The sequence below is a fragment of the Hyla sarda genome, chromosome 4 (assembly GCF_029499605.1).
Source record: "Hyla sarda isolate aHylSar1 chromosome 4, aHylSar1.hap1, whole genome shotgun sequence".
Classification (NCBI taxonomy): Eukaryota; Metazoa; Chordata; class Amphibia; order Anura; family Hylidae; genus Hyla; species Hyla sarda.
Genome location: NC_079192.1, coordinates 237,849,569 through 237,910,516, shown reverse-complemented (window position 1 = coordinate 237,910,516; position 60,948 = coordinate 237,849,569). Strand labels below are relative to the sequence as shown.

General features: G+C 44.1%; 1 protein-coding gene across 1 annotated transcript; it reads left to right on the top strand.

Moving 5' to 3' along the window:
* The first annotated feature begins 17,891 nt into the window (after positions 1-17,891).
* Positions 17,892-45,195, top strand: HYAL4 (hyaluronidase 4). Its single transcript, XM_056569865.1, has 5 exons — positions 17,892-17,908; positions 19,554-19,602; positions 40,004-40,957; positions 44,584-44,673; positions 44,764-45,195. The coding sequence occupies exons 1-5, from the start codon at positions 17,892-17,894 to the stop codon at positions 45,193-45,195; spliced, it is 1,542 nt and encodes a 513-aa protein (XP_056425840.1).
* Positions 45,196-60,948: the final 15,753 nt, after the last annotated feature.

Below are 60,948 nucleotides of genomic sequence, written 5' to 3'. Positions count from 1 at the left end.
CCCCCTTCATCATCCCCTTGTCATCATCCCACACATCCCCTTATCCCACACATCCCCCCTTCATCATCCCCTTGTCATCATCCCACACATCCCCCCTTCATCATCCCCTTGTCATCATCCCACACATCCCCTTATCCCACACATCCCCCCTTCATCATCCCCTTGTCATCATCCCACACATCCCCTTATCCCACACATCCCCCCTTCATCATCCCCTTGTCATCATCCCACACATCCCCTTATCCCACACATCCCCCCTTCATCATCCCCTTGTCATCATCCCACACATCCCCCCTTCATCATCCCCTTGTCATCATCCCACACATCCCCTTATCATCCCACACATCCCCCCTTCATCATCCCCTTGTCATCATCCCACACATCCCCTTATCATCCCACACATCCCCCCTTCATCATCCCCTTGTAATCATCCCACACCCCCCCCCTTCATCATCCCCACCCCCCTTCATCATCCCCACACCCCCCCCCCCCTTCATCATCCTCTTCTCATCATTCGCCCTCAGTGGTCTTCAACCTGCGGACCTCCAGAGGTTTCAAAACTACAACTCCCAGCAAGCCCGGGCAGCCATCGGCTGTCCGGGCTTGCTGGGAGTTGTAGTTTTGAAACCTCCGGAGGTCCGCAGGTTGAAGACCACTGCGGCCTTCAACATGCGGACCTCCAGAGGTTTCAAAACTACAACTCCCAGCAAGCCCGGGCAGCCATCGGCTGTCCGGGCTTGCTGGGAGTTGTAGTTTTGAAACCTCCGGAGGTCCGCAGGTTGAAGACCACTGCGGCCTTCAACATCATCCAGCCCCCTCTCACCCCCTTTAGTTCTGAGTACTCACCTCCGCTCGGCGCTGGTCCGGTCCTGCAGGGCTGTCCGGTAAGGAGGTGGTCCGGTGAGGAGGTGGTCCGGGCTGCTATCTTCACCGGGGGCGCCTCTTCTCCGCGCTTCCGGCCCGGAATAGAGCCGTTGCCTTGACAACGACGCTGCGTCGTTGTCAAGGCAACGTGACTATTCTGAGGCCGGGCCCGAAGCGCTTAGAAGAGGCCTCCCCGGTGAAGATAGCAGCCCGGACCACCTCCTCACCGGACCACCTCCTTACCGGACAGCCCTGCAGGACCGGACCAGCGCCGAGCGGAGGTGAGTACTCAGAACTAAAGGGGGTGAGAGGGGGCTGGATGATGTTGAAGGCCGCAGTGGTCTTCAACCTGCGGACCTCCGGAGGTTTCAAAACTACAACTCCCAGCAAGCCCGGACAGCCGATGGCTGCCCTGGCTTGCTGGGAGTTGTAGTTTTGAAACCTCTGGAAGTCCGCAGGTTGAAGACCACTGCGGGTGGGGGAGTTCACTCGAGTATAAGCCGAGGGGGGTGTTTTCAGCACGAAAAATCGTGCTGAAAAACTCGGCTTATACTCGAGTATATACGGTATAAGCTTTTTACTCACAGTCCAATCTAACTATAAACAAGCTGTAGCAATTAGATCTTATGTCTATCTGTATGTAGCCATTTTCATTGTTACATACAATGTTACAATGCAAGCAAACTCTACCCTTTTTCATTCAATGATTACTTATTTTAAATGCAAAATGAGTGTTGTTTTCCATCCCCTTTGTTCAACCAGACATGAACATGTCTTTGTACTTGCAAAAAAGGTTTACTTGAACCTTCTCCTAGAATTAAAATACCAAACTGATTTGGTCCCTACAAGTTTCCTTTTTGCCAGTTCTCATCAGGGGCCATTTGGCACTGTTTACTTGCTACCTTAGTAGCGTAAATGTCGGTATTGATGGCCGCTGTACATAAGCAGCATTCTCTTGACTACTTACCCGGGTAAGCTCTGCCTATTATCTCTATTTAAAGAAAAGCTGCCAGGTACTTGGTGCCCCCACACAACCTCTGGACCCGACAGGCGAGAAAAAAAGGAGACAACAGAAAAATACTTTGTATGGCACTTGCAGGTGACTGCTATCCAGTTACAGGGGAATGATCGTGGAGAGTACAGTTATGCTTACCACTCCCTCCTGCCTCCATTCAGGTTTGATTGACAGTCTGAGTACATTAATTCTTCTTTTTCAAATATATTTTCAAGAATTTTTGGTGATTTTTTATTTTTCATTTAGTACCTTTATGTTGAGATAATCCTGAACTCTCTGTATTTTTTATTCTCATCACTAAGCCTAAAACAAAGCTTAGACTTCCTTTTTTTGTCTAAAATGATACACAGAAGTCTACAGAAAAGGGATTTGTACAACATTACAGTGAAAGGTGACATCAGTAGATGAAACTCACAGCTCAGCCACCCCCTCCCTGTGGAATGACCTCTTCAAAGGTCACAGAACACGCCCAGATACCCTTCCCATTCAAGTCAATGTAGCAGCTTCTGTGTATAGTGTCCATGTCCATGGGACTTGCTGTAAAACAAATCTATACATGCTTTTTATTACAGCTTGGCAAGAAATACTCCCCCATAATTGCACAAAAAAAACTGCAATCAGAAAATGAAGACTTTTTGATACATTCCTTTAAACTAAAAGGAAAGGGGTTAATCTGCCTTGACAAACAAGGTGTCCGAACTATCCTGGGAAGAATTCTGTTTGCCAGATGTCATGTGAACTACTGTTGCTGTTCACATGATATTCAGTGCTTCTACAAGTGGCATACAGTGGGGATCAAAAGTTTGGGCTCCCCACGTACAAATTTGTATTAATGTGCATAAAGAAGCCAAGGAAAGGTGGAAAAATCTCCAAAAGGCATCAAATTACAGATTAGACGTTCTTATAATGTGTCAACAAAAGTAAGATTTTATTTCCATCGTTTACACTTAAACGCTTTTTGTAGCCAGCCAAGAGTCTTTCAATTCTTGTTTGAGGTATCTTTGCCCATTCTTCCTTACAAAAGTCTTCCAGTTCTTTGAGAGTCTATCCATAGATTTTCAATTATGTTGAGGTCAGGAGATTGTGAAGGCCATGGCAAAACCTTCAGTTTACGCCTCTTGATGTAATCCCCCATGGATTTCGAGGTGTGCTTAGGATCATTATCCATTTGTAGAAGCCATCCTCTCTTTAACTTCAACTTTTTCACAGATGGCATCAATTTAGCATCCAAAATTTGCTGAAATGTTATTCAATCCATTTTTCCTTCTACTCGTGAGGTGTTCCCTGTGCCACTGGCTGCAGTACAACCCCAAAGCATGATTCATCCACCCCCATGCTTAACAGTTGGACAGAGGTTCTTTTCATTAAATTATGTTCCCCTTCTTCTCCAAACGTACCGTTGCTCATTCCGGCCAAAAAGTTAAATTTTAACCTCATTGGTACACAGAACTTGTCTCCAAAAAGCATCAGGCTTGTCTATATGTTCATTTGCAAAGTTCAAGCGCTGATTTTTGTGGTGAGGACGTAGAAGAGGTTTTCTTCTGATGACTCTTCCATGAAGACCATATTTGTACAAGTATCTCTTTATAGTGGAGTAGTGTACCACAACTCCAGTGTCTGCCAGATCTTTCTGGAGGGATTGTGCAGTCAAACGTGGGTTTTGAATTTCCTTTCTCACAATCCTGGGAGCTGTTCTGTCTGATATTTTTCTTGGTCTTCCAGATCTTGCTTTAACTTCCACTGTTCCTGATGACTGCCATTTCTCAATTACATTCCGAACAGAGGATATTGACATCTGAAAACGTTTTGTTATCTTCTTATAGCCTTTTCCAGCCTTGTGAGCGTCAACTATTTTCAGTTTCAGATTTCTAGACAACTGCTTAGAAGAACCCATGGTGCTGATTGTTGGAGCAAGGTCAGATGAGTCTGGGCATTTAAAACCTTTGAGATTGACATCACCTGGTCTTCCCAGATGATGATTGAGAACAATCCATGACACTGGCAGGTCTCAGCTTTGCAAAGGGGGCAGTGCATGCTATAAATTCTGCAGGGTGCCCAAACTTTTGCAGACACCATTTTTTTTGTTTTCTGTTATTTTGAAAGTGTAAATGATGGAAATAAAATCTAACTTTTGTTGACATATTATAAGAATGTCTAATCTGTAATTTGATGACTTTGGAGATTTTTCCATCTTTCCTTGGCTTCTTTATGCACATTAATACAAATTTTTACCAGGGGTGCCCAAACTTTTGATCCCTACTGTATGTATTAAGGAAGAAAATCAATATAAATTATGTTTCATTTAAATAAAATTACAATTTTTATGTCCAAACACATAAAAAAAAAATCTACAATTACAAACTAAAGATTAGAAAAAAAGAATGTTTATTAGTATCTGGTTTCAATTAGTAAAAAATGTTGGCGATACATTTTGTTTAGGTATTAAATTTTTTTTTTAAATAGTAACTTTACACAATAACGTATTTAGACTTAAATTTGTAGTGCCTCTCTTAAAAGGGTTGTTCAGATTATTATATTTACCTTTAATGGTGCTCGGGGAGGTATTAAAAAAGAAATGAAACATGCTCACCTGCCATTGATCCCCTGCTGGCACCATTCCTACAGTGCTGGTTCCTGCTGCTGGGTGCTTCCTCCTCTAGATCCTTTCTCCATTTTACTCAAAAAAGCGTAAAAAAAATAATTATTAAACATATTTGGTATCGCTGCATGCGTAAATGTCCAATCTATCAAAATATTATGTTAATGACCCTGTATGGTGAACGGCGTAAACGTAAAAAAATTGCTGCTTTTTTGTCACATCACATTCACAAGAAAAGTAATAAAAAGTGATCTAATAGTCATATATATACAAAAGTGGTACTAAAACTACAGATCATGATGCAAAAGATGAGCCCTCACACATCCCCGTATACTGAAAAAGGAAAAAGTTATAGGTGGTCAGAATGGAGCTATTTAAACCCCTTAATGAGCAAGGACGTATATTTACGTCCTTGGCCGGCTCCAGCGATATAACGTGGGGTCACGCAGTGACCCTGCGTCATATCGGGTCGGTCCCGGCATGTATCTGAAGCCGGGACCCGTGGCTAATAGCGCGCGGCAGTGATCACGGTGCCGTGCGCTATTAACCCTTTAGACGCGGCGTTCAAAGTTGAACGCCGCGTCTAAAACGAAAGTGAAAGCTGCCCGGCTGCTCAGTGGGGCTGATCGGGACCACCGCAGTGAAAATGCGGTGTCCCGATCAGCTGGGACACGAGCGGAGGTCCTCTTACCTTCCTCCGGCGTGTCCCTTCGGCGATTGATTGCTCCAAGCCTGAGCTATAGGCTTGAGCAATCGACCACCGATAACACTGATCACTGCAAAGTTTTGGCTTTGCAGTGAACAGGGTATAAGATCAGTGTGTGCAGTGTTATAGGTCCCTATGGGAGCTATAACACTGCAAAAAACAAGTGTAAAAAAAAGTTAATAAATGTAATTTAACCCTTTCCTTAATAAAAGTTTGAATCATCCCCCTTTTTCCATAAAAAAAACCTGTAAATAAATATAAACATATGTGGTATCGCCGCATGCGTAAATGTCCGAACTATAAAAATATATCATTAATTAAACTGCACGGTATATGGCGTACACGCAAAAAAATTCCAAAGTCCAAAATGACGTATTTTTGGTCACTTTTTATATCATGAAAAAAAGTAAATAAAAAGCGATCAAAAAGTCCAATCAATACAAAAATGGTACCGCTAAAAACTGCAGATCACGGTGCAAAAAATGAACCCTCATACCGCCCCATAAGCGGTAAAATAAAAAGTTATAGGGGTCAGAAGATGACAGTTTTAAACGTATAAATTTTCCTGCAAGTAGTTATGATTTTTTTCAGAAGTACAACAAAATCAAACAATAAAGTAGGGTATCATTTTAATCGTATGGACCTACAGAATAAAGAGGGTGTCATTTTTACAGAAAAATGTACTGTGTAGAAACGGAAGCCCCCAAAAGTTACAAAATGGCGTTTTTTCTTCGATTTCATCGCACAATGATTTTTCTTTCCGTTTCGCTGTAGATTTTTGGGTAAAATGACTTATATCACTGCAAAGTAGAATTGGTGGCGCAAATAATGGGTATAGCATTTTATTAATTCCTTAAAGACTTGCAGCTAACATCTGACCACTGCATTTTTTCACCAAAAAACGCAGCACAGCATTTTAAGTTTTTTTTTTTTAGGGAGGGGGTGGGGGAAACTCACAGGTATTTACTTGTCACAGTTTTTTTTTTTTTAATAACCCTTCAATAGAAATGTCCCTTTCAATACAAAAGGATGATTATTTACCAATATTCTGAAAAATTATAATTTTATTGTAGGGAGAATCAAGTATTGATAACATTCATAACCATCCTTAAATTGGCCTTAGCTTTGAGTAAAGGCGAGGTCACTTGATACATTAACAAATGCCCTATTATCAAGGAGCAAAGTCCACTTTCTGCAAAGGAAGTGTGGTAAAGCACTTAAGGATGCTTGAAACCTGATCTTGAGACTTAGTTTTCCCTCTCCAGTTGGATTTCATTAACTAAACACACCCTCTTGACAAAAAGAGGCAAACCACAAGACCAGAGTTACTATAGAGGGGACAGTCTTTGGCAACTCTTTCATCACTGACAGGGAAGGTAAGCTCTATCCACATTTATTTATAAATATTGATATTAAAACTAGAATCTTACATATTCTTAGGCACACACAACCTTTAATATGCTGGCATATGCTTTGCAATACGCAAAAAACGGTAGACTAATGTCTATACTGTAATGAATATCCAAACGCAACCTTTCAAAAACAGTATAGTTTCTTTTTTATGGTAAACAATTTTTGAAAATTTTATAACATATTTTGCATAATATTAATATAATTCACATATTTAAATGTTAACAATGTCATGTCAAATATGTTTGTAAATACATATTCATTTATGTTTTCTTTTTAAACAAATATCTTCTTTTTTTTCTGTTGTGTTTTCTTTTTGAAGTTGTATTTTTAGTGGTTTTCATTGTAAGGATTCCTGTGTATCTCTTTGGTGCAATTGCTAATGATTTCCATATGGCTTTAGACACAATGTCATATAATCCCTTGGAATTTGTGTTACCCCCTGTAACTGTTAAGTTCCATATGTTGAGCAACTTTATTAGGCAATGTTCAGTTTTTCCTTTTAATGTGGACATGTTCAATAGGGCAAAATTGAATCCAGATTCAATTACTATAGCTTGTTATTGCTCTGCAATACACATTTAAACGCCGAAGATATTTTTTAGGGTACAAAACATTCAAGTACCTTGAGAAATTTCCTGAAACTCACTCCCGTAGCTGAGTAGGCATATATTTGTTCATTTTAGTCATTATTGACATAAAAATTGTGAAAAGTGTTTTAATCACATGATTCACATCCATGTCAGAACCTGCAATATGTTTTTAGTCTGTAAGATGTTTCTCATGAGTAAGATGTTTTTTATTAGGATATCTGTTATATATCAGACAGTAGACTGGTGTTATATTCCTAGTGAAGACACTGGCCCCATTTTGCATATTAGATTAAAATTGTCTGATTGGCTGCTGATCTAATAGATTTTGGACAAGCCCAAAAGTGCCTCAATGACAAATGTCAGGAGAAAGAAGCAGATCATTTTGAAGTGAATGTACACAATCCTCTATTCCCCTTAGGAATTAGTCGCTGCCCAGTGAAATGAACATGCACAGTCAACCAAGCCAACCAGGCATGTTTTTCTTGTCATTAAAAACCTCTCCTTTTCAGATTATTAAAAGGGTACTCCGGTGGAAAAAAATGTTTTCAAATCAATTGGTGCCAGAAAGTTAAACAGATTTGTAAATAAATTCTATAAAAAAATTGTAATCCTTCCAATACTTATGAGCTGTGGATACTACAGAGAGATTTGTGTAGCTCTTTCAGTCTGACCACAGTGCTCTCTGCTGACACTATTTTTATTATAAATATATAAAACTTAAAAAAACAGAAAAACAGGCTTAACTAGCAATTACAAAACACAACACAACAAAACCTGCCTAACCGGCCAGACCAACTTAGCTAATCTAACAAAACACATAACATTATACCTACATATAAATTACCTACATATAAATTATGAAAAATACTATCACACACACACACACACACACACACACACATACCCACGCATTCTTTACATAAACATAAAAATAGCTTTTCTTAGCTTTAAACTTAAAAAACAACCAGACTTGGTAAAAACTCAACTGCACATTACATTCACAACTAACACCCCCCCCCCTTTTTTTTCCCCCCACACACATATACACATCTATACATTTATATATATATATATATATATATATATATATACACACATATATATATATATATATATATTTATATATATATATATACATACACACATATACATATATATACATACATTTTTTTTATTATCTACACTACCATAATATAACCAATATTAAGTTAAAGTAATATAAAAATGCTAACTAAATCTGATCCGACTGCCTATCCCCATCCCCTCATAAAATAAAATAACCAATCCATACTTTATAATAATATATACAATACAAATATAAAAATACAAATACATAACCTAAATGCAAATATATACATAAACCATATACACCAAAAACCCTAGACTAACCCATCACCCACACAACCACCCACCTTGACATGGGTCAGAGTCCATAGTCCATGGATATCCAGTCCAGTCCATAACTGACCCATGCCAGCCCCTCCAAACATCCACCAACCCACCAATTCCCCCACCCAACCTAATCTATACCCAAACCAACTATAGAAATACAACTTCACAACACAACATAACATCATATACAAATACAAAACAATACAACCCACCTTAGGCCCAAGTTTGGTCGCCTGTAAGCCCTTTAGGCAATACATATTCTGAAAACAGAGGATGTAATGGAATTCTCAGCTCACCCTCCAGGGCCCCAGGCGCACGGACTGTGCGAGGCAGCACCACTTAGCAAAACAAAAAAACTGGATGTCCAGCGCCAAGGTTCGTGCAAAACAGATTCTTTAATGCTTAAAATGCCATAGCAGGGGTCATAAGGTGATGCGTTCTGAAAACAAAACAAAAAGACTAGGGTGTACATGCATAGCCCACCACCAGGAAGAAGGATGGCAATCCTGATGTTACTTTTTTAAACTCTCTCCACTAACGTTTCCCTTCGACTCACCCTACTGTTATCCCTTCAACAAATGACCCTGCACTCACCCTCTCTCTGTCCCTATATTGCTATCCCTAACCAGAAACAGGGGTACTCTACCCAAGAGGTCTAGTACCTAGGGCACATCAAATGAAAAACCTCTCCACAGGAGAGAAGCCCAAGACTGCCATACTCCAAAGACCTGATCTTCCCGAGGTCACCGGTGATGTTCCTACAGACCTCCACCTCGGAGAGGACTTTCCGCTGTGTAGATACTAGACACCGTGCGTTCCACGTGTAGTACCTAACCACTAAACTGACTACAAATAAAGTGCCCCGGTCTCGGCCACCCAGTGTCCTGAATGCCCCATAAGCCCACTCCGGATAGGTAAGGCCAGCAAGGTGACTCCAGCCAATGGAAGCGCCCACCCGGTTGTAGACCCCTATATTAAAAGGACAATGAAGCAGGAAGTGGTCCATGCTTTCCAGCGTGTCCCCGCACTCTTCTCGGGGACATCCCCGGTCATCAGAGCTCCTACACTTCAAATTGTCCTTTACATATAGCTTCCCCTGAAAGCAGCGCCAGGCCAAGTCCCAAAACTTCTGGGGGATCCTTTTCATGTTTAAAAGGTACAACCCCACCCTCAGATCCCGACCTGGGCAGTCCCTGAGCACCAGAGGCTTCTGGAAGTGGGTCAACAGAACCCGCTTGTCAAGGAACTGCCTTGACTGGGTCCTGATCTCCCACACTCCCAGACCCCACCGACGTATCGCCTTCAGAGTCGGGGTAGCATAAGCTGGAAGATATCTGTGTGGCGTACGGAGGTCCTTCACTCGCCCTCCTCTCTCCCATTCCTGGAAGAAAGGCCGAAACCATTCCCTGCAGGAGAGCACCCACGGAGGAGCCCTCTCTGACCAGAGGTTTGAGATGTTAGCTTTCAAGAAGGTGTTTGTTAAGAACACCACAGGGTTTACCATAGATAAACCCCCTAGTCTCCTCGTGCGGTACGTAACCTCCCTCTTGACTAGGTTCATCCTGTTCCCCCATAACAGTTGGAAAAACAGGCTGTAGATCCTAGTGTAGTAAGCCTCTGGCAAGATACATACACTGCCCAGATAGATAAACAAGGGGAGCAGATACGATTTGATCAGGTGTACCCTTTCCCTCCATTCAACTGGAGCGGTAAAATGGACCGCCACCCCACTATACGGCTCAGCCGCAAGAGACCAGTGGGAGGGACCGCGCCTCCACTCTCTTCTGGGTTTAACCAGAGAGGCTAGATCTGACAACCTGGTATCTTGTAAAAAGAAAATGTCGGCTTCAACACGGCCGAGAAAATCAAAGGCTGCGAATCTAGCCGTATCCGACTTTATGCTGGTGCAGTTAATAGATGCCTGCGTCAGTGGGGTGAGTGCCGCCATCCTGGGTGATTGAGTTAGATGGCCGCACCCCTTAAACCTTCTTCATCTCCTTCCCTCCACCCCCATCTGAATCAGAGGAAGACCCTTTACCCCTTTTTAGGCTCAGAGACATATCCATCCCAGGATCTTTACCTCCGGCATCTGGTGTTACCTCCACCCCTGAGGAAACTGTCCCAGAGGAAGGAGGCTCGGCACCTCCTGGAGGCCGCACTGCCTCCTGCCCCTTAAGAGGAGGAGGGGAGGTAGTATCCCCTAGGGCCTCATACCGATTTGAAAGGACGATCAGAGGGTTGGAGACTGAGTTGTTCCTTCTATGGTCTGAGGCTACAACTGAAGAGGAGGATGGCGCCACCTTACTCTTACCCTTCTTCCTCCTCTTCTTTTTCTGGCCACCATTTACTGATGCCCCTCCTCCTCCTCCGCAACCACAGTTTCGGATTCAGAGGCATGACTGGAGGAAGGAGCATCTTGACCCTCTTCCCTACGCAGTCTCCCCATCTCCTCGTCCAGTTTGGCCTCACCCAAAGCCTCAGAGTTATTCTGACCTCCTTCTGAGCCAGTGTCTTGAGTGGTACCTCGAGCTACCCCTGGCACCTGGGCATTCTCAAGGGCCCTCTCCAACTTGCGCTTCTCCTCTCGCCTCCCCATAGAGGGGGTCTTATGTTTTTCCTTCACTGGCTTTGGTGCCCCCTCTCCTCCACTCGTCCCTTCCCCCGCCGGGGCAACCGTTAGGCTTTCCCCAGCTGGGGCGGTCACAGCGTTAGAGAACGAGCGCGGACACCGGCTGAACGGGTGACCTAAGTCACCACACAAGTTACACCGAATCTGTCCACAGGTGGCCGCCAGGTGACCCACCCCACAGCAGAGGACACATATCTGCTGAATGCAGTTGGCACTAAAGCGGTTTGGGTCACCACACCTGTGACACAGCTTCGGCTGCCCCTGGTAGAAGATCTGAATCCTGTCGCGTCCCAGGAAGGCGGCCGAGAGATGTGGGTGACCGTGTTCCCTGAACGCCTGAGACGAACGGAAAACGTCCAGGCCCCTGACCATATATTGTGCTCATCAAAGTTCTTCCGGGGGACGTCCGTCACCTCCCCGTACCTGCCCAACCAGGTCATAATGTCATAACAAGAAAGTGACTCGTTACAGGTCAAAATGGTCACTTTCTTTACCATACTCTGGCGAGATACCACTTTTACAGCGAAATCTCGCCATCCGGGCTCGTTTTTCATCAGCTCATAATTAGACCAAAAGAGATCTAGTCCCTCCGGCCTAACAAAGCTGACGTCAAACTCGGAGGAGCTGAAGGGGTGAATCAAGGCAAAGATAGGAGCCCTGAAACCCATCTGGAAAAGAAGCTCCACCACCTTGCCCCTTTGGGGGCACGCAACTTCGCCTTTCCAGACCAGACGGGCCACATTCCTGCGACCTACCTCCTGCCCGGGTGTCTGGAGGGACCATACGGTCTCCCCATTCCTCTCTCGGAACGCTCCCAGACCATGTCTCTCCACCCAAAAAGACAGGTCCATCTCCTTTCCCTCTACCTGGAGCGTCCTTTATCCTCTCTTCAGTGCCTCCAGGAGGCACCGTTGCAACTGACCGTCACCAGATGCAGGAGGTAAAGATCCCACCCCCAGCCGCCACACTTGCATAACTCCTGGAGACGGGGGGGGCAGCCGGACCGGACACCGTCCCTATGTCCCTGCCTAGGCCACCTGTACTGCCACAAAAGCCACTACCACTCCTCCCATCTTCACCACTACCACTCATCTCATTCACACCACTACCACTCCTCCCATTCACTCCACTACCACTCCTCCCATTCACTCCACTACCACTCCACCCATCTACACCACTACCACTCCTCCCATCTACACCACTACCACTCCTCCCATCTACACCACTACCACTCCACCCATCTGCACCACTACCACTCCTACCATCTGCACCACTACCACTCCTCCCATCTGCACCACTACCACTCCTCCCATCTGCACCACTACCACTCCTCCCATCTACACCACTACCACTCCTCCCATCTACACCACTACCACTCCTCCCATCTACACCACTACCACTCCCACATACACCCCTCTCATCCACAGTACTAACACTCCCATCATTCACACTCTTTGTATTTACATTGCTTTCATTTACAGTATATATGGGATCAGCAGCTGCTTCACCCACTACCTCTGGGCTGGCCTGGACGTGTTTTAGCTTGGGCTTCTTGCTCCTTCTTAGGTCACCGGCGGCTGCCGACACTGACTCCTCCTCTATACGAGACGTCACCGTAGACGTCAAATCCCGAGGCTGAGGCTGCCCCTCCGGGCGCACCTCCACCCCTCCACCTGCCACTGATGTGCAGGGACTCCCCTCCCTATCAGGGGATATCCCCGCAACATCTGCGCCACACTGCGCCCGACCGCACAGGCTCAGCAGTAGGTCCCGGCGCCTGGACACTCCCCCCCCCTCTCAGGGGAGTGCCCTGCAGAGCTTGTGACATTGCCCACAATACTCGGGGAACCGCCCCCCTTTGCACAGTGCGCATAACTATTGTCCACCATTAGCCCGTCCTGCTCTTCCCTACCAGCAGGACGCGTGACTGTGGCACCCGCGGCCATGTTGGATGCAGCACTGTACCCCCCGTGCTGGTCCCGTTCCACAGCAGAAGCTGGATCTGGCAGGGTGGGGGGCCCAGCAGCCTGAACCAACTTTTCAGGTGGCCCAGACTGCTTGAAAGGGGAGAAGACAAACTTCACTTGCTTCCCAGCATTTTTCTTCTTATTTTTCTTCCTTTTATTCTCCTCAAGGCCCAGGTCCTGGCCAAAACTGACATTTTCCAGATGGGTGGGTGACTCCTGCATCACTATGGCCCGCAGGAGCCCCCCACCGGGCTGCTGTCACCGCCATCACTGCTGTCACTTTCCTCTGAGGTGGTTGGTAAGGCGACTTGAGCAGGGTTAATATATTCTGCACTTGGGGTGACAGAGGTCTTAGGGGTACACGGGGTATCACACACATCCCCCTCACTCTCATCACCCTCACTGCCGCCATCTCCCTCACCACCTTCCTCCATCTTCTCCTCTGTATCAAACAGGCATTCTTCCTCCCCCTGACTATCCTCTTCCTCCTTCACAGGGGTCTGCATAATTTTATAGCGGTCATTATTTTTTTACTTTTCCTTAAACATGCCCGCTCCCTCTACGATCTGCATACGGGCTCTCACCACTTCCTGCTCCTCTGCCTTCAGTTCACACACCCTGGCAGCAAACTTAGCCCTCATAGCCTTGGCAGAGTTATCTGCCTGGTAGCGGGCAAACTTCAGATCTTCCCTTAACACTTTCAGCTTCTTTCCCAGCTGCTCATATTCCACCAGCTTTGCCTGCATGCGGGAACCAAACGTGGCAAGCGACTCCCTGGGTCCCTTCACCCCCCATTGCTGGGGTTCCATAACAACAGTCCCCGAAGACATAACTGTAATTTTCTTACCAGACGCCTTGCGGTTTCCAGCGACGGACGGGGGAGTGAGCTTCACATTACTGTGGAGCCTGCTGGATCTTCTCACCCCGTCCTGAGAATCGGCCATAGCTCTCTCACTCCCACCCCCCGCCGGCCTAGTTCGAAGGGTGGAAGTCTGGGGCTCCATAGCAAGAGGTTCTCCCAAGGAGGCTGCCACCCTCCTGGGAAAAAGGCTGTAGGAAAATCTGCTTCAATCCTCTCTTTCTGGAAAGCCCTGGAAATCAGACACACCCAACAGCTGCTGTATTCCGCAGGAAGTGCTCTCTGTCTGTGTCAGGAACTGTCCAAAGCAGGAGATGTTTGCTATGGGGATTTGCTCATGCTCCGGACAGCTCCTGACACGGACAGAGGTGGAAGCAGAGAGCACTGTGGTCAGACTGGAACGAACTATACAACTTTCTGTGGAGCATACAGCAGCTGATAAGTACTGGGAGGATGAGGTTTTTAAATAGAATTAATGTTCTAATCTGTTTTTTGGCACCAGCTGATTTGAAAACTTTTTTTTTTCCATCGTAGTACCCCTTAAATGATTATATAAGATACTAACTAAAATCTTTCTAATCTAATCCTATTATCAGATACCTGCAGGGTGTGTTCTCACATTCAGGATTTTAATTGCCACTCTTCAACACAAAGTCAGGAATGGATTGAAACAATTAGGGAAGGTCTTACTCTTTCTTTATACATTTTCCCCATTTCTGATTTTGTATTCAATAATTGCAATTAAAAACCTGAATGTTTGAACACAGCCTTGATTTTTTTCTTAAGGATCAAGGTACGGGCCAAGGTAAAAAGTGTTCACACAAAAAAACGTGCACGAGGATGTGGTCCATTGCAAACCCTTCTCCAAAAGGAGAGAGGCCCCCCCCAATAAACCAAACCCTTCACCTCCAGGCCAAAAGGCACCTACAAGGCTCTAGGTACAGTGTCCCCTTTCACTATAAACCTCCCCTAGATCGCAGGAGGGACACGCAGAAGGGCTACCGCACCCTGACCAATCCTAGTGTACAAACGAACACAAAAAGTGGACACAGTGACATAAAAATAAATCCTTGATGGGATAGTTAAACAAAAATAACCTAAAGAAAGCGCTTTCACTGTATTTCCTGCAGGATGCTTTAGATTACAGCTGGCTAACACAAAACATTTCAGCTGGACTCAACAGCCTGTGAGAGTACTGCATAAGAAAGATCATTTTACTGACATTGCCTGCAGGACAAGAAAAAAGAATTAGCAAATTTCCCAAAGCCCTAAATGGAGAGGTTCTATTTTAATGTGGAATTGTAAAATTGAAAAATCTATTTAAATATATTATGCACATTCATTCCCAGTCTTCTGCATGGTCATTTACAGTATGCAAATGTTGAGAGGAAGTTAAACGGGTTGTCCGGTAATATGCTGCATCATTTTATACTTGGTGGTATCTGCAACAACTACAGTATCTGTCAGTTAATTACATTATCAAATAAACATTTTCTCTGAGTAATGCATCTTTTAGCTGTTTCATGTACATGCTGGGGGTTATAGTGTAGTCCTGTAATACATACACGCAATAGACAGTAGGTAACCTGTAATTTTAAGTGTACAGGGTTAAGACCACTGTACAGCCTCCTAGCAAGCACTACTGACCTCAGTCAAAGCTGTCAAGAAAGGGGCAGAGCCAATCACTGGGTAGGTCGGGCCTCAGTGGTCCTGAGACAGGGCTTTAACCTCTTAAGGACAAGGCACGTATGAGTACATCCCTGCGCCCTGGGTCTTAAGGACCAGGCACGTACTCATACGTCCGTCGGAATTTCGCATCCCGCCGCGCGTCGGGGGGTTGCGAAACTGGACGCCTGCTGAAATCGTTCAGCAGGCGTCCTAGGCAAACGCCAAGGGGGGTCCCGGGACCCCCACATGTCGGCGATCGAGAGGGCGATCTGCGGTGATTCCGGTCATTCGGGTCAGTGGTGACCCGATGACCCGGAACTAGATGGTGATCGGCGGTGTACGATACACCGCCAATCACCTGCCGTTGCTGGGGAGAGGTGAAAATACTGTCACCTCCCCAGCAACTCTGCAATTGGCTGGCGATCGTCCAGCCTATAGCACTGCGTCAGAGGAGGGGTTAACGGTCCCTTCCCGCTGCTGCACCCGCTCTCTGTGTTCAGTCAGCGGGTGCAGCAGAGAGGAGAAGACCGTGGATCCCCCCTCGGAGCTCCGGAGCCCCCTCACCAGCTTTAGAATAGGGACAGCGGATTGCAGGGACAGGTAGGGGTTACTAAAGTTTAAAAAAAGCAAAAAAAAAAATAGTCCCCCCCCCCCGAAGTACATGTTTTAAAAGCACCAAGCACCACACACTACATACTTCCCCCCCGCACACACACCCTCCCCCCTGCCACTGCCCTCCCCCTGCCACCGTAGAAAAAAGGCGATGGCCCGCCGGGAATTTTCGACAGTGGAGGCTTACGCTTTTTTAGCCTTCAACTCCGAATCTGCCAGTGAGGACGAGGAAGATCCTACATTTTTGTGTTCTTCCTCGCCCTCCTCCTCATCTAGTAGTGATGATGAGTCCCCTGTATGGCCGTGGAGACGCCGCCAGGCGAGGCCACGCACCCCCCATGAGAGTGACTCAGTGGCCGACACTAGTACGAGTGGCAATGCCGCTCATAATAGGAGTCCGGTCCCCCAGACAAGTGCACCAGAGCCCCCTTCCAGTGACCCTGTCTGGAGCCCCCCAGAGGGTTATCAGCCACGGATTCCTGAGTTTGTTGGTGACTCAGGAATCCGGATTGACCATGCTGGCTTCACTGATCTGGACTTTTTAAAGTTTTTTTTCAGTGACAGCCTGGTCAATCACATGGTGGAGCAAACGAACTTGTATACCCAGCAGTTCATTGCCCACCACCCCGATTCGCTTTTGGCCAGGCCCAATGAATTTTATCCACAAAAAATGTCCCTGGAGGTTACAGGGCAAATCATAAATTAAACAACCTATGAGGGGTTACCCCCTCGCGGGGATTAAACCCTTCACTAGAACCCCCCTTAAAAACAATCTTTATTCTTAACTTGTTAAAATGTTACCCATTCACACAATTGTTAAAATTATCAGTGGTGGGTATAGTATTGGGGAGCTATGATTGCTCCTCTCTATATATGTAGAGCTTGTTATATATAATTCTCCGTGCCAATCTTCTATTGCTTTGGCGCAGAGTATACCTGTGCTCTAAACTATTATTGTCCCTCCACTGTTTAAAACTTAACTACCAGCCCACCCGACGTTTCGGTGATAAATCACCTTTGTCAAGGGTTAGAGGCTAGAGCCTCTAACCCTTGACAAAGGTGATTTATCACGGAAACGTCGGGTGGGCTGGTAGTTAAGTTTTAAACAGTGGAGGGACAATAATATACTCTGCGCCAAAGCAATAGAAGATTGGCACGGAGAATTATATATAACAAGCTCTACATATATAGAGAGGAGCAATCATAGCTCCCCAATACTATACCCTCCACTGATAATTTTAACAATTGTGTGAAGGGGTAACATTTTAACAAGTTAAGAATAAAGATTGTTTTTAAGGGGGGTTCTAGTGAAGGGTTTAATCCCCGCGAGGGGGTAACCCCTCAAAGGCCCAATGAATGGCGCGCCATTGATGCAGCGGAAATGAGGACATTTTGGGGCCTCACGCTGCATATGGGCCTGGACAAAAAACCAAGCGCTCGTCATTACTGGAGCGGGGACGTCCTCTATCAGACCCCGCTTTACAGTATGGCGATGACACGGAGGCGGTTCGAGGCCATTCGGATATGCCTGCATTATGCAGATAATGCGGCATGTCCGCCCCAAGGTGATCCCGCCCATGACCAGCTTTACAAAGTGAGTCCGATCATCGATCATTTTGGGGCCAAATTTGTGGAGGCCTACGTACCGCTCAGGGACCTCTCGGTAGATGAGTCTCTCATCAGTTTTAAGGGGAGACTCATCTTCCGCCAGTATATTCCCTCGAAGCGGGCGCGGTATGGCATGAAACTCTACAAACTTTGGGAGAGTACCTCCGGGTACACTTGCAAGTTTAGAGTATATGAGGGACGAGATTCCCGTATTGAACCCCCAGAATGTCCCCCCACTCTGGGTGTTAGCGGGAAACTAGTTTGGGACCTTATGCACCCATTGCTGTATAAGGGTTTCCACGTATACGTGGATAACTTTTATACCAGCATCCCTCTGCTCAAATCCCTTTCCACCAGATCCACGTCCGCTTGTGGGACCGTGCGGAAGAACCAGAGAGGCCTCCCTCTAAATTTGGTCCAGACGCCTATTCCCAAGGGTGAGTCCCGTGCCCTTACCCATGATAACCTGTTGTTGGTCAGGTATAAGGATAAGAGGGATATCCTTATACTCACCGCTATTCATGGGAACGGCAGCACCCCTGTCCCTGTGCGAGGTACCGTGGGACCGGTCCTGAAGCCCGATTGTATTCTGGACTACAATCGGTATATGGGGGGAGTTGATCTCTCAGATCAAGTCCTTAAGCCATATAATGCCATGCGGAAAACACGGGCATGGTACAAAAAAGTTGCGGTCTACATGGTACAAGTTGCCATGTACAACGCTTTTGTACTATCCCAGTACGCTGGCAACACAGGGACATTCTTCCAGTACCAAGAAGAAGTCCTAAGGTTCCTGACCTTTGGCGACCAGGAAAGAGTAGGCCGGACTTCCCAAGGGTCTGGAGTTATAGGCGCCAGGATCGTCCCAGGCCAACACTTTCCAGGTGTGATCCCCCACAGTGGAAAGAAGGGACGAACCCAGAAAAGATGCAGAGTGTGTAGCAGGAGGGGGATACGGAAGGACACCACGTATCAGTGCGACACTCGCCCAGATAATCCGGGCCTCTGCATTGGCTGCTTCAGGGAGTATCACACTTTCATGGAGCCCTTAATTTTCACTTTTCAGTTTAATTTTCCATAATTTGACCAATGTACCAAGTCCACAGTACATTCCAAATTGTTAACCTCCTAAAACCACTAAATTGCCCCCAAAAAAAGAAAAAAAAAATACCTGATAAGACCTCTGGGGGTGTTTTTTCAAAAATGGGTCATAGGTCACTGAGTCACTATTGTGGACTTTTTTATGTTGCCTCAAATGCGCAGCGCTCTCTCTCCACTGAGCAGGTGCGCATTTGAGGCAACAGGTTAGGGACGGCGACACACATCACATTCATAGAATGATGATTCAGAGCATAGGGTTTGGGGTGGGCATATTTTTTTTTGTTTTGGCTATGCTCTGGGTCATCATTCTGGGAATATATCCTTTTTTATTATAATTTATAAATGTTCTGGCCCACTGTACCCCATATTACGGGCCTCTGTACCCCACCTGTCTACCCCAGTTACAGCCCGTTGTCCCCCATAGTGTTCCCCTATTTTAGGGCTCAGTGCTCCCCCCATTAATGCTCCTTGAGGTGGGGTCCCACATCCTGGCTGCTATAATAAGCTCAAGGCCCCTGACTGACCTCCCACTTCAAGACCTGGTGTGCACCCGTGGAACGAAAGTCATCAAAAATTAAGGTATGTCTTTATTCCAAAGAAAATGTATTTACAAATTTTGGGGGGTCTTTTCTCCTTTTAACCCTTGTAAAAATGTAAAATGTGGGGGAAAGCCCACATTTTAGTGAAAAAAAATATATATTTTTTACATATGCAAAAGTCGTGAAACCCCTGTAGGGTATTAAGGCTTACTTTACCCCTTGTTACGTTCCTCAAGGGGTCTAGTTTCCAAAATGGTATGCCATGTGTTTTTTTTGCTGTCCTGGCACCATAGGGGCTTCCTAAATGCGACATGTCCCCCCCATTTCAGCAAAGTCTGCAAATGTGACTCCTTCTCTTCTGAGCATTGTAGTACGCCCGTAGTGCACTTGACGTCCACTTATGAGGTACCTCCATACTCAGAAGAGATGGGGTTACAAATTTTGGGGCGTCTTTTCTGCTATTAACCCTTGCAAAAATGTGAAATTTGGGGGGAAACACACATTTTTGTGAATTTTTTTTTTTTTTTTTTACATATGCAAAAGTCGTGAAACCCCTGTGGGGTATTAAGGCTCACTTTATTCCTTGTTACGTTCCTCAAGGGGTCTAGTTTCCAAAATGGTATGCCATGTGTTTTTTTTTTGCTGTTCTGGCACCATAGAGGCTTCCTAAATACGACATGCCCCCCGAGCAAAATTTGCTCTCAAAAAGCCAAATTTGACTCCTTCTCTTCTGAGCATTGTAGTTCGCCCGTAGTGCACTTCAGGTCAACTTATGGGGTACCTCCATACTCAGAAGAGATGGGGTTACAAATTTTGGGGGGTATTTTCTGCTATTAACCCTTGCAAAAATGTGAAATTTGGGGGGGAACACACATTTTTGTGAAAAATAAATAAATTTTTTTTTACATAAGCAAAAGTCGTGAAACCCCTGTGGGGTATTAAGGCTTACTTTACCGCTTGTTATGTTCCTCAAGGGGTCTAGTTTCCAAAATGGTATGCCATGGTGTTTTTTGTTTTTTTTTGCTGTCCTGGCACCATAGGGGCTTCCTAAATGCGACATGTCCCCCATTTCAGCAAAGTTTGCAAATGTGACTCCTTCTCTTCTGAGCATTGTAGTACGCCCGTAGTGCACTTGACGTCCACTTATGGGGTACCTCCATACTCAGAAGAGATGGGGTTACAAATTTGGGGGGTATTTTCTGCTATTAACCCTTGCAAAAATGTGAAATTTGGGGGGAAACACACATTTTAGTGAAAATTTTTTTTTTTTTACATATGCAAAAGTCGTGAAACCCCTGTGGGGTATTAAGGCTCACTTTATTCCTTGTTATGTTCCTCAAGGGATCTAGTTTCCAAAATGGTATGCCATGTGTTTTTTTTTTTTTGCTGTTCTGGCACTATAGCGGCTTCCTTAATACGACATGCCCCCTGAGCAAAATTTGCTCTCAAAAAGCCAAATATGACTCCTTCTCTTCTGAGCATTGTAGTTTGCCCGTAGTGCACTTCAGGTCAACTTATGGGGTACCTCCATACTCATAAGAGATGGGGTTACAAATTTTGGGGGGTATTTTCTGCTATTAACCCTTGCAAAAATGTGAAATTTGGAGGGAAACACACATTTTAGTGAAAAAAAATAATTTTTTTTACATATGCAAAAGTCGTGAAACCCCTTTGGGGTATTAAGGCTCATTATATTCCTTGTTACGTTCCTCAAGGGGTCTAGTTTCCAAAATGGTATGCCATGTGTTTTTTTTTTTGCTGTTCTGACACCATAGAGGCTTCCTAAATGCGACATGCCCCCCGAGCAAAATTTGCTATCAAAAAGCCAAATATGACTCCTCTTCTGAGCATTGTAGTTAGCCCATAGTGCACTTCAGATCAACTTATGGGGTACCTCCATACTCAGAAGAGATGGGGTTACAAATTTTGGGGGGTATCTTCTGCTATTAACCCTTGCAAAAATGAGAAATTTGGGGGGAAACACACATTTTAGTGGAATTTTTTTTTTTTTACATATGCAAAAGTCGTGATACCCCTGTGGGGTATTAAGGCTCACTTTATTCCTTGTTACGTTCCTCAAGGGGTCTAGTTTCCAAAATGGTATGCCATGTGTTTTTTGCTGTTCTGGCACCATAGGGGCTTCCTAAATGCAACATGCCCCCCAAAAACCATTTCAGAAAAACGTACTCTCCAAAATCCCCTTGTCGCTCCTTCACTTCTGAGCCCTCTACTGTGCCCGCCGAACACTTTACATAGACATATGAGGTATGTGCTTACTCGAGAGAAATTGGGCAACAAATATAAGTATACATTTTCTCCTTTTACCCCTTGTAAAAATAAAAAAATTGGGTCTACAAGAACATGCAAGTGTAAAAAATGAAGATTGTGAATTTTCTGACTGAATGTCATTTTGAATACTTTGGGGGGTGCAGTTTTTATAATGGGGTCTTTTATTGGGTATTTCTAATATGAAGACCCTTCAAATCATCTTCAAACCTGAACTGGTCCCTGAAAAATAGAGAGTTTGAAAATTTTTTGTGAAAAATTTGAAAATTGCTGCTGAAATTTGAAGCCCTCTGGTGTCTTTCAAAAGTAAAAACTTGTCAATTTTATGATGCAAACATAAAGTAGACATATTGGAAATGTGAATAAAAAAAAATATTTGGAATATCCATTTTCCTTACAAGCAGAGAGCTTCAAAGTTAGAAAAATGCAAAATTTACAATTTTTTAATCACATTTGGAGATTTTTCACCAAGAAAGGATGCAAGTTACCACAAAAATTTACCACCATGTTAAAGTAGAGTATGTCATGAAAAAATAATCTCGGAATCAGAATGATAACTAAAAGCATTCCAGAGTTATCAATGTTTAAAGTGACAGTGGTCAGATGTTCAAGAAACGCTCTGGTCCTAAGGTGTCAAAGGGCCTGGTCCTTAAGGGGTTAATGACCCAGGATTCTGTCACATGTTTACCTTAGAAATAAATAGATAGAATAGTGACATGAAGTATTTACAAGCAGAGATCTACAGTAGCCTTTCTTTTCTCCATATTAAAAATGGGGCAGCACTTCCCTGCCACTGTAGATTTTTCCAATACAATAATAATACAAGTAATAATTAGCTTATTTATATAGCAATACTTATTCTGTAGGGCTGTACAGAGATTCTCATCGCTCACTATGGTTCCTGTTCCCAATGGGGAAACTAAAAATGTACCTATTACTATGTTTTAGAGTGTAAGATAAAAGCCATGCAAACACAGGGAAAATATACAAACTCCTTGCAGATGTTCTCCTTGGTGCGATTTGATCCCAGAACTTCAGCACTGGAAGTCAGCAGTGCCAACCACTGAGGCAACCACAAGGTAGTTTTCAGCCCCTGGTCTATTTCACATCATGCTGTGCTTACTGCTGCAGATTCCTACTTAGCTCCAATGTTTGCTCCATCTTCAGGGTAGGGCTAAAATCAATGTGGAATTACTAACAGCCCATGATTGCCCATGATTCTTTCAAAAACAGCACCATTCTTGTCCTCTGTTTGTGTGTGGTAATGCAGCTAAGTTCCGCACTTAATACCACATACAAGTGGGCATTGTTTTTGGAAGACCACAACCATTTTTAATTTTTTTTAAATCCTGGAAACCTCTTTAACCCCTTAGGGACTTAGCCTATTTTCACCTTAAGGACTCAGCAAATTTTCGTTTTTGCATTTTCGCTTTTTCCTCCTTCCCTTCTAAAAATCATAACACTTTCAATTTTGCACCTACAGACACATATAAGGGCTTATTTTTTTACATCACCAATTGTACTTTGTAATGCATTCATTTATTTTATAATATAACCTACGGCAAAACAAAAAAAAATTTTTGTGGGGTAAAATAAAAAAAGGCCATTTTGTAAATTTTGGGGGCTCCCGTTTCTACATAGTGCAATATTTTGTTAAAATAACACCTTATCTTTATTCTGTAGGTCCATACGGTTATAAAGATACCCAATTCATATAGGTTTTATTTTATTTTAATACTTAAGAAAATTATAAACTACATGCACCAAAATTAGTATGTTTAAAATTGGCATCTTATTACCCCTATAACTTTTTTATTTTTTTTGTGTATGGGGCAGTATGAGGGCTTATTTTTTGCGCCGTCATCTGAAGTTTTTATCAGTATAGTTTTTGTTTTGATGGGACTTTTTGATCCCTTTTTATTAATATTTTTATGGTATATGAAGTGACCAAAAATGCACAATGGACTTTGGATTTTTTTACGTGTACGCCATCGACTATGTGGTTTAGCTAACCTAATATTTTAATAGTTTGGACATTTACGCACGCGGCAATACCACATATGATTATTTTTATTCTTTATTACATTATTTTATTTAAAAAACGGCAAAAGGGGGTGATTTTTACTTTTAATAGGGAAGGGGTTAATGAACTTTTATTAAAAACATTTTTTACACTTTTTTTTGTTAGCCCATAGGGGGCTTAAACATGTAATCTTCTAATTGCGTACACTGATCAGTGTTATGCCACTGATCAGTGTAACCGGCGATCAGTGTAACCGCGATTTTGTCGCAATAGTCCCGATCAACTCCGCTGAGCTGCCGGATTTCTTTTACTTTCGTTTTAGACGCCGCGATCAACTTTTATCGCGGCGTCTAAAGGGTTAATGCTGGGCATCGGCCATGCCCAGCATTAGCTGTGGGTCCTAGCTGCCTGCAGCAACCAGGACTCATCGGGTTTAACCCGTTCTCCACCGGTGAGAATGTTTTAAACCCATTATACTGGACCAGGGCATACAGGTACACCTACAAGACGTATTCCATGGCAACAAGTAAATAACAAGAGAGCATCCAGCCTATTTTGGTAGGAATGCCTCTTAAAAACTATTGACTTCTAATAATTACTTGTATTTGCAAATATTTGTCATAATGCATCAGTTTAGATCTATTTATCTACATGGTAAAACTTGTCCTCCATTAACAGTATCTCACAAAAGTCCACCCCTCACTTTTTTGTAAATATTTTATTACATCTTTCATGTGAGAACACTGAAGAATGACACTCTGGTACATTGTATAATAGTGAGTGCACAGCCTATATAAAAGTGTTTAATGTTGCTGCCCCCTCAAAATAACTCAACACACAACCATTAACCCTTAAGGACCAAACCCATTTTCACCTTAAGTACCAGAGCGTTTTTTGCACATCTGACCACTGTGACTTTAAGCATTAGTAACTCTTGGGTGCTTTAACTTTTTAGTCTGATTCCGAGATAATTTTTTTGTTACATATTCTACTTTATGATAATGGTAAATTTTCGTCGATACTTGCATAATTTCTTGGTGAAAAATTCAAAAACTTTATGAAAAAATTTTCAATTTAGCATTTTTCTATCTTTGAAGCTCTCTGCTTGTAAGGAAAATAGAAATTCAAAATAAATTATATATTAATTCACATATACAATATGTCTACTTTATGTTTGCATCATAAAGTTGACATGTTTTTACTTAGGGCTTCAAAGTTCAGCAGCAATTTTCTAATTTTCCCCAAAACTTTCAAAATCTGAATTTTTCAGGGACCAGTTCAGTTTTGAAGTGGATATGAAGGGCCTTTATATTAGAAATACTCCATAAATGACCTCGTTATAAAAACTGCACCCCTCAAAGTATTCAAAATTACATTCAGAAAGTTTGTTAATCGTTTAGGTGTTTCACAGGAATAGCAGCAAAGTGAAGGAGAAAATTCAAAATTTTTTCCACTCGCATGTTCTTGTAGACCCAGTTTTTGAATTTTTACAAGGGGTAATAGTAGAAAAAGCCCCTCAAAATTTGCAACCCAATTTCTCTCGAGTAAGGAAATACCTCATATGTGTATGTCAAGTGTTTGGCAGGCACAGTGGAGGGCTCAGAAGGGAAGGAGCAACAATTGGATTTTGGAGAGTGAATTTTGCTGAAATGTTTTTTTGGGGGGCATGTCGCATTTAGGAAGCCCCTATTGTGCCAGAACAGCAAAAAAACAAAACCATGGCATATGTTTGTGGAAACTACACCCCTCAAGGCACGTAACAAGGGGTCCAGTGAGCCTTAACACCCCACAGGTGTTTGACAACTTTTTGTTGAAGTCGGATGTGTAAATGAAAAAAAAATTTTTTCACTAAAGTGCAGTTTTCCCCCCAAATTTACAATTTTTACAGAGGGTAATGGGAGAAAATGCCCCCCAAAATTTTTAAACCCATCTCTTCTGAGTATGAAAATGCCCCATGTTAGGACATAAAATGCTCTGCGGGCAAACTACAATGCTCAGAAGAGAAGGAGGTACATTTGGCTTTTGGAAAGCAAATTTTGCTGAAATGGTTTTTGGAGGGGATGTCGCATTTAGGAAGCCCCTATGGTGCCAGAACAGCAAAAAAAAAAAAAAAAACACATGGCACACTATTTTGGAAACTACACCCAAGGAACGTAACAAGGGGTACAGTGAGCCTTAACACCCCACCAGTGTTTGACGACTTTTCTTAAAGTCGTATGTGTAAATGAAAAAAAAAAATTTCACTAAAATGCATTTTTTTCCCCCCAATTTTAAATTTTTAAAAGGGATAATATGAGAAAATGCCCCCCAAAATTTGTAACCCCATTTCTTCTGAATATGGAAATACCCCATGTGTGGACATCAAGTGCTCTGCTGGCGCACTACAATGCTCAGAAGAGGAGCGCCAATGAGCTTTTTTAGAGAGAATTTGTTTAGAATGGAAGTCAGGGGCCATGTGCATTTACAAAGCCCCCGTGGTGCCAGAACAGTGGACATGTGACTCCATTTTGGAAACTAAACCCCTCACAGAATTTAATAAGGAGTGAAGTGAGCATTTACACCCCCACTGGCGTTTCACAGATCTTTGGAACAGTGGTCTGTGCAAATGAAAAATTACATTTTTCATTTTCACGGACCACTGTTCAAAAAATCTGTCCAAAAATGCTCACTGCACCCCTTATTACATTACATGAGGGGTGTAGTTTCCAAAATGGGGTCCCATGTGGGGGGGTCCATTGTTCTGGCACTATGGGGGCTTTGTGAACACACGTGGCCTTCAATTCCAGACAAATTTTCTCTCCAAAAGCCCAATGGCGCTCCTTCTCTCCTGAGCATTGTAGTTCGCCGGCAGAGCACTTTACATCCACATATGGGGTATGTTCTTACTCAGAAGAAATGGGGTTACAAATCTGGGGGGGCTTTTTTCCTATTTTCCCTTGTGAAAGTGGGTATTTATTTTTTTGCGTTTATGTCAGAACCGCTGTAAAATCAGCCACCCCTGTGCAAATCACCAATTTAGGCCTCAAATGTACCTAGTGTGCTCTCACTCCTGAGCCTTGTTGTGCGCCCGCAGAGCATTTTACGTCCACATATGGGGTATTTCCATACTCAGGAGAAATTGTGTTACAAATTTTGGGGGTCTTTTTTTTCCATAAGGGGCAAAAGGAGAAAAAGCTCCCCAAAATTTTTAGTGCAATTGCTCCTGAGTACAGAAATATCCCATATGTGGCTCTAAACTGTTTCCTTGAAATACGACAGGGCTCCGAAGTGAGAGAGCGCCATGCGCATTTGAGGACTAAATTAGGGATTGCATAGGGGTGGACATAGGGGTATTCTATGCCAGTGATTCCCAAACAGGGTGCCTCCAGCTGTTGCTAAACTCCCAGCATGCCTGGACAGTCAGTAGCTGTCTGGAAATGTTGTGAGTTGGTGTTTTGCAACAGCTGGAGGCTCTGTTTTGGAAACACTGCCGTACGATACATTTTCATTTTTATGGGGGGGGGCAGTGTAAGGGGGTGTATATGTAGTGTTTAACCCTTTATTTTGTGTTGGTGTAGTGTAGTGTTTTTAGGGTACATTCGCACTGGCGGGGGTTAACGGTGAGTTTCCCGCTAAGAGTTTACGCTGCGGTGGAAAATTTGCCGCAGCTCAAACTCAGGAACGCAGGAAACTCACTGTAAACCCGCACGTGTAAATGTACCCTGTACATTCACATGGGAGGGGGGGGGGCGGGGCAAGCCTCCAGCTGTTGCACAACTACAACTCCCAGCATGCACTGACAGACCGTGCATGCTGGGAGTTGTAGTTTTCCAACACTGGTTGGAAAACCTTCAGTTAGGTTCTGTTACCTAACTCAGTATTGTCCAACAAGTGTGCCTTCAGCTGTTGCAAAACTACAACTCCCAGCATGTACTGATTGCTGAAGGCCATGCTGGAAGATGTAGTTATACAGCAGCTGGAGGTACGCAACTACAACTCCCAGCATGCCAAGACAGCTGTTTGGGCATGCTGGGAGTTGTAGTTTTGCAAGATCTGAAGAGCCACAGTTTAGAGACCACTGCACAGTGATCTCCAAACTGTGGCCCTCCAGATGTTGCAAAACTACAAATCCCGGCATGCCCAGATAGCAAACTGCTGTGTGGGCATGCTGGGAGTTGTAGTTTTGCAGGATCTAGAGGGCCACAGTTTAGAGACCACTGCACAGTGACCTCCAAACTGTAGCCCTTCATCTGTTGCAAAACTACAAATCCCAGCATGCCCAAACAGCGAACAGCTGTCTGGGCATGTTGGGAGTTGTAGTTTTGCAACATCTGGAGGGTTACAGTTTAGAGACCACTGTATAGTGGTCTCAAACTGTAGCCCTCCAGATGTTGCTAGGCAAATCACCGGCTTCTGTAGTCTACACCAGGGAGCCAGCCGCATGTCATTGCCACCCGGTGCCACCGCCTCCATTGGTAAGTGACCTCCGGAGCCGGTCACCAACGGTTCCCCTGCTCTGCCGGGACAACAGTGTGTGGGCAGAGCGGGGGAACCGAACTTTAACCCCCCTGCCCCTGATCTGTTATTGGACACCCCCAATCCCCCTTATTTTCCGAGTCACCAGAGACCCGTATGACCCGGAATCCCGGTCCAGACCCTGCCCGTCACACGGTGGGGACGGAAATTCCCACCGGCATACAGTTACCCCCTTGATCCTTAAGTATCAGCTAGCAAGGGCGTACCCATACGCCAGTGGTCCTTAAGGGGTTAATGTCTAAACATTGTAAACAAAAGTGGGTACACACCTAAATGAAAATGTCCAAATTGGGCCCAGTGTCAATATTTTGCGTGGCTACCATTATTTTCAAGCACTGCCCTAAGCCTCTTAGGCATATAGTTCACCAGACATTCACAGGTTCCCACTTGGGTCCTCTTCCACTCCTCCATAACAACATCACAGAGCTGGTGGATGTTAGAGACCTTGCGCTCCTCCACCTTCGATTTGAGGATGCCCCACAGATGCTCAATAGGGTTTAGGTCTGAAGACATACGTTGCCAGTCCATTACTATTACCCTCAGCTTATTTAGCATGGCAGTGGTCATCTTTGATGCCTATTTGGGGTTGTTATCATGTTGGAATACTGCTCTCCTACCCAGTCTCCAAAAAAGGGGATCATGCTCGGCTTTAGTATGTCACAGTATGTTGCCATGCACGGTTCCATCAATGAACTGTAGTTCTCCAGTGCCAGCAGCATTCATGCAGCCCCATCACCATGCTTGACTGTAGGCTAGACACACTTGGCTTTGTACTTCTCATCTGGTTGCGGCAACACACGCTTGACACCATCTGAACCAAATAAGCTTATCTTCGGCTCATCGGACCACAGGACATAGTTCCAGTAATTCATGCCTTTAGTCTGCTTGTTTTCAGCAAACTGTTTGCAGGCTTTCTTGTACGTCATCTTTAGAAGAGGCTTCTTCTAGGACAACAGCCTTTCAAACCAATTTGATGGAGTGTGCTGCATATGTTCTAAGCAGTGACAGCCTGATCCAAGCTCTGGGTATGACACTTAGCATGTGCATGTAACTTCTATAACCAACCATGGCGAGACCTGTTCTAAGTGGAACCTTTCCTGTGAATCTGCTGTACAGTTTTGCCCATTGTGCAGCTCAGTTTCTTCTTATATTGGTCCTCTTCATGTAAAGCAACTATTTTTTTTTCCAGATCCTCAGAAAGTTCTTTGCCATGAGGTGCCATGTTAAATGTCCAGTGACTAGCATTAAAGAGTGTGAGAGTGATAACACCAAATTTAAGACACATGCTCCCCATTGTCACCTGAGATCTTGTAATGCTATTGAGTCACATGACACAGGGAGGGAAACATGGCTAATTGGGCCCACCTAGGGGTGTAATCACCCCTAATCATTTGTTGCCAAGGTACATTAATCGCTGTGTGTTGAGTTATTTTGAGGGACAGCAACATTAACCCTCTAACGACATCAGACGTAAATGTATGTCCTGGTGCGGTGGTACTTAGCACACCATGAGGTACATTTACATCATGTACATGACCGCAAGCAACGGATCGGTGCTCGCATCATGCACGGCAGGTCCCAGCTGTCGCGCTGATGTCAGCTATTAACCTCTCAGATGCCGTGATCAATACAGATCACGGCATCTGCGGCACTGCAGCACTTAAAATAGATGATCGGATTGAGCACAGAGATCCAATCATCTAGCATGGCGGGCGGAGGTCCCCTTACCTGCCTCCGGCTGTCTCCAGGGGTCTTCTACTCTGGTCTGAGATCGAGCAGACTAGAGCAGAAGATCGCCGATAACACTGATGAGTGCTATGCCCTATGCATAGCACTGAACAGTATTAGCAATCAAATGATTGCTATAAATAGTGTATAAAGAGTGTAAAAAAACATTTTTTTCAATTTGAAAAATCCCCTGCCCCAATAAAAATGTAAATTGGCCCTTTTTCCTATTTTACCCCAAAAAGCCTAAAAAAAATTAATAAACATATTTGGTATTGCGGCATGCGTAAATGTCCGGACTATGAAAATATAATGTTAATTTTCCTGTATAGTGAACAGCATAAACTGTCAAAAAAATTGTCCAAAATTGCTGCTTTTTGTCACATTTTAGTCCGAAAAAAAATTATAAAAAGTGATAAAAAAGTTGAATGTAAGCAAAAGTGGTACCAATAAAAACAACAGATCACAGCACAAAAAATGAGCCCTCTTACCACCCCATATACAGAAAAATTGGAAAGTTATAGGTGGTCAAAGTAGGGCAATTACAAACATACTAATTTTGTTAAAATAGTTTGAGATTTTTTTAAAGCGGTACAATTATAAAAAAAAAGCATATAACATTGGTATAATTTTAATTGTATTGACCCACAGAATAAAGAAAACATGTCATTTTTACCATAAAGTGTACAGCATGAAAAAGAGAAAACTTCCAAAATTAGCTAAATTGCGGTTTTCTTTTCAATTTCCCCATAGAAATTATATTTTTTGGGTTGCTCCGTACATTTTATAGTAAAATGAGTGATGTCATTATAAAGTAAAATTGGTGACGCAAAAAAAACAAGCCATCACATGGGTCTGTGTATGAAAATATAAAAGAGTTATGATTTTTAGAAGGTGAGGAGGATAAAGAAAATGCAAAAATAAAATTGAGGAAAAATGGGCCTGTCCTTAAAGGGTTAAATAATGTTATACAATCTGTGCATTCACTACTTTACATTGTAGCAGTGTGTCATTCCTTCAGTGTTGTCAGATAAAAAGGTATATAAAATATCTACAAAAATGTGAGGGGTGTTCTCACTGTTCCTGTATCATTGTATTCAATAATTGCAATTAGAAATCTGGTAAACAGGAACAAGCAAAAGTCTGTAACCAAGAGGGCAATATATTACAAAATCACAAACCAAGGTAATGCCAGGACAGGCAATGGATCAAACATACATAGCAGCGCAATAAAAAAATTACCAATTAAAGGGTAGTCAGGTCACAAGCACTGTTACGCCTAGCGCTCCGGGTCCCCACTCCTCCCCGGAGCGCTCACGGCGTCTTTTTCCCTGCAGCGCCCCGGTCAGTCCCGCTGACCGGGAGCGCTGCACTGTCATGGCCGTTGGGGATGCGATTCGCACAGCGGGACGCGCCCGCTCGCGAATCGCATCCCAGGTCACTTACCCGTCCCGGTCCCCTGCTGTCATGTGCTGGCGCGCGCGGCTCCGCTCTCTTGAGCGCGCGCGCCAGCTCTCTGAGACTTAAAGGGCCAGTGCACCAATGATTGGTGCCTGGCCCAATTAGCTTAATTGGCTTCCACCTGCTCCCTGGCTATATCTGATCTCCTCCCATGCACTTCCTTGCCGGATCTTGTTGCCGCAGCAAGACCATCCCGCTTTGCGGCGGGCTCTGGTGAACACCAGTAGCCTCTTAGAACCGATCCACTAGCACGGTCCACGCCAATCCCTCGCTGACATAGAGGATCCACTACCTGGAAGCCGAATCGTGACAGTAGATCCGGCCATGGATCCCGCTGAGGTGCCGCTGCCAAGTCTCGCTGACCTTACCACGGTGGTCGCTCAGCAATCGCAGCAAATTGCCCAACAAGGACAGCAGCTGTCGCAGTTGACCGCCACGTTACAGCAACTTCTGCCTCTGCTACAGCAGCAACCATCTCCTCCGCCAGCTCCTGCACCTCCTCCGCAGCGAGTGGCCGCTCCTAGCCTCCGCTTGTCCCTGCCGGACAAATTTGATGGGGACTCTAAACTCTGCCGTGGATTTTTGTCTCAGTGTTCCCTGCATATGGAGATGTTGTCGGACTTGTTTCCTTCAGAACGGTCTAAGGTGGCGTTCGTAGTGAGCCTTCTTTCAGGAAAGGCCTTGTCTTGGGCCACACCGCTCTGGGACCGCAATGATCCTGCCACAGCCACAGTCCAGGCCTTCTTCGCTGAACTCCGGAGTGTCTTCGAGGAGCCAGCCCGAGCTTCTTCTGCTGAGACTGCCCTGTTGAACCTGGTCCAGGGTAATTCTTCAGTGGGCGAGTACGCCATCCAATTTCGTACTCTTGCTTCCGAGTTATCATGGAATAACGAGGCTCTCTGCGCGACCTTTAAAAAAGGCCTATCCAGTCGCATCAAGGATGTGCTGGCCGCACGAGAGATTCCTGCCAATCTGCAAGAACTCATCCATTTAGCTACCCGCATTGACATGCGTTTTTCTGAGCGACACCAAGAGCTCCGCCAGGAAAAAGACTTAGATCTCTGGGCACCTCTCCCACAGTATCCTTTGCAATCTACGCCTGGGCCTCCCGCCGAGGAGGCCATGCAAGTGGATAGGTCTCGCCTGACCCAGGAAGAGAGGAATCGCCGTAGGGAAGAAAATCTCTGTCTTTACTGTGCCAGTACCGAGCATTTCTTGGTGGATTGCCCTATCCGTCCTCCACGCACGCACCCAGCTCACGTCGGTGCGGCGTCTCTTGGTTCCAAGTCTGCTCCTCCACGTCTCACGGTGCCCGTGCGGATTTCTCCTTCAGCCAACTCCTCCCTTTCAGCCGTGGCCTGCTTGGACTCCGGTGCCTCTGGAAATTTTATTTTGGAGTCGTTTGTTAATAAATTCAGCATCCCGGTGACCCGTCTCGTCAAGCCACTCTACATTTCCGTGGTCAACGGAGCCAGATTGGACTGCACCGTGCGTTACCGCACAGAGCCCCTCCTCATGTCTATTGGACCCCACCTCGAGAGGATTGAGCTCTTCGTTCTCCCCGGCTGTACCTCTGAGGTCCTCCTCGGTCTGCCATGGCTCCGGCTTCATTCCCCCACCCTTGATTGGACCACCGGGGAGATCAAGAACTGGGACTCTGCCTGCCACAGGAAGTGCCTCTCCCCCCCTCCCAGTCCCATCAGGCAAGCCTCTGTGTCCCCTCATGGCTACCGTCCTTGTGTCTCCCTGCCCCGTGCCAAGCTTCACCCTCTGCCCTCCCTCCCCATTCCTACTCCTGCTGTACTGCCTGCCATTGAGGAAACCATCCATTCCTTCCCGGTGTCCTCATCCCAGGGGAGGCAGTCACCGGACAAAAAAAAGGGGAGACCTAAGGGGGGGGTACTGTTACGCCTAGCGCTCCGGGTCCCCGCTCCTCCCCGGAGCGCTCACGGCGTCTTTTTCCCTGCAGCGCCCCGGTCAGTCCCGCTGACCGGGAGCGCTGCACTGTCATGGCCGTTGGGGATGCGATTCGCACAGCGGGACGCGCCCGCTCGCGAATCGCATCCCAGGTCACTTACCCGTCCCGGTCCCCTGCTGTCATGTGCTGGCGCGCGCGGCTCCGCTCTCTTGGGCGCGCGCGCCAGCTCTCTGAGACTTAAAGGGCCAGTGCACCAATGATTGGTGCCTGGCCCAATTAGCTTAATTGGCTTCCACCTGCTCCCTGGCTATATCTGATCTCCTCCCATGCACTTCCTTGCTGGATCTTGTTGCCTTGTGCCAGTGAAAGCGTTTAGTGTGTCCAAAGCCTGTGTACCTGAACTTCTGCCTTCCTTCCTGACTACGAACCTTGCCGCCTGCCCCCGACCTTCTGCTACGTCTGACCTTGCCTCTGCCTAGTCCTTCTGTCCCACGCCTTCTCAGCAGTCAGCGAGGTAGAGCCGTTGCTAGTGGATACGACCTGGTTGCTACTGCCGCAGCAAGACCATCCCGCTTTGCGGCGGGCTCTGGTGAACACCAGTAGCCTCTTAGAACCGGTCCACTAGCACGGTCCACGCCAATCCCTCGCTGACATAGAGGATCCACTACCTGGAAGCCGAATCGTGACAAGCACAAGGTCAGGATACACAGGATAGATCACAGGATAAACAGGCACAAGAAATGCTAGTGATGGGGTCAACCTCTATCACAAGATTGGTCTGACCTCCCCGCTCCCATCTCCTGACAGGCCCACTGGCATTTCAGTCACTAACAAATGGCCCTGGAACTTGCAGGGCTGTTGTCAGGACGATGAAGAAAGCTGCCTGTTGTGCCGAGAGTAATAGAACAGCGCCCTCATCATTTCTGAAATCGGGATTTTACTACAGTATTTGGTTTACTATCTGCACCTTTCACAGGATGGGAAATTCATAGCAAAATAGGATGTAAATGCTAGACTAAGCGGGTATAATTAGGAGCTTCATATTTACACTCGGAAAAACAAGATTCATGCCCATATGCCTCCTTATCATAATCCACTGAGCCAAACATTCAAACCACATTTTCAAAGAAAGTTCCATTTGCCCATTGAGTGGAAATATTCAGCCAAACAGTACAGATGCAACTAAAAAACACTAAAGTGCAAGGAAACATCATTGTAATTAGGACACTCGAGACTTTAAAAATGTAGTTCCTTTGTAAAAGGGCCAGCAGTCAGAGGATGAACGAGAAAACACCTGTTCGTCAGCTGATTGTATCTTTTGTGTGGCCAATAATAATAATGGTTGTTTTGGGCCCTAACTTACCGTGTGTAAACAGAGGATGTGCAGCCAACAATGAAGTTTAAAGCCTGCACCAACAACCCAGCAATTGTAAATTGAGGCTTGTGAAGACTCAATGCGGAAGTAAATGCGTGGTGATTACAGAGATTGGCTCTCATTATTGTGCCCTGTTGCCATTTTTCTTAAGGGCTTTTACTTTTAGACTCACAGGTATATTTTCAGTAGAATAATTATGACTTCCCTAGCAATGTAAATGATCACATATGGTCTTAACAATAAGTTGGCTTTGATCATTCATGTTATATAAAAAGAATAAAGGAAATAAATGTAACCCCTTAAGGACCTAGGGCGTACAGTTTCGCCCTGGCTCCCTGGTACTTCAGGACCCAGGGCGTACCTGTACGCCCATGGGAATTTCGGTCCCCGCCGAGAGCCGGGCAAGGACCAGAACGCATCCCGTGACAATGTCAAGGTGATTGCACCGTGACCTGGGCGATTCTGGTCATATGGGTCACGTGTGACCCAATGACCCGGAATTAGAACGTGATCGGTGGTGTACTATACACCACCAATCACCTCCTGTTGCTGAGGAGAGGTGGCCCCAGGAGTGCTGCTTTTGGTCGGACAATTGCAGGACCAATAGCAGCCGGCAGAGGAGGGGTTAATGTCCCCTTCTCTCAGCTCTGCTCGCCCACCAAGCTCAGTCAGCAGGCAGAGCTGAAAGAAAGAGCTAGAGACGCCCCCTCTGCCAAGATCTGTGCCCCTCTGGGCTTAAGAAAAGCTGTGTAGTGCAGGGTAAGCTTCATTGTACAGGGAACGGTAGGAGGTAAAAAAAAAAAAAAAAAGGAAAAAATAAAATTCCCCGACCCCCTAATAGGTCCTCAAGGGTCTGCCACAGATTTTGCAGCGCGAACCTGAACCGGGCCCAATTAGGGTTTCAGGGCACTGCATTTGCCCCCCCCCCCCCTTTTTTTTTTTTGGGCCGCAGTGTTTTTTTTTTTTATAACAGTGTGTGATTTTCGGCGGAGGAAGCATAGGCTTTACTTCTCTCCGACTCCGAATCTGCCAGTGAAGACAAGGAAGATCCTACTTTTCTGTGTTCTCACTCATCCTCCTCCTCATCTAGCAGTGATGATGAGTCCCCCAGAAGGCGGCGGAGACGCCACCAGGCGAGGCCACGCACCCCCCATGAAAGTGACCCAGTGGCCGACACTAGTACGAGCGTCCATGCCGCTCGTAATAGGAGTTCAACCCCCTAGACAAGCGTACCAGAGCCCCCTTCTGGTGAACCTGTCTGAAGACCCCCAGAGGGATATCAGCCACGGATTCCTGAGTTTGTTGGCGATTCAGGAATCCGGATTGACACGGCGGGATACAGTTAAACAGACTATTTTAGTCATTTTTTCAGTGACAACTTTGTCAAACATATGGTGGAGCAAACTAATTTGTACGCCCAACAGTTCATTGCCCACCACCCTGATTTGTTTTTGGCAAGGTCCAATGAATGGTACGCCATTAATGCAGTCGAAATGAGGACATTTTGGGCTTTACAGTATGGCCATGGCACGGAAGCGGTTTGAGGCCATTCGGAAATGCCTGCCTAGGACTGGCTTTACAAAGTGAGGCCGATCATAGATCACTTTGGGGCCAAATTTTTGGAGACCTACATACCACTCAGGCAGCTCTCGGTAGATGAGTCTCATCAGTTTTAAGGGGAGACTCATCTTCCACCAGTATATTCCCTCAAAGCAGGCGCGGTATGGCGTGAAACTCCACAAACTTTGTGAGAGTATCTTCGGGTACACTTACAAGTTGAGAATATATGAGGGACAAAATTCCCGTATTGAACACCCAGAATGTCCCCCCACTCTGGGAGTTAGCGGGAAACTTGTTTGGGACCTTGTGCACCCATTACTGGATAAGGGTTACCACATGTACATGGACAACTTTTATACAAGCATCCCTCTGTTCACATCCCTTGCCGCCAGATTCACATCCGCTTGTGGGACCGTGCGGAAGAACCAGAGAGGCGTCCCTCTAAATTTGATCCTGACACCTATATCCAAGGGTGAGTCCTATGCCCTTACCCATGAAATCCTGTTGCTGTTCAGGTATAAGGATAAGAGGGATGTCCTTATGCTGACCACAATTCATGGTAACGGCAGCTCACCTGTCCCTGTGCGAGGTACCACAACAACGGTCCTCAAGCCTGATTGTGTTCTGGACTACAATCAGTATATGGGGGGAGTTGATCTCTCTGAACAAATCCTCAAGCCATACATGGCCATGCAGAAACATGGATATGGTACAAAAAAGTTGAGGTCTACTTGGTACAGGTTTCCATGTACAACTCTTTTCTATTGTTCCAGTACGCTGGCAACACAGGGACATTCCTCCAATTCCAAAAAGAAGTCCTAAAGGCCCTAATCTTTGGCGACCAGGAGTTATAGGTGCCAGGATTGTCCCAGAAAAAATGTAGGAAGGATACCACCACTCAGTGTGACACTTGTCCGATCATCCGGGCCTCTGCATTAAAAACTGCTTCAAGGAGTATCACACTTCCGTGCAGTACTACATTTTCCCTATTCATTTTAATTTCCCATAATCCCATAATTTGACTCCAATGTATCAAGTCCAGAGTACATTCCAAATTTTAACCTTATAAACCACTAAATTGCCCCAAAAAGATCTTTCATAAAAAACAACAACAACAAAAAAAACCTGATAAGTCTGCTGGGGGTATTTTTTCCAAAAATGGGTCATGGGTCACTGAGTCACTATCATCGGGGACTTTTTTTATGTTGCCTCAAATGCTCTACCTGAGCGGGTGCGCATTTGAGGCAACAGGTTAGGGATGGCCACACACATCACATTCCCAGAATGATGATTCAGAGCATAGGGTTTGGGGTGGGCATATTTTTTTAGTTTTGGCTATGCTCTGGGTCATCATTCTGGGAACATAACCTATTTTATCATTTTACGGCCCACTGTACCCGCTTTAATAACTTAGTGCACCCCGTGTAACGCTCCTTGAGGGGGAGTCCTGCTGTTCTGGCTCCATGTAAATGCTCAAGGCCACTGTCTGCGCTCCTGCTTTTCCGAGACCTGGTGTACACCCGCAGAGCTGTTTACATCCCAATATGAGGTATAGCAAACACACAAATTCCTCCGGAAGAACCACAGGATCAGGCAGGTGCTTGGATCTTGTTTAAAGTAAAAGGATTTTTTACCCTCAATGCAAGGCGTCTCGCGGTGATCCGCTTCATGGGGCATAAGATATGCCTGATGAAGCGGTTCACCATGAAATATGTTGCATTGTGTGTAATAAATCCTTTTACTTCAAACAAGATCCAAGCGCCTGCCTTATCCTGTGGTTCTTCCAGAGGAATTTGTGTGTTTGCTGTATCTGTTCCAGGAGTGGCTGCTAGATCAGAGAGTTTCCCTCTCCACATGTCTTTACCATTGTTGTGCTTGGCTCAGTACAACCATTGCCGGTGAACATAACTTATCACTGTTCACCTTCTTTTATACAAGTACTGTATCACACTATGGAGTGCTTTCCTTTGCATTAGTCAATATGAGGTATGTCCTCACTCCAAAGAAATGTATTTACAAATTTACGGTGACATTTTCTCTTGTTACCACAACACCTGTGGGGTGTTAAGGCTCACTGTTCTGCTGGTTACATTCCTTGAGGGGTGTAGTTTCACAATTAGTATGCCATGTCTTTTTTTTTTTTTTTGCTTTTCTGGCACCATAGGGGCTTTCTAAATGCGACATCCTCCCCCCATTTCAGCAAAATTTGCAAATGTGACTCCTTCTCTTCTGAGGATTATAGTGTGCCCACAGTGCACTTGATGTCCACACATGGGGTATTTCCATACTCAGAAGAGAAGGGGTTACAAATTTTGGGGGGCATTTTCTCCTATTACCAGTATTTCAATGGAAAAAAAAATGTATTTACCAACTTTAACGAAAAGTCGGCAAACACCTCTGGGGTGTTAAGGCTCCCTGTACCCCTTGTTACGTTCCTTGAGGGGTGAAGTTTCCAAAATAGTATGCCATGTGTTTTTTTTTGCTGTTCTGGCACCATAGGGGCTTCCTAAATGTGACATGCCCCCCAAAAACCATTTCAGAAAAACTCACTCTCCAAAATCCCATTGTCACTCCTGCTCTTCTGGGCCTTCTACTGCGCCTACCGAACACTTTACATCCACATATGAGGTATTTCCTTAATCAAGAGAAATTGGGTTACAAATTTTGGGGGATTTCTCTCCTTTTACCCCTTGTAAAATTTCTAAAACTGGATCTACAAGAACATGTGAGTGTAAAAAATTAAGATTTTGAATTTTCTCCTTTACTTTACTGCTATTCCTGTGAAACACCTAAAGGGTTAATACACTTACTGAATATCATTTAGAATACTTTGAGGGGTGTAGTTTTTATAATGGGGGTAATTTATGGGGTATTTCTAACATGAAGGCCCTTCAAATCCACTTCAAAACTGAACTGGTCCCTGAAAAATTCAGATTTTGAAAATGTTGTAAAAAATTGGAAAATTGCTGCTAAACTTTGAAGCCCTCTGCTGTCTTCCAATAGTAAAAATATATCAACTTTATGATGCAAACATAAAGTAGACATATTGTATATGCGAATCAATATATAATTTATTTGGGATGTCCATTTTCAGAAGCAGAGAGTTTCAAAGTTAAAAACATTTTCCTCAAATTTTGGAATTTTTACCAAGAAATTATGCAAGTATTGGCAAAAATGTACCACTAACATAGAGTAGAATATGTCACGAAAAAACAATCTCTGAATCAGAATGAAAAGTAAAAGCATCCCAGAGTTATTAATGTTTAAAGTGACAGTGGTCAGAGGTGCAAAAAATGCTCGGGTCCTTAAGGTGAAAATGTGATGGGTCCTTAAGGGGTTAAAGCTCCATTCCTTCCAGTGCAGGGACACATTTGTCAAACATCCTTGAATTACTTGACTGTCCCATCTTGAAAAATAGCAGTTTCCCAAAGCCACAAAATCCTTATCCTCCATTTTGCAAATGTTATCCCGACACTGTCTGCTCTGGAACCTAACAAAAAGAGTTGTACCCAGATATTTCAAACTAAATGAGTCTTAATTTTTTTCTAAATAAATATTTTATTTTATTCCTTTTAAAGGTAACATCCAAGTGTGAAATAATGTGGAGACCCGGCAGCCACCTGTTCTTATTATGGTTTTTGGCAGCAATCCTTATTGCCATTATCAATGGCCAGAGATATAAAAATGCAAAAACGCCTCTTATACAGAACAGGCCTTTTATTGCAATTTGGAATGCTCCTACACAGCAATGTAAACAACGGTATAAAATTGACTTGGATCTCAGTGTCTTTGATATAGTTGCAAACCCCAATGAAACCTTGAGTGGTCAAAATGTGACAATATTTTATCACACTCACCTGGGATATTACCCCTATGTGACTGATGATGGGGAGTCTGTACATGGTGGTGTGCCACAAAATGGAAGCTATGAAGCGCACTTTAAAAAGGCCACACAAGATATTATTAACCGTATACCAGGTAAAGATTTCCAAGGTCTTGGAGTTATTGACTGGGAGAACTGGCGACCACAGTGGAATAGAAACTGGGGAAGTAAAAGCATCTACAGAAATAAATCAGTAATGTTAGTAAAGGATCGCCATCCAGACTGGCCTATAGACTTGCTTACAAAACAGGCCAAGGAAGAATTTGACTCTGCAGCAAGAAGTTTCATGAGAGACTCTGTTATTTTAGCTCGGGAGATTAGACCTCAAGGTCACTGGGGCTACTACTTATTTCCGGATTGCTACAATTATGATTATAAACTGAATCCTCAATCATATACAGGACAATGTCCAACTATTGAATTAAAACGCAATGACTATCTGCAGTGGATGTGGGAATATAGCAGTGCTCTTTTCCCATCCATCTATTTAGAACATATTCTCCAGTCAACTTCAAATGCTCGAAAATTTGTCCATCATCGTCTTAAAGAAGCAAAACGAGTCGCCTCCATGTCAAAAAGACCATATGAAGCAGCGATTTATGCATATGCAAGGCCTTTTTACTCATTAACACTTTATACTTTATCTCAGGTAAGTAGATTTCTGTTGTTTGGTGGAAAACACACATAAGACTTATTAGCCTTCTATCGTAAGCTAAAGACTAAAGGTATATACATATTATATATTCAGAGAGTTGAAATATTGGGGTTTATTTACTAAGAGTGGAGTGTAGGTTTCTTTGTGGGTTTTGATTTCTGACTGGTATTTTCCCAAGGTATTTACTAAGGTTTCCCTACATTTTGCACTTTTCCCTATGTTTTGCTCTTTTTTTTACAACTGTTCTGATCTGTCGTGTTTTCCTCATCTCAAATCCACCACATTTTCTGGGGAAACCATAGTAAATATGTTGGGATTTTTCAAAACGGGATTTATCCCATGGTCATGCCCCCTTTTCAGATTTTTCTTGTAAAATGGAGGTTTTTTTTGGTCGCAAATTGTGTTGCATGGGACGTGCAACACAATTTGGGCGCAAAACCCAACAAAAAAGAGTCGGGATCATGTTAGTAAATAAACCCCATTGTATGCAATGGTGTGTACATGTACACTTAAAGGGGTACTCCGCCCCTAGACATCTTAGACATCCCCTATCCTTTGGATAGGGGATAAGATGTCAGATCGCCGTGGTCCCGCTGCTGGGGATCCCCGGTATCCCCGCTGCGGCACCGCACTTTACAGCACAGAGCGAGTTCGTTCTGTGCGTAATGACGGGCGATACAGGGGACGGAGCAGCGTGACATCATGGCTCCGCCCCTCGTGACATCACGGCCCGTCCCCTTAATGCAGGTCTATGGCAGGGGGCGTGACGACCACCACGCCCCCTCCCATAGACTTGTATTGAAAGGGGCGGGCTGTGACATAACGATGCTCCGGCCCCTGTATTGCCCGTCATTACGTGCAGAGCGAACTTGCTCTGTGCTTTAATGATAGCGCAGTGCCGCAGCAGGGATCCTGGGGCTTCCCAGCAGTGGGACTGCTGCGATCTGACATCTTATCCCTTTGGATAGGGGATAAGATGTCTAGGGGCGGAGTACCCCTTTAAGGCATCAGCTGTACAGTGTATACGTGGATCTGCAAAGTTTCTCTATAGCCATATTATGCTGCCCACAAGGAGGAAGAGGTAATAGCTCAGGGCAGGTGGGGGTAGCAGTCCCTTATGCACCTCTTGTGTGGTCACTTTAGCTTTGTGGTATGGTTGAACCCTGTACAGTATGTCCCCCTGTGGACCTGTGCAACTTTTCTAATCAGGGGTCTGCTCAATTTGGTGAGCCCTTGGCTCCAGGAGAAGGTGTCTGGGTGCTGGTATACCTGTGATGATATGTGCAAAGGACTTAATCGAAACACATTGGTGACTTGGAAAACAGAAACAACTTTTCTTGAAATCCTCTATGCACAACACAGGGTAGTGAAGTTACAAAGCCTTTAGGATGGATGCATGGGATGTGGACACAGTTCCCTGAGTAGCTTTTGCAGCAGTAATACTGTGTGCCGTGCCATGCAGAGTCTTGGCTGAAGCTTTGCAATCTTCAGAGCACTTTCTCTATGAAAGAGGTTGATTGAGCCAGTGTGAGGTTTTGGAGGGCATACCTACTTCTTCAGACATGTGCTTAGCTACTACTAGTGTCCTTATATCCATGCCTGGCATCTTTCCATAGTATACATATCCACTTTTTAAAATTACCTTAAAGGGGTACTCCGCTGCTCAGCGTTTGGAACAAACTGTTCGAAACGCTGGACGGCCCGGGAGTTCGTGACTTCATAGCCCATCCCCCTCAAGCCGCCAGGCCCCGCTCCCCCAATGCAAGTCTATGGGAGGGGGCGTGATGGCTGTTGTTTACAGTGAAATCTCCCTTAGTGGACACCTCCCAATAGCAGACAGTTTTTTTATTCCCCAGCAGAGTCCTACAGACAGTTTTTATACCCGTCGAATAGGGGACATTCCCAATAGCGGCCGTGGACCCAATAGGAGATAAAACACTCCCAATAGGGGACAAAACACTCCCAATAGGGGACAAAACACTTCCAATAAGGGACAACAAGGCTTATGTGCCGCCCTACCTTGTACACAGGGCTGCATATGCGAAAATTTGCATATGCAAACATTTGCATACATGGAAATTAGCATATGCGAAAATTAGCATATGCAACAATTTGCATAAGCGAAAATTCGGATACGCCAGTCTCACACAGTAGTATTAGAGCCTTCTTTACACCACACAAGCTGGAAGCAGAGAGGGATGATCACTGTGATGTGTACTGTAAAAAAATAAATAAAAAAGAATATTCATAATTACGAATATATAGTGTTATAGTCGTGAATATTCGCGAATTCGAGAATATGCGATATTCCCGAATAAAATTTGCATTGCAAATATTCGTGAGCAACACTACTCTTAAACACACAAGGAAGTACCTCTTTCCCTGGAGTGCTTAGTGTATATGAAGCAATTGCAGGAGCCGTGCACTCACAGTCAATAACGAACATTGGCGATTACACTAATACCGTCATTAAGCCTTTAGATGCTGTGGTCAATGCTCCAATGATAGACTCCCGGAAGCCGCTTTTACTATTCGGAACCCTTTAGCATTTTTTTCTGGGGCTGTACAATAAGTAATTTTTTCTGCACTGTGATTTGTAGATTTTATCAGTACCATTTTGATTTAGATGGGACTTTTTGGTTGTTTTTTTTATAATTTTTCTGATATATGATGTGACAAAAAATCAGCATTTTAAGTTTGCTGATGCATAGCATTGATTAGTTATATCTGCGCTCTGAAGCAGATCTACTATGGTAGGCATGGGGGCCTAGTAAAGGCATCCGGCTGACATAGTAACTTGTCGGCACTATGCGACCATGTTGCAGAGGTGCTGATTGGGCAGCCTACACCAGCTGCAACAACGATTTTGCCATTTAATCACCATATTTGCTACTCACTGAGTGCCAGCTGGTGATAGTAGCCGCTACTCACTGAGTATAAAGCGTGTTTCATATACGCCTGCCCACATGCTGACATACCAGGTACATTGTTTTTCAGGAAGGGGTAAAAACAATAAAAGACTGAATACTTACCTCCCTGCACTGTGCTTGTCGGATCTTCTGGTCTGTGTAGCAGTCCTGTTGTGCTAGTTTTTTCTGCCGTCCCGCTGCCCCGCTCAGCAATGTAATTGGTGTTCATCAAAAAAAGAAAGAACAGTATGGGAGTGGGGAGCGGAACATTTAAAAGCTGAAGCATTGGAGAAGCAAGGGTGCTAAGTATGTGGGGAATCACATAAATAACATTTGATACTTCCTGAAAAACCCCAAGTCTTCTGTTCACAATGGTGACTATGGACAACCTTATTATACAACTCCATACATTACCATGAACATGTATAAATGAAAAATAATGTACAGAAACAACAAATGTATACATAAAAAGTTATATCAGACTTTCTTCATATTATTCCTAATTCCTTTATGGCTTTGGCTCAACACACTTCATCAATGTATTCAACTTAAAATGTCTCAAAAAATGGATGTGTAAATTCACCTAATTCCCACCTAGTTTTAAATAAATAAAATTCAAATACAATAACATGTACATGGAATAATTCTTAATCCTATATATTGTTCTAGAAATCTGAATATATTTTACATGTCATATTTTGGTTATTATAGATTGACTTAGTGCATACAATTGGAGAAAGTGCAGCAATGGGTGCAGCAGGTGTTGTACTCTGGGGAGGAAGTGAATACTCCAGTACACCGGTAAGATTATTCGTCATAACAAAAAGTATATTTATTCAACTATGAGATTTGTTATGTATTCAATTTGTGCCATCTTGTTTACTTTTCCAGAACAGCTGCAATTTAGTGAAAAAATATATTGATGGACCATTTGGACACTACATAGTTAATGTGACTAAGGCTGCCAAACTTTGCAGTAAGGTCTTATGTAACAAAAATGGGAGATGTGTAAGGAAAAATCAAGACTCCGCAGCCTACTTACACTTGAATCCAAACAATTTTAAGATCAAGCCCCATCTGTTTGGTAAAGGGCATTATGTGACCGGGCACCATGGGAAGGAAGACGTCCAGTACATGAAGCAGAAGTTTGTGTGCCAGTGCTTTGAAGGTTGGACTGGAGTATCCTGTGAATTTCCACAATTTGAGGACATACATTGGAAATCAGAAATCTTACATAGTGGATCAGACTTATCATTCCAATCTTTCAGTTTTTTGCTCTATGTCCTTCTCCAAATTATTAGTTTACTTACAATTTCTGAATAATTTATTGAGTGCTCTAACATTTAAATTTAGAAATACTATAACACTAAAATGATAGATCTGCCAGTACCTAGCCGGACTGAGCTTGCCGCTTTGGATTTAAAAGAGACAGTCCAAGGACTAATGTTTATGTGTAAATATGGCCAGGCTGGACTAAACAAACAAGAAATGTGTACTTTTCTGCCCCAATCCACTGCCACTGCTATTTTAAAGGTGTCTGGTCCTGCTGCTTGATAGTGTTGAGCGGCATAGGCCATATTCGAATTTGCGAATATATGGACGAATATTTGTCATATATTCGCGAATATTCGCGTTTTATTTTCGCATATGCAAATATTCGCATGTGCGAAAATCAACATATGCGAAAATTTGCATATACAAAAACCCGTACAAGCAAACATTCGCATATGCGAAAATTAGCATATGCAAATTTTCGCATATACGAAAATTCACACACCAGTCTCACACAGTAGTATTAGACCCTTCTTTACACTACACAAGCTGGAAGCAGTGAGGGGTGATCACTGTGATGTGTACTGTGGAAAAAAAAACAAAAAAAAAGAATATTCGTAATTACGAATATATAGTGCTATATTCGCGAATTCGCGAATATGTGATATTCGCGATTAAAATTCGTATTGGGAATATTCGCGAGCAACACTACTGCTTGACCCCTGATGGTCTTGACAGAAGAAAGTGGCTGCTTAGCTAGTCACTGACTGAGGTGGATTTCTGCTGCAGCCCCTTCCTTGTATCGAGACCCAGAAGAACTGAGCAGTGGGACTAGGCACCTTCAGAATGGAAGCAGTGGGGATCTGAGCTAGTGAGCACACATTTTAGTATTTCTTTAGCCAAGTATGGCAACATTTACACATAACAATTTGCTCCAGACAAACTAAATGGACCTTGAAGGAAATCATCACTCATACAGGAAAAATGATCATATATCGGTAAAAAAAGGGGCAAAACCAAAATTTGGTTACTACAGTATGTTTTACTTAGGAAACTACACAATGTTTGTTTTACTTACTTAAGATACTACAGTATGTTTGTTTTCTTTAGCATTTTACAAAACTAACAACAGAAGGTGGAAAAACGAAATAAATTGTCCCAGCAATAGTACACATGGTAATGACCATGAAGTAGTACCACATAACCAACTGTAAAACCACACAACAATGTGGAAAAATGTATACATAGGCCCTGATTTACTAAGAGTGGAGTGGAGTTTTCTTTTGTGGGTTTTAATACCCTACAATTTTTTCCCCACAGTATTTACTAAGGTTTCCCTACATTTTGCTTTTTTTTCTTACACATGCTCTGATCTGTTGGGTTTTCCTGTGGAAACCTTAGTAAATATGTTGGTTTTTGTACACCCCCCCTTTTCGGTGGTCATGTCCACATTTGCATAACGTATGTCTATATTGTAAGTACTTTTTATTATGCCACTATAAAACCAATCATGATATGTGAGAAAAGTCACATTTATAAAATGTATCATTTATATACTTTATTCTTGTTATATATATGGATGCAAATCAAAAAATGTTGCAGTATCTTGTAATACCTTTTTAATTGGACTAACAGCATTTTGTAGAGACAAGCTTTCGGGATTCCTCCCTTTATCAAGTCCAAAGCAAATCTAAGCTCACAAGCAGAAGACACAGGTTACATCTCACAAATATGCAGGGGTTAAGACAATAGGAAGGAATCCCGAAAGCTTGTCTCTACAAAATTCTGTTAGTCCAATAAAAAAAGATATTACAAGATACTGCAACATATTTTGAATTGCATTTGCATCACTGGACTAATACAGCTACTCAAATTTACTATATACATATTGTAGCTTTGAATATTTACATAAAAGTATATGTATGTATATATATATATATATATATATATATATATGCACATATATATATATATATATATATATACATACACATATACTTTTATGTACATGTTCAAAGCTATACATGTATGAGAACATTACTTGAATGTATTTTTACATGTATTAACAACATCAAGACTACATTACTCTTTAACTCTTGTTTACACCTATATTTGTGCTTTCCAATGTTTTTCGCCAGCAAACAAACAGAACAATGCATATGACATCAGTGTAGGATCCACTGAATGCTGGATACAACTGGTACAGTGACTATAATGGGATTCGTTTGGTTGCTGGCATGGAATCTGGCATCTAACTAGACCAAATAGTGATGCATGCAGTGCTATTTTGCATACAGGATTTTTTCTGGAATCTGTGATGGAGGCTCCTCTGATGCAGATGTGAATACAACCTTAGCTGTGTCAATAATGTTTCATATAATGGTTATATTAGTGAATACAATTTTCTGTTTAAAATACCATTGTTTTATGCTTTTATCATTCTTAACCTCTTCAGGACCCATGACGTATGCATACGCCATCACACCCTGGGTCTTAAGGACCCATGACGTATGCATACGTCATGGTGTTTTCCGGTCTCTGCCGCTCGCCGGGCAGAGATCGGAACCGGATGCCTGCTGAAATCCTTCAGCAGGCATCCAGGGCAAACGCCGAGGGGGGCCATGTAGGCCCCCCATGTCGGCGATCGCCGCAAATCGCAAGGGAAATCGCCCTTGCGATCTGCGGCGATACCGGGCTGATCGGGTCTCTGGGACCCGACCACCCGGTAATTTCGCATGATCCTGGCTGTCACAGACAGCCAGGACCATGCTGGAGCCTAGGAGCGAGGTGGCAAGCCTGCCACCTCCTCCGATCCCCTGCGATCTGTCGGTTAGTTAACCGACCAATCGCAGGAGGGGGGGGGGGCGGTTACTTCCTCCCGTCCTGCCCGGCCCCTGAAAGTCCGGAGAGGACGGGAGGAAGACCGAAAGACGCGGCGGGGGACGGGGGAGTGCTGGGGACCGGCCCCGGTACTTACCTCGTCCCTGAAGACCCGGATCCAGACGATGAAGATGGCGGCGGCGGCGACAGGTGAGTAGATCTTCAGCCGCGGTCGGGCCCTTTACAGCAATGCACGTCGCCGTAAAGCGACATGCATTGCTGTAATAGGACCCTGTAAACTACAACTCCCAGCATGCCCAGACAGCCCTTGGCGTCTGGGCATGCTGGGAGTTGCAGTTTTGCAACATCTGGAGGTCCACAGTTTGGAGACCACTGTGCCCTTCCAGATGTTGCAAAACTACACATTCTCAGCATGCCCTTACTGTCCAGGCATGCTGGGAGTTGTAGTTCTGTAACATCTGGCCCTTCAGATGTTGCAGAACTACAACTCCCAGCATGCCTGGACAGTTTTGGCATACTGGGAGTTGTAGTTTTGCAACATCTGGAAGGGCACAGATTGGGAACCACTGTATTAGTGGTCTGCAAACTGTAGTCCTCCAGATGTTACAAAACTACAACTCCCAGCATGCTGGGAGTTGTAGTTCGGCAACATCTGGCTCTAAAGATGTTGCCGAACTACTACTCCCAGCATGCCTGAGAATGTTTGGGAGTTGTGGTTTTGCAACAGCTGGAGGCACACTGGTTGGGAAACATTGTTTCCTAACTCAGTGTTTCCCAACCCGTGTGCCTCCAGCCGTTGCAAAACCACAACTCCCAAACATTCTCAGACATGCTGGGAGTAGTAGTTTTGCAACAGCTGGAGGTCCCCCCCCTGTGAATGTACAGGGTACATTCACATGGGCAGGGGGCTTACAGTGAGTATCGGGCTGCAAGTTTGCGATGCAGCAAATTTTGCGTGGCAGCTCAAACTCGCTGTAACCCCCCCGCCCGTGTGACTGTACCCTAAAAACACTACACTACACTACCACAAAATAAAATAAAAAGTAAAAAACACTACATATACACATACCCCTACACAGCCCCGCTCCCCTCCCAATAAAAATGAAAAACGCCTGGTGCGCCACGGTTTCCAAAATGGAGCCTCCAGCTGTTGCAAAACAACAACTCCCAGTATTGCCAGACAGCCGTTGACTGTCTAGGCATGCTGGGAGTTTTGCAACAGCTGGAGGCACCCTGTTTGGGAATCACTGGCGTAGAATACCCCTATGTCCACCCCTATGCAAATCCCTAATTCAGCCCTCAAATGCGCATGGCGCTCTCACTTCGGAGCCCTGTCGTATTTCAAGGCAACAGTTTAGGGTCACATATGGGGTATCGCCGTACTCGGGAGAAATTGACTAACAAATCTTGGGGGTCTTTTTCTCCTTTCACCCCTTATGAAAAGGTGAAGTTGGGGTCTACACCAGCATGTTAGTGTAAAAAAATAAACTTTTTACACTAACATGCTGGTGTTGCCCTATACTTTTCATTTTGACAAGAGGTAAAGGGGAAAAAAGCCCCCCAAAATTTGTAACGCAATTTCTCCCGACTACGGAGATACCCCATATGTAGGCGTAAAGTGTTCTGGGGGCGCACAACAAGGCCCAGAAGGGAGAGTGCGCCATGTACATTTGAGGTGATTTGCACAGGGGTGGCTGATTGTTACAGCGGTTTTGACAAACGCAAAAAAAACAAAACCCCACATGTGACCCCATTTCGGAAACTACACCCCTCACGGAATGTAATGAGGGGTGCAGTGAGAATTTACACCCCACAGGTGTCTGACAGATCTTTGGAAGAGTGGGCTGTGCAAATTAAAAATGTTGTACAGCCCACTGTTCCAAAGATATGACAGACACCAGTGGGGGGTAAATGCTCATTTTATGCCTTGTTACGTTCCTCAAGGGGTCTAGTTTCCATAATGGTCTGCAATGTGGGGGTTATTTTGCTGTCCTGGCACCATATGGGCTTCCTAAATGCGACATGCCCCCCGAGCAAAATTTGCTCTCAAAAAGCCAAATATGACTCCTTCTCTTCTGAGCATTGTAGTTCGCCCGTAGTGCACTTCAGGTCAACTTATGGGGTACCTCCATACTCAGAAGAGATGTGGTTACAAATTTTGGGGGGTATTTTCTGCCATTAACCCTTGCAAAAACGTGAAATTTGGGGGGAAACACACATTTTAGTGAAATTTTATTTTTATTTTTTTACATATGCAAAAGTCGTGAAACCCCTGTGGGGTATTAAGGCTCACTTTATTCCTTGTTACGTACCTCAAGGGGTCTAGTTTCCAAAATGGTATGCCATGTGGGGGATTTTTGCTGTTCTGGCACCATAGGGGCTTCCTAAATGCAACATGCCCCCCAAAAACCATTTCAAAAAAACGTACTCTCGAAAATCCCCTTGTCGCTCCTTCGCTTCTGAGCCCTCTACTGCGCCCGCCGAACACTTTACATAGACATATGAGGTATGTGCTTACTCGAGAGAAATTGGGCTACAAATATAAGTATACATTTTCTCCTTTTTCCCTTTGTAAAAATTAAAAAATTGGGTTACATAGTTACATAGTTAGTACGGTCGAAAAAAGACATATGTCCATCAAGTTCAACCAGGGAATTAAGGGGTAGGGGTGTGGCGCGATATTGGGGAAGGGATGGGATTTTATATTTCTTCATAAGCATTAATGTTATTTTGTTCCATAAATGTATCTAATCCTGTTTTAAAGCTGTTAATTGTTCCTACTGTGACCAGTTCCTGAGGTAGACCGTTCCATAAATTCACAGTCCTCACGGTAAAGAAGGCGTGTCGCCCCTTGAGACTAAACTTTTTCTTCTCCAGACGGAGGGAGTGTCCCCTCGTCCTTTGGGGGGGTTTAACCTGGAACAGTTTTTCTCCATATTTTTTGTATGGGCCATTAATATACTTATATACGTTTATCATATCCCCCCTTAAACGTCTCTTCTCAAGACTAAACAATTGTAACTCCTTTAATCGCTCCTCATAGCTAAGATGTTCCATGCCCCATATTAGTTTAGTCGCGCGTCTCTGCACCCTTTCCAACTCCGCAGTGTCCCTTTTATGGACAGGTGCCCAAAACTGAACAGCATATTCCAGGTGAGGCCGTACCAATGCTATATAAAGGGGGAGTATTATGTCCCTGTCCCTTGAGTCCATGCCTCTTTTTATACATGACAATATCCTGCCGGCTTTGGAAGCAGCAGCCTGACATTGCATGCTATTCTGTAGTCTGTGATCTACAAGTACACCCAGATCCTTCTCTACCAGTGACTCTGACAGTTTAATCCCCCCTAAGACATACGATGCATGCAGGTTATTAGTACCCAGATGCATAACTTTACATTTATCCACATTGAACCTCATTTGCCAAGTGGATGCCCAGACACTTAGTCTATCCAAGTCATCCTGTAACTTATGCACATCCTCTATAGACTGTACCGTGCTACAAAGCTTGGTGTCATCTGCAAAGATAGAAACAGAGCTGTTAATACCATCCTCTATATCATTGATAAATAAATTAAACAACAGCGGGCCCAGTACTGAACCTTGGGGTACACCACTAATTACCGGGGACCAATCAGAGTACGAATCATTGACCACCACTCTCTGGGTACGATCCATGAGCCAGTGTTCAATCCAGTTACAAACTAAAGTTTCCAAGCCCAAGGACCTTAACTTACCTGTCAGACGTCTGTGAGGGACAGTATCAAATGCTTTGGCAAAATCCAGAAACACTATATCCACAGCCATTCCTCTGTCAAGGCTTCTACTCACCTCTTCATAAAAGCAAATTAGATTGGTTTGACAACTTCTATCCTTAGTAAACCCATGCTGGCTATCACTTATAATACAATAACATGCGAGTGTAAAAAATGGAGATTGTGAATTTTCTCCTTCACTTTGCTGTTATTCCTGTGAAACACCTAAAGGGTTAAAACGCGGACTGAATGTCATTTTGAATACTTTGGGGGGTGCAGTTTTTATAATGGGGTCATTTGTGGGGTATTTCTAATATGAAGGCCCTTCAAATCCACTTCAAACCTGAACTGGTCCCTGAAAAATTGTGAGTTTGGAAATTTTGTGAAAAATTGGAAAATTGCTGCTGAACTTTGAAGCCCTCTGGTGTCTTCCAAAAGTAAAAACACATAAATTTTATGATGCAAACATAAAATAGACATATTGTATATGTGAATAAAAAAAAAATTATTTGGAATATCCATTTTCCTTACAAGCAGAGAGCTTCAAAGTAAAAAAAAAAAAGCAAAATTTTCAAATTTTTCATAAAATTTTGGGATTTTTCACCAAGGAAGGATGCAAGTTATCACAAAATTTTACCACTATGTTAAAGTAGAATATGTCACGAAAAAACAATCTCGGAATCAGATTGATAACTAAAAGCATTCCAGAGTTATTAATGTTTAAAGTGACAGTGGTCAGAATTGCAAAAAATGCCCGGGTCCTGAGGTGTAAAATGGCTGGGTCCTTAAGGGGTTAATTATGCACTGCAGGTGCCCCCAGTAGCAGAGTAGTGTTGAGCGGCATAGGCCATATTCGAATTCGCAAATATTCGCGAATATATGGACGAATATTCGTCATATATCCGCGAATATTCGCATATTCGTAATATTCTCGTTTTATTTTCGCATATGCGTAAATTCACGCATGCGAAAATTAGCATATGCGAAAATTAGCATATGCAAATATTCGTATATGCGAAAATTCGCACACCGGTCTCACACAGTATTATTAGAGCCTTCTTTAGACCACACAATCTGGAAGCAGAGAGGGGGGATCACTGTGATGTGTACTGTGAAAAAAAAAAAATAAAAAAAATAATGAATATTCGTAATTACGAATATATAGCGCTATATTCGCGAATATTTGCAAATTCGCAAATTCGCGGATATGCGATATTCGCAAATAAAATTCGCATTGCGAATATTCGCGAGCAACACTAGAGCAGAGTAAACGTGTGCTATAATTTACCCAAATCTTGCCTATAAACCCATAATATGTTGTAGGGAACATGGCACTGATAATGATGAAGATATCTTTCACCTCATATCTGAATATGTTTTACAAAAGAGTTACCTGAATTACCACAGGTATGGTCCTTATCCTGGGTGTCATGCTTGCTGTCTGGACTCTTAGGTTATGCTCACACGGTGATATTTACAAGCGGAATTCTGCGGAAATGTTAAATTAGGAAATTCTGCTGCAGCAAAGTCCCATTGATTCCAATAAGATTCTGCTGCACTGTGCACACATCGGAATTTATGCGGAAATCCTGATTCTGGCATTTGCAGAAACCTTTAACCAGTTCAATGTTTCTGCGAATTCTGCTTGGAAATACATTGCCGCCTCGGTAAGAAGACGGTGCATTTTCGAGCAGTCCTAGTGCCGTCAAATCAAGCAAATGTGCAGAATGTCTGCCTCTATTTAAATTTTCATGTGAACATAGCCTTTAAAGGAAACAGCAAGATGCCAATAAGGCCCCTTTCACACTACTGTTATGACCCGGTAGTGTGACGGCTGTCAGGACCGCCGGGGAGAATATTGGGGGAAAAATAGTGCTTACACTGTCTTTTTCTCCCGCTATTCTCTCTGAAAATAGTGGCACCCCACGGAACCCATTCACTATAATGGGGTCCATCAGGATCTGTTACTGCACGTTGCGTTCCATCAAAATGACAGCCTTCAAACTCCAAAAAAAGAGAGTTTGATGGCCGTTATTGAGGGGTCATAATGGTAGTGTGAAAGGGGCCTAAGTAACACCCTTGTGCTTTATTGTGAAAGCAGAAGCTAAGGCAGTTTCTATAGCCTAAAGAATTTTGAGGAAAAAGCATAGTGCGCACTTTGGACTGTGCATGGCCACGATAATACTGGCAAAGAGGAACAAGTGTTGGGGATTTTTTTTATCTACCTTTTTTGTAAGTCAAAATGTCTCAGAGATGCCCTTTAACCCCTTAAGAACCAAGGACGTTCTGGAACGTCCCTGCACCCTGGGCTTTAAGGACCAAAGACGTTCCAGAATGTCCTAATGTTTCTCCGGTCTCTGCCGCGCACCGGGCAGAGATCGGAACGGCATGTCTGCTGTAATCGTTCAGCAGGCATGCCGTGCAAATGCCTAGGGGGGTCCCGGGACCCCGGCATGTCGGCGAATGCCGGAGATCGCTTGCAAAATCACGCAAGCGATCTTCGGCGATTCGGGTAATTCGGGTCACTTGTGACCCAATGACCCGGTAATAAATGGTGATCGGGGGTGTACAATTCACCGCCAATCACCTGCCGTTGCTTGGGAGCGGTGACAATACTGTCACTGCCCCAGCAACGCTGCTATTGGCCGGCGATCGTCCAGCCAATAGCAGTGCGGCAGAGGAGGGGTTAACGGTCCCTTCCCGCTGCTGCACCCGCTCTCTGTGTTCAGTCAGCGGGTGCAGCAGTGAGGAGAAGACCGTGGATCCCCCCTCAGAGCTCCGAAGCCCCCTCAGGAGCCTTAGAATAGGGACAGTGGATTGCAGGGACAGGTAGGATTTAATAAAGGAAAAAAAGGAAAAAAAAAGGAAAAAAAAAAAAGCCCCCCCCCCCGACCCCCTAATACGTCCCCAAGGTTCCTGTTAGGGTCTGATCCCTGACCCCGGGTCCTATTAGGGGTTCAGGGAGCTACGTGCACCATCCATTTTTTTTTATCCGCAGTTTTTTTTTTTCTTTTAATAAAAAAAAAAAAAAAAAAAATCCCCCCCTGACCCCCCTAATAGGTCCCCCAGGGTCCTATTAGGGTCTGATCCCTTACCTCGGGTCCTATTAGGGGTTCAGGGAGCTGCGTGAGCCACCCCTTTTTTGGGGGGGGGCTGCAGCTTTTTTTTCTATTACTGTTGTACACTTTTTACAAGCACCAAGCACCACACACTACATACTTCATCCCACCCCCCCGCACACACACCCTTCCCCCCGCCACTGCCCCCCCTGCCACCGTAGAAAAAAGGCGATGGCCCGCCAGGCATTTTCGGCAGCGGAGGATTACGCTTTTTTAGACTCCGAATCTGCCAGTGAGGACGAGGAAGAACCTACATTTATGTGTACTTCCTCGCCCTCCTCATCATCTAGTAGGGATGATGAGTCCCCTGTACGGCGGCGGAGACGCCGCCAGGTGAGGCCACGCACCCCCCATGAGAGTGACCCAGTGGCCGACACTAGTACGAGTGGCAATGCCGCTCGTAATAGGAGTCCGGCCCCCCAGACAATTGCACCGGAGCACCCTTCCGGTGACCCTGTCTGGAGCCCCCCAGAGGGTTATCAGCCACGGATTCCTGAGTTTTTTGGCGACTCAGGAATCTGGATTGACCATGCTGGCTTCACTGATCTGGACTTTTTAAAGTTTTTTTTCAGTGACAGCCTGGTCAATCACATGGTGGAGCAAACGAACTTGTATGCCCAGCAGTTCATTGCCCACCACCCCGATTCGCTTTTGACCAGGCCCAATGAATGGCACGCCATTGATGCAGCGGAAATTAGGACATTTTGGGGCCTCACGCTGCATATGGGCCTGGACAAAAAACCAAGCGCTTGTCATTACTGGAGCGGGGACGTCCTCTATCAGACCCCGCTTTACAGTATGGCGATGACACGGAGGCGGTTCGAGGCCATTCGGAAATGCCTGCATTATGCAGATAATGCGGCATGTCCGCCCCGAGGTGATCCCGCCCATGACCGGCTTTACAAAGTGAGGCCGGTCATCGATCATTTTGGGGACAAATTTTTGGAGGCCTACGTACCGCTCAGAGACTTCTCGGTAGATGAGTCTCTCATCAGTTTTAAGGGGAGACTCATCTTCCGCCAATATATTCCCTCGAAGCGGGCGCGGTATGGCGTGAAACTCTACAAACTTTGCAAGAGTACCTCCGGGTACACTTGCAGGTTTAGAGTGTATAAGGGACGAGATTCCCGTATTGAACCCCCAGAATGTCCCCCCACTCTGGGTGTTAGCGGGAAAATCGTTTGGGACCTTGTGCACCCATTGCTGGATAAGGGTTTCCACGTGTACGTGGATAACTTTTATACCAGCATCCCTCTGTTCAAATCCCTTTCCGCCAGATCCACGTCCGCTTGTTGGACAGTGCGGAAGAACCAGAGAGGCCTCCCTCTAAATTTTGCTAAGACGCCTATCCCCAAGGGTGAGTCCCGTGCCCTCACCCATGATAACCTGTTGTTGGTAAAGTATAAAGATAAGAGGCATGTCCTTATGCTCACCACTATTCATGGGAACGGCAGCACCCCTGTCCCTGTGCAAGGTACTGTGGGACCGGTCCTCAAGCTCGATTGTATTCTGGACTACAATCGGTATATGGGGGAGTTGATCCCTCAGATCAAGTCCTCAAGCCATACAAAGCCATGAGGAAAACACGGGCATGGTACAAAAAAGTTGCGGTCTACTTGGTACAGGTTGCCATGTACAACGCTTTTGTACTATCCCAGTATGCTGGTAACACAGGGACATTCCTCCAGTACCAAGAAGAAGTCCTAAGGTTCCTGATCTTTGCTGACCAGGAAAGATCAGGCCGGACTTCCCAAGGGTCTGGAGTTATAGGCGCCAGGATCGTCCCAGGCCAACACTTTCCAGGTGAGGTTCCCCCCCCCCAGTGGAAAGATGGGACGATCCTAGAAAAAATGCAGAGTGTGCTACAGGAAGGGGAGACGGAGGGACACCACCATTCAGTGTGACACTTGCCCAGATAATCCGGGCCTCTGCATAGGCTGCTTCAGGGAGTATCACACTTCCATGGAGCCCTAAATTTTCCCTTTTTATTTTAATTTTCCAAAATTTGACCAATGTACCAAGTCCAGAGTACATTCCAAAATATAACCCCATAAATCACTAAATTGCCCCCCAAAAACCTTAAAAAACAAAACAAAACCTGATAAGACCTCTGGGGGTGTTTTGTCAAAAATGGGTCATAGGTCACTGAGTCACTATCATAGGGAATTTTTTATGTTGCCTCAAATGTGCACCGCTCTCTCCCCCCATTAACGCTCCTTGAGGGGGGGGGGTCCCACATCCTGGCTCCATATCAAGCTCAAGGTCCCTGACTGCGCTCCCACTCAAGCAAGACCTGCTGTGCACCCGCCAAGCCTAAATCCTCAAAAAATAAGGTATGTCCTTACTCCAAAGAAATGTATTTACAAATTGTGGGTTGTCTTTTCTGCTATTAACCCTTGCAAAAATGTAAATATGGGGGGGGGGGGGGGGAACACACATTTTAGTGAAAAAAAAAATATATATTTTTTTACATATGCAAAAGTTGTGAAACCCCTGTGGGGTATTAAGGCTTACTTTACCCCTTGTTACATTCCTCAAGGGGTCTAGTTTCCAAAATGGTATGCCATGTGGGGGGGGTATTTTGCTGTCCTGGCACCATAGGGGCTTCCTAAATGCGACATGTCCCCCCCATTTCAGCAAACTTTGCAAATGTGACTCCTTCTCTTCTGAGCATTGTAGTTCGCCCGTAGTGCATTTGACGTCCACTTATGGGGTACCTCCATACTCAGAAGAGATGGGGTTACAAATTTTGTGGAAAAAAAAAATATTTTTTTACATATGCAAAAGTCGTGAAATCCCTGTGGGGTATTAAGGTTCATTTTACCCCTTGTTACGTTCCCCAAGGGGTCTAGTTTCCAAAATATAATGCCATGTGTTTTTTTTTTTGCTCTCCTGGCACCATAGGGGCTTCCTAAATGCGGCATGCCCCCAGAGCAAAATTTGCTTCCAAAAAGCCAAGTGTGACTACCCCTCTTCTGAGACCTGTAGTGCGCCAGCAGAGCACTTTTCACCCCCACATGGGGTGTTTTCTGAATCGGAAGAAATTGGGCTTCAAACTTTGGGGGGTATTTTCTGCTTTAACCCTTTGTAAAAATGAAAAATTTTGGGGAAACCAAGCATTTTCGGTAAAAATTTTTTTTTTTTACATATGCAAAACTTGTGAAATCCCTGTGGGGTATTAAGGTTCACTTTACCCCTTGTTACGTTCCCCAAGGGGTCTAGTTTCCAAAATATAATGCCATGTGTTTTTTTTTTCTGCTGTCCTGGCAACATAGGGGCTTCCTAAATGCAGCATGCCCCCAGAGCAAAATTTGCTTCCAAAAAGCCAAATGTGACTACTCCTCTTCTGAGACCTGTAGTGCGCCAGCAGAGCACTTTTCACCCCCACATGGGGTGTTTTCTGAATTGTGAGAAATTGGGCTTCAAATTTTGGGGGGTATTTTCTGCTATTACCCTTTTTAAAAATGTAAATTTTTTGTGAAAACAAGCATTTTATGTAAATATTTTTTTTTTTTTTTTTACATTTGCAAAAGTCATGAAACACCTGTGGGGTATTAAGGCTCACTTAATTCCTTGTTCCCCGAGGGGTCTAGTTTCCAAAATGGCATGCTATGTGTTTTTTTTTTTTTTGTTGCTGTTTTGGCACCCTAGGGGCTTCCTAAAGGTGACATGCCCCCCAAAAACCATTTCAGAAAAATGTTCTCTCCAAAATCCCCTTGTCGCTCCTTCCCTTCTGAGCCCTCTACTGCGCCCGCCGAACAATTTAAATAGACATATGAGGTATGTGCTTACTCGAGAGAAATTGGGTTACAAATACCAGTAAAAAATTTCTCCTTTTACCCCTTGCAAAAATTCTAAAATTGGGTCTACAGGAACATGCGAGTGTAAAAAATGAAGATTTTGAATTTTCTCCTTCACTTTGCTGCTATTCCTGTGAAACACCTAAAGGGTTAAAACACTTACTGAATGTCATTTTGAATACTTTGGGGGACGCAGTTTTTCTAATATGAAGACCCTTCAAATCCATTTCAAAACTGAATTGGTCACTGAAAAATAGTGAGTTTGAAAATTTTGAGAAAAATTTGAAAATTGATGCTGAACTTTGAAGCTTTCTGGTGTCTTCCAAAAGTAAAAACTCATCAATTTTATGATGCAAACATAAAGTTGACATATTGTATATGTGATCCAAAAATTTTTTATTTAGAATATCCATTTTCCTTACAAGCAAAGAGCTCCAAAGTTAGAAAAATGCAAAACATTTTTTCATCAAATTTGGGGATTTTTCACCAAGAAAGGATGCAAATTACCACAAAATTTTACCACTATGTTAAAGTAGAATAGGTCACGAAAAAACAAACTCGGAATCAGAATGATAACTAAAAGCATTCCAGAGTTATTAATGTTTAAAGTGACAGTGGTCAGATGTTCAAAAAACGCTCTGGTCCTAAGGTGTAAAATGGCCTGGTCCTTAAGGGGTTAAATGTTCACCTTTAGCCCCAGCATGACAGAGAATTTCTATTATTCTTGACCACTCTTGTTGAACTGAAGTCCTGTATTGGCACTGATCTGTTGCTAGAATACATTAGCCTTGCTGTTTTATCCAACGTACTTACTGGAAGGGAATAAAATCCTAAGTAAATCTGGTCTACATAACAACTGAGCTTGTAGGTAGAAAACTATCAAACAGTCAATGTAAAAATGATTTCTTAGTAGGAATAAATGATAGCTACAATAGCAAATATGCACATGTAAAATTTATCAGTTACTTAGTAATTCACCTTTAGTTCCTTCTTTTCTATTTTGGTCAAATTTTGGCCTAGCATAAGCATTAAAAACCAGAAACAACTCACTAACTCCATCTAGTGTCCGAATTTTTTTTTTTTGGGGGGGGAGAAAAATTCTAGCACAGGTAATGGAAACGAAAATATTAGTGAGCAAATTCTATGACCTGGTGGAGGGGTCTTATTTAGTTATTTCTGGTTGTAGTAGTCCATAGTATGACTAGAACATATCAGACAAGCAAATTGAAAAGAAAAGCCTGTAAAACTCTTACAGGAACTCTCATTTTTTTTCAAGTGCAGTGGCAAAAATCATTTGGGGAGATTTATCAAAACCTGTATAGAGGATGAGTGGGGCAGTTGCCCATAGCAACCAATCAGATCACCTCTTTAATTTTTCAGAGGCCTGTAAAAAAAAAAAAAAAAAAAAAGAGCTATCTGATTGGTTGCTGTGGGCTACAGCTCCGCTCTTCATCTACACAGGTTTTGATAAATCCCCCAACCCCCATTAAGCACTATGGTGTAACATAGTAACATAAAAACATAGTTCATAAGGTTGAAAAAAGACCAGAGTCAATAAAGTTTAACCTATATTGCTACTGAGTTGATCCAGAGGAAGGCAAAAAACCCTCATACTAGGAGTAAAAATTCCTTCCCAACTCCAAATATGGCAGTCATAATAAATCCCTGGATCAATGTTCTGTCCCTATAAATCTAGTATCCATAACCTGTAATGGTATTACTCTCCAAAAATGCATACAGCCCCTTTTAAATTATTTTACAGAGTTCCCCATGACCACCTCCTCAGGCAGAGAATTCCACAGTCTCACTGCTCTTATAGTAAAGAATCTCCATCTGTACTGGTGTAGAAACCTTCTTTCCTCTAGACATAGAGGATGCCCCCTTGTTATAGATACAGTCCTGGGTATAAATAGATCATGGGAGAGATCTCTGTACGGTCCCCTGATATATTTATTCATAGTTATTAGGTCGGCCCTAAACCTTATTTTTTCTAAACTAAATAACCCTAATTCTGATAATCTTTCTGGGTACTGTAGTCCTCCCATTCCCCATATTACCCTGGTTGCCTGTCTTTGAACCCTCTCCAGCTCCACTATATATTTCTTGTACACTGGTGCCCAGTACTGTACACAGTATTCTATGTGTGGTCTGACTAGTGATTTGTACATTGGTAAAATTATTTCCTTGTCGAGGGCCTATTGATTGTCTATGCCCCTATTGATGCACCCCATGATTTTATTTGCCTTGGCAGCAGCTGCCCGACAATGGTCACTACAGCTAAATTTACTG

Coding starts and splice junctions, on each gene's coding strand:
- HYAL4 (XM_056569865.1), top strand. Junction 40,958..44,583: donor CACTTTATACTTTATCTCAG/GTAAGTAGATTT, acceptor TGGTTATTATAG/ATTGACTTAGTGCATACAAT. Junction 44,674..44,763: donor GTGAATACTCCAGTACACCG/GTAAGATTATTC, acceptor TTACTTTTCCAG/AACAGCTGCAATTTAGTGAA.